Here is a 72089-nt window from a genome sequence, read left to right as displayed (position 1 = left end):
ATGGTATAAAGAAATTCTCGGCGACATAATTTGATATCCGGTGTGAGGAGAAGAGGTTTATAGAACACCTCCACCGGTTACAGATTGATATCCGGTGTGAGGTAAATTGGTTTATAAAACACCTCCACCGGTTCATTATAAAAGACCTTTCTAGTATTCAATGCATTGATATCACTGCGACTTTGATGTTGCCTCTTCTTACAAATAATAAATACTTCCCTCTCAATCGAACACTTGAAGAAAATGTTTGCAAACTGGTTAGGGAAACAGTAGTCCCATCTGTACTCCCAGAATTCGAAGAAACTATACTGTGAGGGTCAGCTATTGTTGTAGATATTCTTATTGTTATGAATATTCGACACTTTCTTCCGAAACCTTCCAGATTGTAGACTGGACAGACAATAAGCCCTTTTGAGAAAAGCACCATGTTCCTTCCGAAAAGTGTTTCAGCTAGAAAAGGTTTTGTTATCAAAGAAGATGAGTGAATATTTCAAGATGATAATGCAATATTGTCCATATATGATTTGCTAATAATAAGGATGGAGAAGAGAATTACAATCATATTACTTTCTCTTATAAACATATTCATTCGCAAAGTTGAAATAGATCTTTCCTGTTGAATCTATGATAAAAAACGTGAATTATCTCGATTTCCGAGTTTCAAAAATGGCCATGAAAAATGTTTTGTGGAATCTATCGATTGGAACTCAACAGTTATGTAATCAGGGTGATTCCCCCTGCCTAGAACTGTGGTTCTCACCTCTCAAATTTTCAAATTCAGTATTATTTTGGTGAAAACGTGAATTTTCTCGATTTACGAATTTAAACTAGCCATAAATAATTCCGTATTTAATTTTTTCATTATAACTTACTGGTTCTGAATCTACGATGACCTCCTCTTCATAGAACTTTCATAATCGATGATCTATAAGCATATTTTTGTGCTCATCTGACCAAAATACATTTATTTTGTAGAACTTGAAGGGCATTATTTTTTTGAATCCTGTTGTTCCAAATATTTACATGGAACTATTGTCATAACTCATAAGGAACTGTAGAACTATTGATTCTACATTCAGAACAGTCAATTTTCGATGTAGTTCTGGATAATGTTTTTCCAACTTTACACTGGCGTTGATAATTAATAGTAAAGTCAAGCGCTGGCTTATCTTCGACCTCTATTTTTCGTAGTTTTGCATGCATAAACTCTCAATAATTCGTATATTCTATATTTAATTCATACATCGAGAATCAAGGGAGAGAAAGATAATGATTACAGTGTGGGCTAATGGCTAACTAATTGAGTTGATTGAATTTTTTTTTTTAATTTTAATTAAAAAAAAAATTTTTTTTTGAATATTTTTAAAAATATGTCGATAGTTTTTTTCAATTTCAAATTTGCAGTTTATAACTATTTTCATATTGTATTCTATTTTTTTTACAATATCTGTGATTGATCATTTAATATATTTATTATTCTGTGATTTGAATGATTTATTTATAAGCATTCATAATAAGTATCATCCTCCTCCTACTCCTCTTCCTCCTCCTCCTCCTCCTCCTCCTCCTCCTCCTCCTCCTACCCCTCCTCCTCCTCCTTCTCCAGTGTATGATAGCTGTTGGCAAATGCATTTGAATGCATCAATCAATTGACCACATCATGCAAGATTTACCGATCAACTAAGTTCATTTCCAATAAAGATGTGCAATCTATGAGCTCATTCCAGGAAATACAAGTATTAGATAGTTGTTTCCTCCTAAAGAATGTCTCCTTTTGTCAAATGTGGTGCATATATGTGAGTGGGTGAGTGTGCGTATTCATTGAATCATAGGTATATGCTTAGTTTTGCCATGTGTAGACAAGGAAAGTCAAAGTCAAGAACCAACTAGCGTCGATGAGACGGCGGCTCAGTATTAGTCTTCAAAGGCAAAATGCAAAAACAACCCCTAAAAAGAAACTGGAAAATAGATTCTTCTCATACGTGAACACATATTTAAGACTAATCTAATATGATTAATGTGCCTGTCTGATTTCCCCTCTGCAAGTCTACAGAAGAGTTAGAACAATATCTGTCACATAAGTGTAAAGTGAGATTTCGTCCCCGAAGATTGTATGTTCCAAGTTTTTAAAACTGAATTAATCATGGGAAGAGTAATTAAAAATGCTCTACAACATCTTTTTGTATATAAAGTCTTAAAGCTATTCTATGTCGGAGCTGGCAATACTGGTACAGAGAATTTATAATACAATACAAGAAGAATCACACAAAGAATGTTTCGTTTAACATAAGTCAATAAATCAATTTTCAAGCAATCGTTCCAATATGTAGCTCCAAAATTCTCCAATCAACTACCATACGAAATTAAATCATCTGAAAATATTAAGTCTTTTTACTTTCCTTGCCCTATTACCATAGGTAAGGAAAGTATTGCTTTCCGAAAAAAAATTAAGGTACCCCAATATACAAATTTCTATACGTTTCAAGGTCCCCTGAGTCCAAAAAAGTGTTTTGGGTATTGGTCTGTATATGTATGTGTGTGTGTGTGTGTGTGTGTGTGTGTGTGTGTGTGTGTGTGTGTGTGTGTGTGTGTGTGTGTGTGTGTGTATGAGTGTATGTGCGTCTGTGTACACGATATCTCATCTCCCAATTAACTGAATAACTTGAAACTTGGAACTTGAGGTCCTTACACTATAATGATCTGACACGAACAATTTCGATCAAATGCAATACAAGATGGCGGCTAAAATGGCGAAAATGTTGTCAAAAACAGGGGTTTTTCGCTATTTTCTCAAAAACGGCTCCAACGATTTTGATCAAATTAATACTCAATATATTCATTGATAAGCTCTATCAACTGCCATAAGTCCCATATCTGTAAAAATTTCAGGAGCTCCGCCCCATCTATGCAATGTTTGATTTTAGATTCTCAATTATCAGGCTTCAGATACAATTTAAACAAAAAATTTGCGGAAAAGATTGAGCATGAAGAACTGTACAATTAATGTTCAGTAACATTTTCACCTAAAATTGAAAATAAGCTCGGAATTCGAGAAAATGTTATTATTCAATTGCAAACTGTTGATTCTATTAAAACATTCACTATAAAGAGATAGCAGACTTCGTGTGTCTGCTATAGTAGACTTGAGATGCGCGTGAACACTAGCGTCAGGTGATCAATTTTCATAACGGCAAGGAAAGTTGTGTGAGTGCGCCACACCAGATTTTTTAAAATTTTTAAGAGCTTGGCTGGTGTCTTTCCAAGAATTAGTTTTTCTTGATGCAACACTGACATAAGTATGAATAGGTTACATAGTAATATACAGATTCTGCATTATAATCATACATATACATTTTTTCTCTTTTCGATAATTAGAATCGTGAATAACACATGTGAGAGATAAATAGTTGAGTAGTAATGGTTTTTAATATATTCATATAAAAAATAATAATGATAGCCTACATTTTTTGAATATTCTAGATAAATTGTATTGGTTGTATATTTTTGTTCACATTGGTTTGCAGATGTCACGGAGTGCAAGAGATTTTTAATTAATGCTGGACTCAAAAATCAATGGATTTTATTTTGTATAATTCCAAATCAAGTTATAACCATTTATGTAATTTTTTTTAGTAATGATGATTATTCTATTTTTTCTGTAAGTTGACCACGAATACTGGTTAGAGTGATCAACTTAGTTCCTAGTTTTAAACTGTGATTTGCTATGTTTTTGTGAAAATGAATCAATAAATTTCATTTAATTTTTTCATTTTAAACGTAATTAATTTTACGAGAACCTATCAGAGAAGCCTTCTTTTATAAAATGCCTTCTCTGATTGGTTCTTGTCTTCTTGTAAAGTTAATCACGGTTAAAATTTTATCGGCTTCTGTGCAACAAGGCCTAGCTTTTCAAATTCATCTGATTTTGAAGCTTCTCTTCAATTAGATTGATACCGTAATTAAGTTATAACTGTGTTATAACTCTCAATATAATGTCATAACTCTCATATTACTGTTAAAACATAATAATCACTTGATATGTATTGAGCAATACCTTTGGTTTTAATTGATTTGATTGAAATTGATTTGGAGCTTTTATTTGCATAAATCAATATACTTCATAGGTAGCGAATAGCAAGATGGACCCTGTTGTCATTATATTTTCAAATGGCTGCAAGGGCCCATTCCGTTATGCACTACCATTCTGGGTAAAAGAGGATCTTCGAGCAATAAACGTTCCCTTTTAGGTTATCTTACTGTTGGTTATGGATACTCGGCATTCTGTGCGACGTCATAGTTCCTAAGAATATTCTGGTGATGTCATAGTGACTAAGAATATCACTGCATGTGTATGCGCGTGCGTACGTTTCCCTGTGACGTAACGTACTAAGAATATTTCGGTACACCGGTCTAGTATGCGCAGATCGCCCGCTATGTACAGATGTACCATAGGCGAAAGCATGAGAGAGCACAGTGCAGCTAGTGAAGAGAGAGATAGTCTATGCGGAGATGGACCATCGCTTGACGTCACAGTGTCATACGTCACACGCACAGTCGACTCCCTTCTCATCAATCTCTCTCATTCTAGACTGTTGCGCGCGCATTCTCACAAATGCAATCAGCATTCACGCACTCGCATTCCCACTTGAAACATCCAGCTGATTTTTACTGAAAGAAAACCAGTTTGCGCTATGTACAGATGTACCATAGGCGAAAGCATGAGAGAGCACAGTGCAGTGAGTAAAGAGAGAGATAGCCTATGCAGAGATGGAACATTGCTGACGTCACAGTCTCATACCTCACACACACAGTCGACTCCCTTCTCATCCTTCTCCCTCATCCTAGACTCAAAATGCAATCTGCATTCATGCACTCGCATTTTCACTTGAAACTTCCAGCTGATTTTTACTGGAATAAAACCAGTTGAAATGAGTACAAACTTGAAACTTCAAGTTTCAAGTGCATTTTCACTTGAAGCTTCCAGCTGATTTTTACTGAAATAAAACCAGTTGAAATGAGTACAAACATCTTGTGATGTATCTGCACCCTCCCCTCTCAACAGCCACCGTTTCATAAAACTAATTTTTATTATTATTGTTCTCACTCACTCATTCCTCCCAGCTCTTTTTCTTTCAGCACACAACTTTTCTTTTAGCAACAACATGATTGTATAATAGGTTGTTGAGAACTATTCATTAACTTCCATTGATAAGTAATAATAAATTATAATGGTGTTTGATCATAAATTACATTGATTTATGATCAATGATTCTATTAATCATTTTGAACAATTAATTACGACTTAGCAGTCAGGTATTTATATAAATAAAAGCTATTAGCTTCTACTTACATTAGTGTAGCGCTTTCGGACACTAGTTCCTTCATCAACACTAGGTCTCATAACACTCGATAACACGAGTGTTGATGAAGGAACTAGTGTCCGAAAGCGCTACACTAATGTAAGTAGAAGCTAATAGCTTTTATTTATATAAATACCTGACTGCTATGTCGTAATTAATTGTTCAAAGTGATTATTTAACAAGCAGTTCGTAATGGAATCAAACATTGAAGAGATTCTATTAATTTGAAACTTATCAAATCCTATTGTATTGAGCGAGCGATTTCTGTATTATATACCTGGTTATTTTTAAATCTGGCTATTTATGTTTAACGCATCTTGAAAACAGCTCTAACGATTTTCATGAAATTTGGAACATGGTAGGTTTATGATATAAAGACTCGATTGCACTAGGTCTCATCCTTGGGAAAACTCGCTGAACGGAATTAAAAGGATAATTCATCCTTGGCTGAAACAGCTGTGGATAGTAAAAAAGTGAGTGAGCGAGTGAGTACCTATGTGAAAAATCAAAATATCGCATCCCCGAAATACATAAGATGACATATAGCCAACTGTGAAATATGAACACGATCATTTAAGAGAATTGTGTTCTGTTTATCAATAAATGAAAATAACGAGCAAAGCTCGTTGCCCCAATATTAATTGTGAAACTAAAAAAGATTTTTATGATAATATTGTCATTAGATTGAATATGTAAAGCGTAATATCAGTATTGTCTAGTAAATGTTATTATTTTTAATATTAGAATAAAATTAACCAAAATATCTCAATCATGAAAATTATAACATCCTTAATAAATATTTTCTCTTTACAAATAAAATATGATTAACTATTTTCAACAATAATGAACAGTTAAATTCATCAGATAAACCTGTATCAGCTGTTTGGGTGGCAAGGCTGAGATCTGGCGACCCTTTTCTCCTATCTTCCTACACTGCCATTATATCGTGGACCTCACTATAGCATTCTCACTTGAAACTTCCAGCTGATTTTTACTGGAATAAAACCAGTTGAAATGAGTACAAACATCTTGTGATGTATCTGCACCCTCCCCTCTCAACAGCCACCGTTTCATAAAACTAATTTTTATTATTATTGTTCTCACTCACTCATTCCTTCCAGCTCTTTTTCTTTCAGCACACAAGTTAGAATAGAATAGAATAGAATAGAAATAATGCTTTAATCTTCAAATTTGCAACATACAATGAATGAGAAAACACACATTTATACGGCTTCATTAAACAATCGTCAGCCGGAAAGTCGGTAAAACCCAATAATACTATTATTACATAAATCAAAGCTATGCAGAATGTTCTTTTAAATAGTGAAACAAAAACAGAAAAAACAACCTTAGAAACAAACTAAATCAATAATGTTGAATTCAATAAAGTGAATACTCCATAAATTAGTTTTAATAGTAACCTACATTCTAAACAAAATCCATTAGTTTTATAAAAAGAAAGTTATACTTTTTATATTATGATAATAACTGTCAGCAGTTGGGAAATCATAACATAGAATTAATATTCCCTTTCATTTCGTCTTCCTATGATGTCCTCCTGAGAATATTCGAATAACCTATATTGTATTATATTATAACACGATACTTCCACCCAACTCAGATTCAATAAATAAGTTTCAATTTATTATACTAATAAGTTACCAGTTAAACTCCTGTGTAAGTAATCGCCTATAACGCCAGGCATCTCTACAGTAGGAGGCCAACCCTACCCAATCTCTTCCATTCATAAAAGGAACGAAATCATCCCTTGATAGCTCCCCAATTCCAAACCATTTTCTTCTCCATTCTCTTAAACAAGGACATCGAGCTATGAAATGATAAATATCCTCAATTTCTTTCAGATTACACATGGAGCAAACATAATTCCCATCAGCAACCCATGGCTTGTAGTTTAAATGGATCAGTTCACCCCTTGCTTTAAGTATCCACCTCATGACCCACATTTCATAATTATAATTTTTGTCACCCAGTTCCAAATTGAGAGTTTTGTACCTTGTGTGGAAACGCCCATCTTGAGCATCCCGCAAAAATATTTCCCTATGCATCTTGTTCAAACTGTGATTATTCTTTTAAATGAGTCATCCAATTAACTTCGTACTCACAATTTATACCAATTTGATTACTTAATTTCTTCCACTCTTTGAACCAGAAACATTTCTTTTGAATAACTTGTTGAGCCAGGAATTTAGGGAGCCTTTCATCTTTCATTTTCATAACTATTAGAATATAATTGTAATGGAGTCTAAGGCAATATTCGAATAGAGGTGTTAGTTGAGTTTCAATAAACAACATATAATTCGGTGTATTTATTGGAAGTGCAAAAATCTTCTTGATGAAAAGGCGCTGCAACTTTTCTACACTATCATATTGTCTAAAACCCCACACCTGTGCTCCGTAACACAAGATCGCCCTTGCACAAGCTTTGAACAACTTACATTTGGCTGAAAAATCTACACTACTACTATTTAAAATACCTTTCCATGCCACATTCAATGCTAATTTTGCCTTGTCTAATTTATCACTCACTTGAGCTTCAAAATTCAAGGTTGGAGTTAGAACTACCCCTAGATATTTATACCTGTTGACACACTCTATCTGCTCATTTTTATATGTCCATTTCTCGCTCCTAGCCATTTTTCCCCCGTTCCTAAAAACCATTACTTTTGACTTATCTAAATTAACTCTTAAATTCCACCTTCACAGTAACGCTCTAAATTGTTTATCATGTACTGGAGTCCCACTGGCGAGTCCAAAATCAAAGCTATGTCATCGGCATACAATAAAACCCTAATCCTCTTACCACCTATTATTAATCCTCCCCCTAATCCATCATGTAAGTCATTCATAAATAGGGAAAAAAGCAACGGGCTCAACAAACAACCTTGCCTCAAGCCTGACTTCGTTTCAAAACGTTGGGAGAGACCCCCATTGGCAGTACACCATACACTATATAGAAGCTGTGCCTTCATTCAATGCCCTCAAAATATTCAATGTCCTTGTTGAGGAGAGACCTAAGAGACTAAGCTTATAAAATAGTGCATTTCTATCAATTGAGTCGAACGCGGCAGAGTAATCCACAAAAAAGCAATATAGTTTACCCCTTTTTTCAGCCAGCCGCAGACTAATGATGGATGTTAGGGCGAATATATTATCAATGGTCGAGTACCCCTTACGAAAGCCAGCCTGAAACTCGTTCAAGATTTTATCTTCCTCCACCCAGCAGTTGAGTCTATTAAGAAATTAACCCTGCAAATATTTTGAAAAATGTTGATAAAAAACTAATGCCTCTGAAATTAGCTACTACATCGCACTCACCCTTCTTGAAAAGGGGAAAAATTATTGACGACTTAAAGCTATGTGGGACTCTACCTGATGTAAATATAGAATTGTAGACATTCAGCAATTTGTTTAGAAAGTTATCAGGTGCATTTTTATAATACTCGAATGGGATCTGATCTTCCGCTTGGGATCAGCCGCTTTATTATTTTTTACTAATTTTAAAACTCTACTCAGCTCTTCCCTACTAAAATCTCTATCTAATCTGTTGTCAACTATGTAAGGTTCAGCATAGAAATGAGGTAAAGCTAACATTTCGGGATTCAAGAGGTGTTGGAAATAGTTGACCCAGTCTTGAGGAGTTATGGCGTTATTTACAATATTATTCCTTAATTTAAATTTATTCAGAGCTTGCCAAAAGTCCCTAGAGTTTTGTGCGGCAGAAATTGAATTTATTAGAGTCTTCTCACAGCTTTTACTGAAAAGCTAAAATATCATTGAATAATCATTTTTTAAGAAAATAAAATGAAAACTTGAAATCAGTTTAATGTCCAGGTCAGAAGGTGGATATTATTCAATTCTGATTATGATCTAACATAAAATTGGTGAAATTCTTATAACTATGTTAGTTTTGAATAGATTGATTTGAATCTCCATGGGTGTGTTAATTGTATGAAGGGAAACGTTCATGATTTTTTGTAGAATTCCCTACGTTCCCTTCTCCGTCCCAAACCAAAAAAACATGGTAGTTCTGATGCTACATGCAAGAAAATTCAAAAGTCGCGCTATTCTGAGCTTTCTCTTTGCTTCGCGGCAAGGAACAGGATTGGATTAAATCGCCCGCGGAACAACACTATTGGTCTACTCAGAAGCGCGACTTTTGAATCCTCTCTCATATACCATCAGAACTACCATAATATGTTTTCGGTTTAGGAGTGAGGATGGGAAGTGGGAAAATTCTACAAAAAATCATGAACGATTCCCTTCATACTATTAACACACCCATGAAGTTTCAAATCAATCTTTCAAAACTAACAAAGTCATAAGTTCAGTATACTTTCTTGTGCATATCATTTATCATTGTCATATACTGTACGATAGGTATCGATTGAAACTTGGAATAAATTTGAATATTAGGCGGTGTATTTAAAAAAAATAATAGGCGATGTTTGGCAAAGATGAATTATTCCAAACAATATTGTGATTGTGTTGTCGAAATGCAATAAACCTTAGCTGCAATAAACTTGTAGATCTGGGAATTTTTTTTATTCTCTAACTAGTCTAATCAACCTCCTGCACACGTTATTCAGCTGTAGGTCGGTCAGAAATAAAATTTAAATAAAATTTAAACGGCATTAAAATTTAAACACCATTGTGTTTTATGAATTATTTATGAAAAATTGTCATAATTTATTCTTTTGTAGCTCTATCTAGTCACAAATCATTGTGCAAAGTTCCTATTCCTATTAGAAAACAAATTGTAAGTTAAAATAACAAAATGGCAGGTGTTAGAGTAACTGAGGACTTTCGGACAGTTTGAAAATTAAATAGAAAAATATGTTTTGTACCTAGGAACAATTCCCTAGAATATTGGTAGGAAGCTCGGAAACACTCTGTATATTGGCTTTGAACATCTATTGATCTGCACTCTGATAATCATAAAAATTCAACTCGTCAACCAGGCCATAATGAAACATGTTCATTGAACTTGAAAATTATAGTGGCGACGTAGATGAATTCAGTTGGCCCTTTAGAGGCGCACTAAGAAATCTTTTGGCGATATTTCAACTCTAAGGGTGGTTTTTAAGGGTTCAAAGTTCGTCTTTTAGCAAGTATATTCTTGTTATTCCAATATCTTAAAATTATAATTGAAATGTCCATACCATATGTTAATATAGAACTATAATCTAGAGAGTACCTCTTCGAACACAGTTGTTCTGGTAACTAAATTAAAAATTTTGTCAGGATGGCATTAAGTAATAACGCCAAAGATACGCCTAAAATTAGAGTTTTCTCGCTTTTCTGCGTTTCCTCACCTTTTTCAATAATTGATAGAAATATATTAAAAAAAGGCGAGTGAAGCGAGCCGACTCTTTTTGTGTGTCATACCTCTTTCTTTAAACAAGCAATATTTCTTTTTTCAATACTTCCAAATATATCATGATGCCATAATGTGAGCATAGTGTAATAAATTGTATTTGTAGAAAAATTAATGGATTCTCCAAACATATTGGATTGCAATTGCCAATAGGGCTAGTCCCAAATTGATACGCGACTCGGCGGGACACGAGTCTGCTAGATGAGATAATATTATTTTTATGATCATAATATTGTAATTTTCACAATGAGACAGAGGTTCATTATAAATCAAATATGAGACAAAGCTTCATTATAAAATGATGAACATTACTTTATAATATGATGTTAACTCATATAGCAGACTGGGGTTACATCATGTCACGTCGCGTGTCGTCGCAATATGTGACCAGCCTAGAAGTTAGGTTTCAAATCTTGGGTTTTTATAAAGTTTATAAATGATAAGTGTATAACTTAACCAGGTTTCAAAAATCTACAACCCCTCTTTCTATAGGTGCGTACAGACTTACGCGCCACAATCACGCGTATTCGCTTTTCATCAGCTCTATATCTTCTGCATTTGTACAGAAACAGTAAAATACAGATATAATAGGCATAATATTAGCTGATGAAAAGAGAAATACGCGTGTTCGTGGCGCATAAGCCTGCACGCACCTTCACAATGAACAGTTCTCACTCTTGAATGTTCCCCTGTCAAGAATAACTTATGCTGCATACTGAGACTAACTGATATATGTATGATGTAGCTCACCTTAATATAATATAGCATGAATTATAAAATCTGATTCACAAATAAGGTCCATATTGTTCTTACGTGACTGTGTTTTTGATATAAATTGTATTTGGTGAATACCAACCTATGTAGGTAATCATTAGCCTAATTATTGAATATTAATATTTCACTCTGGCCCCTCCCACAGCAATACATAAATCCTGGCTATGTCTTCAACCCTCAACTGACAATAAGAGTAAAGAAAAAGAAAAAATAGAATTGAATTGTTTTCAACTGTTGCAATTATTTCACAGAAACTTGAATTTATATTGTTTTATTTTTTCCAATAAAAAAATTTTATTTTTATGTTACAAAGACTGAAAGCTCAGAAGCTTAGGCGTGGATAATATCGTACAGGACGACTGTTCTGGAGACTTTTTTTAATATACGATTTTTCTGTCGATTTGAGCCCTGAATAATTTGTACTGCAAACTAAAATATTATAATTGATATTATTGATTCACAGCCAAGTATAGATATTCAGTTGTAATAAACCAGTGGTACGGTTAGTGGTTTTGGGTACGAATTAAAATGGCTGGTGCATTGAAAAAGGAGCTTAATGTGGATTATTCATGATATTAGATTATGGTGATGAGTACAGTAGTAAACGTTTTATTTGTTCTTATTACCATTTTTCATAATGGTGGTTATTCATATAATAGTTTGATTATCTGTTTCCCAAAACTGTCTAGTCCTCAGTGAACCTATACACAGTACTACTAAATTTCAAAATGTTCTGCTCATTGATTTTCGAAAAAAGCTTAGAAAACGTAGAAATAGTGACACTCACTGAACACTAATGAATGATCAGTTTTCAGGAATAACCATTTTCAACTACAATATGGGAGAAAATATTTTGATGGGAATTCCCCTACATAATCCAGATGCATTGGAATCCTGGTGATAGTTTGTTCATAATATACTGAAAATATGTATTGATCTCTAATGAATTTTCTACAAGCTCAGTTTTTACCAAATAAATTTTTCAAATTGAAGATCTTGTAAAGTTAATACAATCAGAATCCCGTGAAAACTGTGCTATACAAAATTCATAGTTTATAAAAACATTTTTCCAAATTTTGGACGCATTTTTGAATGCGTTTTATTGAAAAAACTATGCTTGTACAAAGTTAAAGCTTCACAACATATTCTGACAACGTGAAGTTTGAAGTTTCTTTTCAATTTTTCTAAAATATTTCGACACCTGTGCACTACAAGTTCACAGAGCGTTAGGAAGCCTGTACCTTGGTGTTATTTTGTAGCATCAATATATTCAATATAAAGCATGATAATATCATTCTAGAATGATGTTTAAAAATGCATATAGAACATTGATAAACAGAAAATAGACGATAAATAAATGAATGAATTTATTTCTAGTTAAAAAATATCATAACATCCAGTAGAAATTAATTCATTAAGAAAGATATAGTAATAGTAATTCTATAATATTATAAAGTATAGAATTGGCTTACACACATATGGGATGGGAAATTCGCGAATGAGGCATTCGCGTGAGAACTACTCAACTGATTCACTTGAAATTTTGTACGATGATTCTTGATTTACTGAGGAAGATTATATTTTATGCCTACCTACATCATGTTTGTTAATTAATGAGTAATAAAAACAAATTTATTTATTCTGTGATACAAAGAGGATGAAAGAGCCAATCGAATCGTTTTATTATTGATTGTCAATATTTACAATTGAATATGTTCAATATCAAAACCTAAATTCAATCTAAACCACTAATCAGTGCTTTAAAAATACCCTTGCGGAGTATGGTTTAACTGCTGGTATTATTTATATTTATGATTATAATTATTCTATGAGTCTAGTTCAAGCAGCATAATTATTCAAGGTTTATTGATGATAATAAACTGGGCTTCTGTATATGGCACAAAAAACTGAAATCCATTCGAAAACAAAAATTTATATCATTTTAGATTATTTTGGATTATATTTATTATGTATTCCAACGCTGGTGAACAGTGAGTAAATAAAATAACTGTTGTAGCTTATAATATTGTTTAATTATTATTAAATAGTATAATAATATATAAAAATAATATTGTTTAATTATTATTCTAGAAGAATCGCAAAGCGTAGATTTGTAGAGAGGAGAATAAAAAGAATTTGATTTATGTAGGTACTGAAATTCCAATTTCCAATACAGTTTATCAATATAGATGTAATAACGACATGATAGTCATCATTCAATAACATTCCTAATTAGCCAGATATAATCGATTATATCTGAATAATCGGTATTTACTCACTGTTCACCAGCGTTGGAATACATAATAAATATAAGCTCTTGTTCTATAATGAAAGTTGTTCTATAAAAAAAAAGATTTATTCATGTCAAGTGAATAGTAAGGGAGAGTAGGTGAACAAGAGTGTGAGAGAGAAGTACTGTATAGACGTGTGTGCTTGTGTGAGAAAGAAGGAATGTATAGGATTGATTGAAAGATACATTGACAGAGCAACAGGTACGCGCGCGCGCGCGCGCGCGGAATTATTATTTTTTCCTTATAATATTACTATTGTGTATGGTGTTCTATGAGAGAGAACGAATGAGAGTGAATGTCGAGAGAGAATGATTATACTGAGCGAGCGGTGGGAGGGGAGCACGTGTGTGAGAAAGAGGGAATGTATATGATTGAGAGGAAGAAACTTTGACAGAGCAAAGTCTTCTATGAGAGAGAATGAGTGAGAGTGAGGTTTGAGCATGGTGTCGAGAGAGAAAAAGGGTATCGAGCAAGCGGAGGGAGCGGAGTTGTGGGGAGAGAAATACCCTCAATGACGTCATAGTTACGATAGGATAGGTGTGACGTCATTTACGCGTGACGTCATTCATGGGCGTTCTGTACATAGTGGGCGATCTCCGCATACGACACCGGTCTGATTTGAACTTCACTTATAAGTAGCTCACTTACACAATTATCACTGATTTTGCGAATTTTTGCTCCGACATGACGTTCTCTGTTGAGCACTATTGAACAGAAAGCACTCAACTGGACCACCAAACGTGATCAATCCGAGAAATTGAAGTTCAATAACACTGGCATTCCCGTCTCGTGTATTCAGTCTTGCAAATTGAATAGAATATATGAAAAGGAAATACGATACCTATTGTATAAGCTAATGTAAGCAACTGGTGCAATTGAATGTGGTAATATGATAACTACTTGTAATTTACACTTCATCATTAAGATGCATTGAATGATTGAATAATTGATTCCTTGAATGAAGAATAAATTTCAGCTTCTTAATGTGGGTTTTAACAAAACGAACTAAATTATAGAATAATTAATTCAATTATGTTTCATACAACTTTTCCGTTTTGACAAAAACAATAATTATAATGAAACTTTAAAAGCATACTATATCGCAAGATTTCAAGTAATAATAACAATTAAAAAAGAAGAGGGGTTGTATTAGAAGTGTGTTTTGAGTACCATACTTGATGGCAATACGATTATGGTGATTATAAAGATGAAGTTATAGCAACTGTTAGGCCTCTTTCACACGATAGGAGACGTGCAACTTGAACACAGAACAGTGTTCACGTTTTTTTGTCGAAGTACATTGAGTCCAATCGTGTCTTTCACATGGTGATCCCGAGCCAGGGACCTCCTTTTGTCACATCTTTTCCCCTCGAGGCAAGTAGAAACCTGATTTGATCGAGATACTAGCGGACAAATCACCACTTTCACATGGTGATTCTACGTCTCTCAGGTCCTCACTTTTTCTCAAAATCTATCTTTCTTGAAAATGAAGATAGAAAGATTCTGATTTTGGATTTGGATTCAGCGACCCTAAATTCTTTTAAGCGTGAGTCCCGTTTTCGAAAATATCCGAAAACAAGAAAGTTATGGCTGTTTTCAATAAAGCTTTCTATTATCATATAATTATATTGTAAAAACGAACAGATACTGTACTATACAGTACATAGGCCCATATGTACTGAGCTATTATAATACAACATACACTGTATTCGTATAGGAAATTTGGTGGGATATTTATCTTGATTTCTGAAAATACCCAAAAATAAGGGAGTAAGATAACTTTCATAACAGTTCCTATTTCTCATAGATCGATTCAGATCACCACAATGTTTATGATAGATTTTTCTGATTGTTGCAAAGAAATATTTACTGGTATTTTGGAGTTATAACTATTTGAACCTGATAAACTAGATTGTTGAATGACAATTGAAATTCAGTGAAGTTTATTTGTCCTTTTCCTTGTATTTTATTGGGTGATGAGTGGAGATGATTTATTAGTTCATATTTGATTCATCTTTTCAAAGTTCAATTTTCCTTTGAACTTTTAAGAATTAAAAATGTTCATGTTTAAACTTTTTAGGTGTTTGAAAAATTCTTAAAACCTTTGCCTGTCTCTTCGTGAGGCAGGAGTATTGTTATCTTTGTACGTTTACTATTATAATCATATGATAATGGAAAGCAATATTAAAAACAGCTATAACTCCCTTGTTTTCAGGTATTTTTGGAAATGGGACTTATGCTTTAAAAAATTTGGGGTCTCTGAATCCAAATCCGAAATCAGAAATCTTCTATCTATATTTTTAAGAAAGTTAGACTTTGAGAAAAAGTGATGAGTCATACTTTGAGCAAACGTCGGCGTAATTGTTAGATCCATTGGCTTATTTTTTGTTAGATCCTCATGTGAAAAAACAGGAGAGCAGCGAAATATGAAATATGATCTTCTGTAATATGATCTTCAGGAGCTAGGATTCTGCCGTGTGGAAGAGGCCTTTTTAAGGCCTGAAGATCATATTAGGCCAGTTTCACACGGCAGAGACCTCAGTCCTGGAAGATCATATTACGGAAGATCATATTTCATATTTTGCAGCTATCCTGTACTTTCACATGGGGATCTTACGAATAAGCCAACAGATCTAACAATTCGCCGACGTTTGCTCAAGGTATGACTATCACTTTTTCTCAAAGTCTAACTTCCTTAAAAATATAGATAGAAGATTTCTGATTTCGGATTTGGATTCAACGACCCCAAATCCTTGAAAGTGTAAGTCCCATTTTCAAAAATACCCGAGAACAAGGGAGTTATAGCTGTTTTCAATATTGCTTTCCATTATCATATGATTATATAGTACGTACTAAGATAATAATACTCCTGCCTCACAAAGGGACAGGCAAAGGTTTCAAGAAGTTTTTGAACACCTGAGAAGTTTAAACATAAACATTTTTAATTTTTAAAAGTTCTAGTTTTCCAAAAAAATATTGAACTATGAAAAGATGAATCCAAATATGAAATCATAAATCATCTCCACTCATCACCCAATAAAATAGGAGGAAAAGGAATGTTGTACAGTAAAATTCACTAAATTTCAGTTGTCATTCAACAATCCAATTTATCAGGTTCAAATCGTTGAATATCACTTTAAATTCCCAGAAATTATTAACTATTTCTTTTTAACTTCCATCCAACTTTTGGCGACTTCATTCCGGTCCTTGTAGATATCCAGACTTTTATCCCAAAGAGCAGGTCGGTTGCAAACTGCAGTAATCAACAGCTCCACATCAAACTCAGACATCGCGTAATGACAGGTGTCAAAGTCAAGTCAAGTAAACAACTGACAAGTCAACAAGTGTCAACTGGAGAAGTGAGTGAGCAAGCACAGTGCTGCCATAATGCGAAAAGCATAACCATTGTATCAACTATTCTAAATTATCGTACTGTATTTCGTGAAGCCATGCTTTGTTAAAGCCAGTTACTCAGAAAGCGTTTTTTTGTTGTTCGATGCTTTGTCGTCCTTATGAATTCTGTTGAAGCAAACAATCATAATGTTATTTAAGAAGTTGTTCTGAACCTGTATAAAGAATTCATAGAATTCTTAGAATTCATAGGAACGGTAAAAAATCAATTTTACGAAAATCGATGTACATGTAACTGGATTTAGAAGATCAATACGATAATGTGCTCTATCACAATTTAATCACAGAAATGTTAAAGTAAAAACGTTGGGCGCAAACCTTCTGCCATGAGGAGACAAATAAATTTATGAAAAGCTTGATAGCTTGAATAGTGATCTGATATTTGTTACATGTTTTTAGTCTAAGACATAATATGTCTTAGACTAATTTTTAATGTTTCTATAATCGGCAGGAAAACTTAGGTTTTTCTAAGCTATCTTACTCCCTTATTTTGGGGTATTTTCAGAAATCAAGATAAATATACTACCAAATTTCCTACACGAATACAGTGTAAGCTGTATTATAATAGCTACAGTACTTACGTACTGTATAGTACAGTACCTGTTCGTTTTTACCGTATAATTATATGATAATAGAAAGCTTCATTAAAAACAGCCATAACTTCCTTGTTTTCGGATATTTTCGAAAACGGGACTTACGCTTGAAAGAATTTGGGGTCGCTGAATCCAAATCCGAAATCAGAATCTTTCTATCTTCATTTTCAAGAAAGATAGTTTTTGAGAAAAAGTGGTGACCGTAGAGACGTAGAATTACCATGTGAAAGTGACGATTTGTCCACTAGTATCTCGATCAAAGCCGGTTTCTGCTTGCCTCGAGGGGAAAAGACGTGACAAAACGAGGTTCCTGGATAGGAGTCACCATGTGAAAGACACGATTTGACTCAATGTACTTCGACAAAAAAACGTGAACACTGTTCAGTGTTCAAGTTGCACGTCTCCTATCGTGTGAAAGTAGCCTTACGGATGATCATATTTCATTTTTCGCAGCTCTCCTGTGCTTCCACATGGGGATCTTACAAATAAGCCGACGGATCTAACAATTATGCCTACGTTTGCTCAGAGTATGACTCATCACTTTTTCTCAAAGTCTGACTTCCTTAAAAATATAGATAGAAGATTTCTGATTTCGGATTTGGATTCAGCGACCACAAATTCTTTAAAGCATGAGTCCCATTTCCAAAAATACCCGAGAACTAGGGAGTTATAGCTGTTTTTAATACAGCTTTCCATTATCATATGATTATATAAATAGTAAACATACAAAGATAACAATACTCCTGCCTCACGAAGAGACAGGCAAAGGTTTTAAGAAGTTTTCAAACACCTTAAAAAGTTTAAACATGAACATTTTTAATTTTTAAAAGTTTAAAAATAAATTTAACTTTGAAATGATGAATCCAAAAATGAACTCATAAATCATCTCCACTCATCACCCAATAAAATACGAGGAAAAGGACAAGTAAACTTCACTGAATTTCAATTGTCATTCAACAATCTAATTTATTAGGTTCAAATAGTTGAATATAACTCCAAAATACCAGTAAATATTACTTTGCAACAATTAGAAAAATGTATTATGAACATACAGTATAAACATTGTGGTGATCTGAATCGATCTATGGTAATAATAGGAACTGAAAGAATAAAAAATGTCATTCCATTCCAACTAAAACGAAACTGATGTCTGTGTTTGTATTAGAACTGCTGAGTGTATAATGCATACTGGGAAAGTCATGAATAGTCCAGACCAGCCTGGCGACTTTGATGCTTTTCACACCGGAATCTCGTTTTATTTTTATTAAAGAATGAAAACCATGTATCATAGTGGAAATCAGTTCTATACTTTGTATTATTATATGAGTAGTGATTACCATTATCATGGCTTGTCGATTTTAGTCGCTGAGCTGAATCCTCAGTCGTAGAGCTATGGACCAAGCGCGAGCTTTTGCTTTCTATGTCGTATACCGTCGACACAGACTTCGGCTTTTTTGTTGTTCGATTTTTTGCCGTTCTTATGAATTCTGTTGAATCAAACATAATGATATTTAACAAGTTGCGCTGAACCTGGTAGAATTCATAGGAACGGTAAAAATAAATTTTATGGGAATCATGTAACTGGATTTAGAAGATCAATACGATAATGTGTTCTATCATAATTTAATAATTATCACGGAAATGTTTAAGTGAAAAAATTGGGCGCAGACCTCAAATAAATTTATGAAAAGCTTGATAGCTTGAATAGTGATCTGGATATCTGTTACATGTTTTCAGTTCAAGACATATTATGTCTTAGAATAATTTTTAATCTGTTTTGTCAATTGGCAGGAAAACGTTGGTTTTTCAAAGTTATCTTACTCTCTTATTTTTGGGTATTTTTCAGAAATCAAGATAAATAATATCCCAACAAATTTCCTACACAAATACAGTGTAAGTTTTATTATAATAGCTACAGTACATACGTACTGTATAGTACAGTACCTGTTAGTTTTTACCATATAATTATATGATAATAGAAAGCTTTATTAAAAACAGCCATAACTTTCTTGTTTTCGGATATTTTCGAAAACGGGACTTACGCTTTTAATGAATTTGGGGTCGCTGAATACAAATCCGAATCATTCTATCTTCATTTTCAAGAAAGATAGTTTTTGATAAAAAGTGGTGACCGGAGAGACGTAGAATCACCATGCGAAGCGGCGATTTGTCCGCTAGTATCTCGATCCAAGCCGGTTTCTGCTTGCCTCGAGGGGAAAAGACGTGACAAAAGGAGGTTCCTGGCTCGGGGTCACCATGTGAAAGACACGATTTGACTCAATATACTTCGACAAAAAAACGTAAACACTATTCAGTGTTCAAGTTGCACGTCTCCTATCGTGTGAAAGAGGCCTAAGGTCTCTGTAGGTTCATTCACATTGATTCTATTCACTGATAGACAAGGCAGAGAATTGCTCTATTCATCAATAGATTAATAGAATAATTGAACATGGCTTTCACAAGTCATCACTAGTTTATTTGTAAAATATTACATTAAAATCGAAATAGAGATTCCAGCTTATTCCCCACACTGATAAGCTATATTATATTTACTACAGTACATAAAGTCACCTGTTCGTTTTCACTATTATACAATAATGGTAATTATTGATAATTATACAATAGGGATAATTATATAGTTATTATAATTAATTATAGTACATGAATAATTATAATTATTCATAGATATAAATATAAAGAAGAATAAAAATTTCAGTACCCTTTATGCATAGATAATTATACAATAATGCTAAGCTATATTCAAACCAGTCGTAACTCCCTGGTTTTTGAGTATTTTCAAAAATGGGACTTACGCTTTAAAGAGTTTGGGAGGGGCTGAATCCAAATCCGAATATTTCTATCTTTATTTTTACGAGAGTTAGCAATTCTGAAATTGCGATGAGTCATCGGCTGACGCTCGCGACTCAGAAAAAAGATAGCTCCAGAGCTGCAACATAAGCGGCATGAGCGACAGGCTTGTGGACGAAACTCGTCAGACTTGTGGAAGAAACTCGTCAGACTTGTGGACGAGACTCGTCTCTAGCCTCAACGCGTACCTACCGTGGCCAGTCGAGCGCGTTTAGCATATAGTAGTAATGAAGCGTTTTCATAGTAGTAATGAAGCGCTACATCAAAGATTCGTAGCCTGCTTGTAATTGGAGATGTTGCCAGTTGTAGCGAGTAGCGCGTAGCTTCTATGATAGCCGGGTCATCAAAATCTTAGTTTGTTTTTGAACGTTAAGCATTGAAAACCATCTCTTCATCTCTACCGTACTGTACAAAACCGTTCAGCAATACAAATCGATTTGTAGAGACTGGATGATAACATTATTATTAAGTTACCTGTGATTGGAGGCTTCAACCCGTTGAAGATTATCATCCCTTCGTGGAAACTTGGCAAAATACCGATTCGTCCACTAATACAGCACAACAAAAATTATTAACCTTCAATAGACACCGACTGTGGAATTAAAACAAGAAACAAAACACACTTGAGTCGCAGCAATGGCCGCTTGCAGCTTGCAGGGCTTCGTTGGCAGTCGCGTAATAGGGAAGCCTTTATTTCGGTTCTAAGGTCAACAGCTGCTTGATTTCTAGTAAATAAAATTAGGTACTCAATTTTCCATATTATTCCCTCATTCCTTCTTTGCTTATCTTTAACTTTTAAGTTTTTTATCAATTTAGAGAATAAAAAGAGATTTGCATCAAACGCAGCTCAACATGATGTTAATGACTTTTGTAATTAACATCAGTTAATAACAAAAATGTTAAAAACGTGTGTTATTAACTCCGGTGTAAACGCAGCTTAAACGTAGGCTACTTGCCAACATGGGCTAATTGGGAACGAATTCAAGATGTACCTTTTTTGTCATATTATATATATATATATATATATATATATATATATATATTATATATATATATATATATATATGTATATTTATGATATAATATTTTATGTCATTACAATGTTAGTTAGATTCCAAATAATTCGTTGAAATTTTATACAAACATCAATTAGATGTTAAAACATTAATCAAGAAATTTGATGAAACATAGTTATTAAAATAAGTAAATAGTTTATTGATTTCTTGAAGAATGTCAGTCACTATAGTGTAGTCCACGATAATTATAATGGCAGTGAAGAAAGATAGGAGAACAACGTTGCCAAGTCTCAAAAATTGACTCCATTGCACTGCTAATGTAATGAGACGCATTCACAAAGAACGCTCAGCTACATGCACCATTGTTCAACACTTCTACCTCCACGCAACAATTATTATGAATACTTATCACCAGTATTAAAATAATAGGTAATAATAAATAATGAGAGAATTTCTCTTTTCAATCTCAATCTAATTCAACAAACTTTGTTTTTAACTGCTTATGAATAAATTAATGTTGCTACAATGATATGACGTGAAAGTATGGATAGTAAATGTTAAGGTGTGGTGCAACAGACACAGTTACAACGTCATGTTTGTTTATTCAGTATTAACCATAACTGGCTCACTATAGTGAGCCATAACTTATAGATGGAAGAATTTTGTAGCAGCCAGTGAGGATAATAATATATTTTATCAAACAACAAAGCATTTCACTGTTTAAAAAAATGACTCTCTCCCCATCCATAGTGTTCGCTGTGTTTTAGCTCTATAACAAGTAGGTGATTAAAAAAAAGAAAAGAACATGAGCACCCACACATCCTCTCAAAAAAAAGAAAGAATTTGTCATCCGTCCTCTACCCCTACCCTATTGAAAACTAAAATTTGTGTACCAAAAAAAGTCCAACAAAATTATTTGAGCTTTCAGTAAGAAAATAATCTGATATAAATAAGAAACCCTTATTTCCTTTACTCGCATACAAGAATGCGAAGAAATACTGGAAACCATGGACAAAGATTCTCTGAGGGCGCCATGCCAAAAAAATCTGGTGTGGTTGACTCACACAACTTTCCTTGCTCATTGATCTTTTAATAAACCTCATTAACGAGGATAATTTAGGGAATAACATTATGCCGATTGGCGGCTAAATAATTAAAACTACGATTATAGTCTACTATTGTGATTGTGTTCAGAGAACATTTTCCTTTGTTTGAATTATGAAATATGAGGATTTTTTAAAAGTTGTCAAAACACCTGTTCTACAAATAAATTATCGACATGTGTTCTTTTGAATAAACTGCTCTACCTACCTACCTCACGCACGAGAAGGAGGTTACAAAGTAAATTTCTCAAGGATGGGGTGGACCCCCTGTTAATTTCTCAGGGAGGAGACTCATTCCAGTTAATAGAGCTGATATATAACTGTACAGGGTATGAATTTGAAAAAAATCGGTCAAGTCATTTTTGAGAAAATCGTGATAGAAATTTAACAAAATTCATTCTTCTCAGAAATATTACGAAGCTCCTGGGAAGCTCATTTCCCAGAAATGAGACTCATGTCAGTTGATAGGGCTTATAATAATAGCTATCTAGGGTATAAATTTGAAGAAAATCGTTAGAGCCGTTTTCGAGAAAACAGTGAAAAACATGGTTTTCTAGCCATTATCCGCCATTTTGAATTGAATTTTATTGAATTTCTTATTGTCGGATCCTCATGGTATAAGGACCTTAAGTTTAAAATTTCAAGTCAATCGGTTAATAAGGAATGGAGTTATCGTGTTCACAGACACACACACACCCACACACACAGACCAACACCCAAAAATCATGTTTTTGGACTCAGGGGACCTTGAAACGTATAGAAAACATGAAATTGGGGTACCTTGAATTTTTTTGGAAAGCAATACTTTCCTTACCTATGGTAATAGGGCAAGGAAAGTAATGAAACGTATAGAAAACATGGAATTAGGGTACCTTAAATTTTTTTGGAAAGCAATACTTTCCTTACCTATGGTAATAGGGCAAGGAAAGTAATACCTATTGTAATAGGGCAAGGAAAGTAAAAATTGTACGTATGAGAAGTGGGATGAAATTTATACTTAAATTGGTTGCAATTTATACTTCCATAAAATTGACTGATTTTTAGACGTTGAAAATCAACATCGAAGTAAAATTTGTAATATATTTTGGGGGAGGGCGAGGGCGCTCAATCTGGGTGCACCCACTTAAAAACCACGAAGATTCAGATTATTTTATTAATCAGATTATTTTCTTACTGAAAGCTTGAATAGTTTTGTTGGACTTTTTTTGGTACACAAATTTTAGTTTCCACACCAGAGTTTTCAATAGGGTTGGGGTAGAGAACGGGTGACGAATTCTTTTTTGGAGGGGATATTATTATTACATGTGGAACAGTTTCAGATTGTTTCATAATTTGGAATTTCAGTCTATCTACAGAGCCATATGAAACGAATTATCTGCAGCCATCTCAAGTTATTTGTGTTTTTAATTGTTTCAAACTTTGACGAAGTCTGTCTGACGACTGCTGATAATTTACAACTTTAAAATCAACAAATTGATACGGATTGAGAAATCAATGTGCGGTTTTGTCATTCTTTTTCTCTTGGAACTCTGAATTGAAATTGTGCAGCACATGAACACCTTCTCATAAAAAAATGAATTTGGATTCACATGAGGGTAAAGATGGTTGAAAAATTAACATTATAGTAATGTTCGGTTTCACCAAGCTCGGTCAAGACATTTGAATATAAAATCTTTTGGAAATTTTACTATATCTAAAATTTGGGAGTAGAGCAGCTTTGTTCTAAGCCTATAGTTCTCTCTATAGATTATGATTTGTGATTCTATTGATGAATAAATGAATGAACATGGTCAAAACAGGTATCGGTAAGGTTTAAATAAATTACACTGGAACATAATGATCTCTATAGCGATAGTTACTATCGATTATTCCAATGCACACTTATAAATCGCATCCGGCTTGACCATGCACAAATTTCTTGACCGAGCTTGGTGAAACCGGGCAAAAAACTTACAAAAATATTAATTTTAAACTTGTTTTCACGCAACAGCTGATACAAACTAGCTTGGCTAAGCTTCTAGTTTTTAACACGATTAATTTAACTCTTTTAACTGGGATAAAATCTTTTTGTGATAAATTGTTGAGAGAAAAATGGGGGTCAAAGATTTGAAATTGGAGACAGCAGCAGATGCTCAAAACTGGAAATCCTACATAGATGCCGAAGTCAGAGCCAGAGATTCTTGGAATAATAAATGGGGATGGATACTAAATGAATACAGGTGAGTTTAACCATAGAGAGAAGATAGAATAAAAAGAATCTGATATCCCATGGTATAGGTCGTTCATGTTCCAAATTTCAAGTCTATTTTTTGTTATCTCAAGCCGATTACTGTTGACTACTGACGATTATTACTGTTTTGGCCACTTGAGAGTGTAAGAACGGCACAGTATGAGAGGCTACCAGTGTCACATAATTTTACGACAAAAAACTACGTGGAATACCAGCTTCAGTTAACAGTGACATTTGGGACATGAACGCCCTATAGGCCTATCATGGTTATTTTCTTAAGGTTCAACTTATTGTGGCATGTCTCCCAAAATGTTAAAACATCAATAAAATATTGAGATGTTCGTGTGTGCAATAATTTTAGGTTAGATCAGAGATAGTCTGGCCGCCAAACGAACTCAGGCAGGAAGTTTCCTTTTCCAGTATGTGCGTCATTGCCAACATCTATCCAATACCAATACCTCACAGACGTATGGAGTGTCTACTCCAGTGGCAGATGTAATTGCCAGTCCGCTACAGCAAATAAGAAAGACAGGGAAAGAAAATACTATGAAAATAAAATGAAGAAATGAATAGTTAGTGAGAGAGCAACAGGACGAAACAGAACAATAAAAAACAAAGCCCAATAGAGAAAAAAAGACAACAGAAACAAAACAACAGAGGAAAAGAAAACATAAGAGAATCAAACGATAGAAACAGCCGGTAAGTGGAAGAAGAGAAGAAGGCATGGAAGGGAAGGCCACTTCACTATGGCTGGATAGTATTCGATTTTGCTCTCCCAATATTCAGGTCTCCATCCTGAATAGGGATACCCAGGCGCACCACGAGGAGGCACTTGCAGCTTTCTAAAAAAATGTCAATAAACACACTATGCGTTTAATCACTGGGACAATTAGAACCCGTTTAATCACTGGGACAATTAGAACCAACCCCATATATTGGCTTTCAGTTCTCAATAATATTGCTCCATCGGGGCTGCGTAGATCTTCTGCTCTTGTTCATGAATACGAAAAGATAAAGAGTAACAGAGCACATGGCGATCTTCTGGATTTGGGTAATTTAGCCCAGTCAATGAAGGTCCAAAAAAGCAGTTTCGATCCGAAAATTAAATAAAAGCTGAATTCCCCACCATCGATAGAACCCTCCCTGAGGGTCATTCTCCCAAGGCCCTGGAAATCCCCTTGGAGCTTTCCGCCCCAGCCCCCTAAAACCTTCAGTTGAGCCAAATATATATGACGGCTGAGGCATAAAAAAATTATACATTCGGCTTGTTGAGTTGGAACTTTCTATGATTCTCTCTGTAAAGTAACTTATCTTCCGTTCTTACTAGTTGAATCTACATTATTTAGACAGTCCAATATGAAAATTCAGTGGATTCTAAAGATGAAAGCCATTTAAACATACAAATTAAGGAAGAGTAAGCATGCATAAAAGGTAGGAAAATCATGAAAGTGTTTCACATTTAACCACAAAGTACCCTACCGTATAAGATTAATTGAAAGATGATTCATCATCTTCTATTATTTTTTTTGGCATATCGATTTTTCACTTCCACTCGCATCTTGTCATTCATTACACAAGGTTGGCAGAAGCTTTTCTTTATGTCGATTGAAATTGATTTTGATTAGGGCACCAAAAGAATAGATCATTTTCTATTTGAAGTATTCAAATTAAATCTATTGAACATGATTTCTTATGAATTAGCATTCACAGATTCAGTTGGGTGAAGCTATTTGACAATTGTACCTGATTATCAATTTCATGGTTTTTATACCATTCTAGTTCATTGTGATCATTGAAGGGTTGAAGTGATGAATTAGTTCAAGTGAATTCTAGTACACAAGTATATTGTGCTTATAATGGGCTCTTCTTTATTTTCTATCGATGTTTTGCAACAGTAGAGAAAATTTAAAATGTTGGTTTACATTTATAAGCTTTATAAATAATATAAATTAACAGTAATATAAATTTGATAAGTCCAGTAATCGATGTTGATTTTCATTGTATCGCTTTGTATCAATGTTACTTGCACTGTTTGCAATTCATCACTATTCTCTCAAGAATTAGTTTTTTATGAATTTCATGATCTAAAAATTGAAATTCAAATGCTATTTGGATGACGTTCTCATTCCACTGGTTTTTTTACAATAATTGTTACGTTGAAGTGTGAGGCAATTCAATCCATTTGGAAGTAAAATGAAATCACAGTGCGATTTGAACAGTGGATAGTAACTTTGAAATTCAGTTGCTCAATTCATTTCGGCTTGATACTATCATTTGTAATTATAGTCGATCAGAAATATGCATTGTATATAATGTTTATATTTCAGTTTGAATAATCTTCTATCACAGTCTCGCTTTCATTCATAAACATGATAATCTAAATACGTTGATTACCTTAAAGATGTAGCTTATCTTACGTCGAACAATGTACAATACAAACAATTCTCATTAATTTACTATTATGATGATCATTGGAATTTCTGCCTGTGAATGAGAAAAAGTCATTTTATGAGCCTTGAAATTCGTACCTAGAAAAAGTTGCATTATTACTAGAAATTTTGTTATTTTTACTATTTATTATAGGTACTGTACATTGATTTTTGTGATTATAGAGATCAACTACTTTATTCTGAATCAGGATAAGGATAAATAGGGAAATTGTGAGATGGGGATAACATCCATAGTTCCATAGCATCAATTTGAAAGCTCTGATAATAATGATTTGAACGGGACTGCGATTCTGGCTTGGTATTATTGCCTCTTCATGTTCAGTGAGAATAGAAAGCTTCAAAATAATTCGTTCTCACTATATGTGATAATATTGGTAATATTTGGTAACATTTGTTAATATTTGAACCGAATGTGCAACAAATTAATCTACTTTCAGCTTGAAAATTTTCAACTTATCAGGAGTACAGTGTTATCATATAGTATCTCAGGTAGGCCCACCCTTTTATTTATTTTTTTTTTTGTTCACGTGATCTGATGATATTCATTCCATTATCAAGTGTTTAAATTATAAAGAGTGATGAAACAAGATAAAACACAAGAAAAGCTATGAAAAGAAATTTTGAATCTTCATTTTTCACAAAATAAGGATAAGATGAAGGAGTCGGACACATAATATATCATGAAACTCCGTTGAAAAACATCAATATCTGAAACTAGAGTTTAGAACACGAATTGTGTTACCTCTGACTCGTATGGAGAAGGCACACTTCAAATAATTAATATAATAAATTATGTGAGCAAACAACGAAATCCTGATTTTTATCATGAGCATGGTTAAATCAAGAAAATTGTAATATTTTTTTAGAATATTGAAAAGTGAAAATCTATATACAGCGCATGTCAAGACAATAGACAAAATTAATTGTTTCGAGCGCCATAGTGTAAATGAGATGCAATGTAGACAGCAGTATTATTCTGTTTACTATGGTGAAGGGAGTCAGCCACGTCGGCTGTTTCCCCTTCCACAGCGTCAACTTGAATTGCAAATACATAACAATATACATCAATGGATTCGCAATGAATGTGGCTGCAATAATTATTCGTCACATTGTTCTTTAAAATTACTTGCTTCGAAGTTAATCGGAAAAAACAAAAAAATCAAATCGAAAAACCCCTAAATTTTTACATTATATTATTTTATCAAGGAAACTGTTCGATTCATTGAAGAAATGAATCCGACTAATATTGTAGTCTCACTTTTTGTGTAGTTGAGAAGTTGATATTGTGGTAATTATTCATATTGAATGAAAAAGACTAAGAAATTGTCAAAAAACCACTGATTTTTGAAATCAGTGGTTTTTTGACAATTTCTTAGTCTTTTTCATTCAATATTGTAGTCCTTAATTTAACGAATCGAATGACATATAATAGATTTTTTTCGATTAATGGTTACAGAGATAATTGATTTCCAGTTTGCTGTTTACTATGGCTAAGAGAGTCAGCCGCGCTGTTCCGCGTTGACTGTTTCCCCTTCCACGGCGTCAAATCGAATCGAAAATACTCAACAATATACATCAATGGATTTGCAATGAGAGTGGCTACATTAATTATTCGGCTCATTTTTCTTTAAAACTACTTTCTTTGAAGTTAATCGAAGATAACAAAAAAATCAAATCGCAAGCCCCCTAAATTTTTACATATAGGCTATATTATTTTATCAAGAAAACTGTTAATTTTATTGAAAAAAATAATATAACTAATATTGTAGTCCATAATGTAACTAATCGAATGGCATTTAATAGAACTGTTTCCGATCAATGTGTACAGAGATAATTGATTTTCCGTGATTACCTGCATTTTTCAACTTTGAGGGGGGCTAGGGGGGAAAGCTCCAAGGGGATTTCTTGGGACTTTTGGGAGAATGACCCTCTGGGAGGGTTCTATCGATGGTAGAAGATTCAGCTTTAATTTAATTTTCGGATCGAAAAAACCTTTATTGACTGGGCTAAATTGGTTAAAGTCAAGTCATCCTCCCGAACGCATGGCAGAGCAACTGAGCAATAGAAAATTCTCCATAAGAGCAAGCTGGGAGGAAGAGTGGATGGAAGAAGCATATAATCAGAAATTGCGATCTACGTGCCTGCCAAGGCAATTTGAATGATTTTATTTCGCATTCTCCTCAATCACTCAAGTATATTGACGACCTTGACATCAAAATTTAATGTATTTACACTATTGTATCAACCTGACAACGGTCTCATGACCACATTTTTTTACTTTGAATATGTATTTGTGTGTGCCTATACGCCATACGCTAATAATAATAATCAATAAAATATTAACAAACAGTGCACTAGCATACGCAATATCTTTATCTACGTAATTTTTTCAGCAGTTGAATGCATAAAAATAGCATTTTTACTCAACTATATTAATAAAATAATGTCTACGATTTCACAGGGTCATGAGCAAAGAGCTTCAAGAGCTTAGAGCAAAGCGTCCCGCAATAAGAAAGGTTCATCAAATAAGAGATCCGCGTACTGTACTTCCATTTCCAGTCACCACTTCTCAAGATGTAAGCAAGAGTCATTATTATAATAATATATTGTGAAAATAGTTAATAATTATAAATCCCCAATTTTGAAAAGTATGATAATTTTGGTTCCTAAAGTTCTATAGGAAGTTATAATGAAAAAATATTTTGATTCACAATATTGAGTACTAAGAGTCGTAGTTATGATACTTACGTTAAAATAGTGAAGCAAAGAAGCATAGCTAGATTTCAGCTACTCGAAGAGAGATGGGATGGTGGGAAAATATGTCAATAAACATAACAGTAACGACAGTTTACTGTAAGGGAGAATTGATCGATATTGTTTCATTATTTTCCATTCTAAGAGTTGTTGCTTGTTTCAGATTGGGTGGTTGTCGGGAAAAAGAGATTTCCAATTAGAAATGTACGGTCCCTATCCCAACACAAAAAACTCAAAACCCCCATTGGAGCCACCTCAGCAACTTACTAACTGGAAGTTATAAGATGATTTCATACTGAAACGAAGGTATTTTTTTACTTCCAGCTCATTTATATGTAGGTACTTTAATGATTCATGTTATTTGTTTCAAACGTGATAGCTACACCAAGGTCTAAATAAACTTCAACTTCAATTCAGATTTACTGTATTTCATATACATTATTTCACTTTAAATACTGTGAATAAAATATTTCAAGTTAATTATTTGTTACGTTTTTTACAATTTACAGGTGTTAGAGTAATCAATTATAATATCGTGTGACCTGGCTGGCTCAGGACTGGTGTCGGGGTAATCAAGGCCCATCTATTGTTTCATGCATCATAACAAACTATCCGGTATACCCATATTGGAAGTACAAATGAATAAACAAGATTATTGAAGCATTGAAAACAATTCCCAATAGCAATAAAATAGCAGAGAGCAACCAAATTTTTAAAAAACTAATATGATAGAAATAATTGTAGTAACATGCTGTACAGTAATCAATTATAATACATTTGTGAGTTTCATTCGTTGATTTTATGAAATTGAATGAAGACTTTATAACATAAAACATATAAATAACAATAATGAAAGTTCCACATTATACTGAATAGCACTTTTCTATCCTTATAATAATATTTTATTTATACAATAAGTTCATATTGGAAAGCGTCACATCAGTTCACTGCTTGTTCTGGTTTTTTAACTTTCTTCAAATGATGGTAGTTGGGTAGAACTTTGCTGAGAAATTCCAGCTGTAATGTTTGAGCCTGAAAAATGAACTATTGTTTAAACATTGAGCTATTGTTCGTCTGATTTGAAATATGAACATAAACAGTTTAATATGAATATTACATTGCATAATTGCATATAGAGCGTACAGCCGTGATCTCATTCTGAAGGAAACATAACTGATCCTCAGAAAATTACCCATTTCCCATTAGTTTTAATATAATCTGCAATTCGCAAATCTCATGAATGCATCACATTTTAAACTTGAAATGTGTTGACTATGAGTAAAAAAGTCTATTTATTTATTTGTTTATTTATTTACAAGGCAAATGACACTAATGTAATAACATTGAAAGATAAAATAATAAGGTAGTCCTTGTGCTATTAATCACGTGAACCTGAGAACAAGTTTTAATCTGCACTTATTATTGAGTTATTGCATGAATAATTTTTTTCAACTACTATTGGATGAATCGATAATGCTAATTCTATCAAATAATCGAGATTATGATGTAACTTTTCACCGTCTCATAAGTTTAGAATACACTTGATTATAAGAAAAAATGGAGATTTATCTAAATAAACGGACTGATTTCACAAAATATGCAATTCTACTTTTTTGCTAAGCCTGGACTGCTACATATATCATGATTTCTGAAATTCAGATTCCAATTCAATTCTCTATCGCATATAATCTAATTAAATTTATATTTAACTACGTGACAATACTCTTTATTATTGACATCGGAGTTCGTGAAAATACTTACAGGAGGTCTGTCTGGTGCGATGTTTAGCGAGCAGGCACTCCCCGAAAATACACTATTGTCTTGCAATTTTTCTGGCACAGTTAATCGACAACCAGCTCCAATTATGCAGCCATTTGCTATTTCGATTCCTTCACCAACATAACCTGTGGAGTAGGGTGCGATTGATTAATTGACAATAATTATAATAAATTACTTTGATTCATGTAATTATTCATGTTTAAATGATACAAGTCATTTATGGAGAAAATAAATAACTGGAAATCTATCTATCTATATATGTAAAAGCAAAATGACACTGATTTATTCACTCACTCACTCATTCATAATCAACAGAACTAAAAATTTACTGAACCAAATACGTTCAAATTTGGCATGTATGTTCAGTTGGCCATCTAGAGTCGCACTAAGAACGGATTTTAAAAAAATCTCCAAAGATATGCCCAAAATCTGCGTTTTTCCAACGTTTTTCTACGTTTTCTCAGCTTTTTCAAGAACTCATCGACAAAGAATGTTCAAATTAGGTGCACAGGCGAATTTGAGGTGTGAAAGTTATGTATTGGAGGAGTTTAAGAATAATGCCAAAGATCCGCCCAAAATCGGCGATTTTTGAGCGTTGACCTGCGTTTTCTCAGATTTTTCAAGAACTAATTGAGAGAAAATGCTCAGATGCTGCATTTGATACAGAAGCTCAGCCAAAGTATAGAAATTTTGTCATAGCAGGACTCAAAAATTACGCCTGTAATATATGTTAATGCTGAGGTTTAAAAATTATATATTGGAGGAGTTTTGAAATAACGCCAAAGATCCGCCCAAAATAGGAGCTGGAGCTTTTACTTAGCTGGAAAGAGCCTGAAAGTCTGAATTTGACAATTTGACGGGAGGATATCAGCTCAAATGAAGAGTGCAGGCGAGCGAAGCGAGTCTGCTGTTATCAATTCTGGATGATATAGCCGGGGGTCCCAGGGGCCGTGCCCCCTGGCTAGACGGATAAGGCGAGCGAAGCGAGCCTGCCGGATAGTGTACTAACTGCCGGCTATAGAGCACTAACAATACCTATGAGCCATCATGATTTTGATATTGAGATCACTAAAATTAAACAGATAGCTGTCACAAATGGGTATGAAGAAAGTATGGTGTATAGATTATTGAGTAAAATTAACAGACAAATTTCAATCAATTCTAGCTTTGTAGGCTCAAACTGTGAGGAGAAGACTTGGATAACAATCCCATATTTAGGCCTTGTATCTGATAAGATATGTAGGGAATTGAAGAGGAATGGATTTCATGTTGCTTTCAAGACCAAACCGATTTTAAATAGTATATTTAGCTGGAGTAAAGACAAAATTGATATTTGGGATAAAAGTGGGGTGTACAAACTTAAATGTGGTCACTGTAATGCTTGTTATGTGGGTCAAACTGGTAGAAGTTGCAAAAGTAGAATTAAAGAACACATCAGAGATTGGAATAAACAAAATGGGGAATCTAACTTTGCAGAACATTTGATAACAAATAATCACAAGTTCACAGTTGAGGAGAATGTTGAGTTTCTGCATTTTAATAACAAAGGTAGATCTTTGAATATTCTAGAGGCTTTAGAAATAACAAGAATAATTAAGGAAAATTCCCAGTATAGTTTAAATGACCAGATTCATTTCAACCAATACAACACTACGAATTTAGTTTTATCATAACATTGTAAGCATACATTAGTCATTGGTTTTTCCATTTACATATTTGTTTTTTTATCTTTCACACTTGTTTACGTGGTTCTTATTTTGCACTGAAAGTAAATTTTGTTATCTGTTGCTTAAGTCGCCATTTTGTGACACCGTTGACTGGGAGGAGACTGTCTAGCTGGGCCAATGGCAGGCGTTCATGCCCTTGACCAATAGCAGTACTCGCCTACTAGTATAAATTCTGCTGCTCTTGTATTTAGTTTTAGTTTATCAGAGATTGACAATGGTGTAATAACCGAAACCGGTCTTTCTAAGTATCAATAAATCTGTGTCTTTTTGACAATATTTTAGTCTTTTTTATTCAAAATTTAATGAAGATAGCTCAAGACTCTTATCAATGAATTTAATTTTAAATTTTAAAACCCAATTTTAATAATTTTAAGTTTTTGTAAGTTAGTTTTACAGTATTTTGCAAGAATAAGCTAAAAGATTATTATTTCAAGAGCACAAGAGAAAAAACAGAATTTTCTGTTTCATTACTGCTATAGCTAGCTGTCAGTACATCAGAGCACAAATATATTTTTTCAACAGAATACTTTCGAGATTGCAAAAAAGAGATACAGTAGACACAGAGATACAGTAGAGATACAGTATAATTAATTCAATTTTAATTTTATGGATAAATTGACAATCGAAATATAAAACCTAAAATATTTTTTTTATTTATTCAAGCATGAGAAAGTTTCTTAGAACTCTTGATCAAGGGGGAATTTCATTTTCAATGGATTCATTTTACTGGTTTAGTGGAAAATAAAATTTATCAGGAATATTCTAAAATATATTAATTGAGATACATTACTTTTTGCTTCAATCACATTGTGGTCGCCAATGGCATTCGCAAAGACTGCACATCCAACTTCAAAAACATTGTTGGATCCTATCTTCAGCACTCTGGATTCATCCCATTCTTCGCCATCTTTTAAACTTGAAAGAGAATAATTTTTTAATATGCAAACATTAATACAAATTAACAAGTATGCGATTATAAAATGACATTATCTTCAAGAATGACTGACATTCTTCTGTAGTAAATTCTCGTCACTATGTGTTTATCACGTAATTTGTAGCAAGCGATTCAAAAGTTGATAAGATTTGTTGATATGTTATGAAATTTTAGTTTAATATGTAAAGCTACTTTACAATAGTAGCGCAAGTGGAAAGTAAACATAATATTGACAAAAAAATTCAATAACTAAATCCATTCGATGAGAAACGTTTTTCTCACTATTGATTTTTGTCTGAAAACTACTATCATGATATATTTTGTAATAATATTTATAATTCTCATAGTATCAAACATTATCATGAAATCAATTGAATATCAGGCATCACATCTATTGAACATAAATGTCATATTATGATGATATCAAGTACAAGAAGAATGGATGGCTACGTGGTCGCGCTCATAAGAAGTTATCGCTCTGATAAGTTGAAATACTTCCGCCTGCTTCCCCGTTGGAAGTATGTCAACTTGAAAAGCCGACTCCGGTAAATAAGAGTTTAACAAACACTTCCCACGATTGAAACCCACCTAAAGATGTAGGTCCACTCATCTCTAATCATTATTCTTCTCATTATCCACGCATGGAGCTTATGTGCGGGCAACACCCTCAGAAATGAAAATTGTGTTCCTCATTATTTAAAAAAAACTTAATGTTGAATGGATTCATGGAAACCGAAAACGATACATTCTATGAGTAAACAATTTTTTATTACATTCAAATGATTGACATCGTGGAGCTGTAAATGTTTGTTTTTGGAATAGTTCATTTATTTTTGTGTGTATTGTACCTGTGCATAATGACAACTTGTTCCTCGATTATATTATTCTCTCCAATAACAATTGGTCCAGCTTCGGCTATGATTGAAGCTTTAGGATGAATGACGGTCATACTGCCGACAGACACAGTGCCTTTCAGCTTGCTTTCGACGCATACCACCGCAGATGATGCTATTTTAACCCTGAAAAAATAATTAGAAAAAATTACACTATAAAATGATTATTTAAACTATAATGTAGGCCTACTATACATGAAACTACATCAATGTCCGCCAGCCGGATTGTTCTGGTGGTAAAGATCGTTACAAGCTTCGGTCTTTTAGCACCGCCTGGTTCGTGGGTTCGATTCCCGACGATGGCATGGACGTATGATCATCTCATCATTTAACCAACGCACAAGCAAAAAGCTCATGTAGGCATAATCCTCGATAAAAAAAGAGAATAGTGAATGTTGGAATTAATGCACATATGCATGAATGTGCATTATTGTATACATTAACCCTTCTACTACCAACGTTTTTCACATACACGAAATACCAAGTGGGGTAACTGGGTTACCCCAACAAGATTTCTGTTTTATATAATTATTCTATATTCTTTTCTATTAATTCATCTATAAAATGCATAACAAAAGCTATTTATATAATTGAAAATAAATTCATTTTGTTGAATAATATGTTTTCAATCAAAAACTGACAGGACAAAAAAATTGAACATTCTGTCATATAGATGTATGGGAAATGTCAAATAATCAAATTATGGCTATAGAGAAGCAATTTTTTCGAATTTAGATTTTAAGTGATCATTATGAATCAGGTTTGACAAAAAAATGAAAATTGAACATTAAATTTATATCTTACTAGCCGTCAGGCTCGCTTCGCTAGCCATATCCGTCTAGCCGTATTATATTACTAGCAGTCAGGCTCGCTTCGCTCGCCATATCCGTTTAGCCAGCCGTTTAGTCTGGACCCCCGACTGGATTGTAACATATTTTAACATATGATAAAAATGCCCAAATGAAAAATGCAGGCGAGCGAAGCGAGCCTGCTGATCTCATCCTTGGACGATCCAGTCGGGGGTCCAGACTAAACGGCTGGCTAAACGGATATGGCGAGCGAAGCGAGCCTGACTGCTAGTAATATAATATTCCCAGGATTGAAGTAGCAGTGCCCAATCAATTTTTCCGCGATAAATGCATTTAAATCTTCAACTTGGTGCCAACCTAACAAAGTCAACTCAACTTAATGCCAACCTGACAAAATTATTAATTTAGTTGCCAGTTAACAACTGTTTCGAAGAGGTACTCTATCTAGATTATAGTTCTATAGTAACATATGATATGGAAATTTCAATTATAATTAAGAGATTGGGAGAAGAAGAATATAAATGCTTAAAGAAGAACTTTAAACCCTTAAAAACAACCCTTAGAGTTAAAATATTGCCAAAAGCTTTCTTAGTGCGCCGCTAAAGGGCCAACTGAACATACCTACCAAATTTGAACGTTTTTGGTCCGGTAGATTTTTAGTTATGCGAGTGAGTGAGTGAGTGAGTCAGTCAGTCAGTGAGTGAGTGAGTGCCATTTCGCTTTTATATATATAGATAGAAGATGTATTCCAATAATGGATGAAATATACCAAAAAATTTCATGACATGGAATACCAAGCGGGGTTACCCCAAGGATAAATCTACTAATAATTAAAAAAATAAGAGGAATGAAATGATTTTATGAGAAAAAACAACTGAAGTAATATGTTTTTAACAAGTACTCGAGGTTTCAATGAAATACGTCAACATTATCTACAAAGAAATGGACAAAATGTGGGTTGGGGTAGGCCAATTACCCCGCTTGGTAGTAGAAGGGTTAATGAGCATTATTGCAGACATTAATGTGCATTGTTATAAAGATTATCGTGATTGCTCGATAATATCAATCTTACTTACGCAATAAAGAATGTTCCAAGAAGGATGGTGGTTTTTTAAATGACTATAAATTCAATGATTTTCTACATAGCTCCAATGTGTAAATGCATTTAGGATTAGAAGGCCACTAAAACCTAGTCAATCCAAGTTGAGTATCATAAAATATGTCAATCAAACCTCCAAATGAAGTACTCATATGGCGGTCAATACAGAAAACGTAAACTGTAGGTGAGTGCTTAATGTTAGTGAACGTTGATTCTATTTTCCCTACAGAGCATTAGTAAGAGTAATGCAGTTTTGACCTTGGTCGCAGCTCTTTACAGTGCCACTCTTTTTCATGATGTCTCCTTGAATTAGGCAAACTTTAATTATCATTAAATTTGAGAGTAATTTAAAAACCGACCATCATTTTTGGGACACCTATATAAAATACATTTTACATTGGTAAACTGTCTTCAATGAGTCAGTTTTAAAATTCCACATAGCAAGAAAAAATCTATCTTTATAGGCTAATGTAATAATTATTAGTTCAAAAGTATTTTTGCAAATATCAGAGTACCTACCTCTATTAAACTGAAAGTTTGAACAACATTAAGCAGCATAATAAAAAGTGTGTGTAAAGCCCTACAATCGGCATTCAGCTGATGACCAATTAAAATTGAACACTACTGTCATTTCCGACATCGGCCGAGACAAGACACGGCTACATTTTGCCAAATATAAGCATGAGAACCTTTGTACAATGGTTTATTTTATATTATTTAAATTAACACAAAATTTGTGTTCTGATATATCTAGCAACAAGTGTTGCTTCTTTATAAGTAGCATAAAGTGTTCTTAGTTGATTATGTAAGCTAATTTGTTTTTTTTTTTTTACAGTTATCATACGCATATTTGTCAAACTGTATGTCTTGACTCGTTCAATAAGAGGGCTCTGTTCTGGTCCTGCATATGAATGATTTGAGAGTCGGCGGAATGATTTGAGTTGCTGTTCGTGTTGTTACACAACACTACTTGTAGGGAGAGCCTGCAGCTGCCGCGCTTGAGTTGGAGGAGTCCTTTGCTGGTGCAGAACGCTGGTTTCAGGAGAACAGGTTGCTCAACTTCAGCAAGACACATAATATTATGTGCACTCTGAGAAACCATTTCAATCATTCATGAAATGATTCAACATCGATCCAAAGTTAACATGGAGTGCTCATGTGGATGCTGTATGTAAAAGATTGTCTCGTATGGTCTACCTGCTGAGAAGATTAAGGTGCTTGCTGATTGAAGAGCATTTGATTATGGCCTACTATTAACTGTTCCATAGCCACATTATCTATGGTATACTGCTGTGGGGGCACTCTTCACACTGAGAGTGTTCTTCTGCTACAGAAAAAAGCAGTTCGGATATTATCATCCAGCGGTCATTTGGAGCACTGTTGGCCTCTCTTCGTCAGACTCGAAATTCGTACAGTTTTTAGCCATTTTATCTTTGCTTACCTGGTTGGTATTAGGAATACCAATCTGACAGGAAATCTGAGGAGGTTGCAGAGTGCCTACTCACTTCGAAATGCTCTCAAAGTCCATGTTCCACGATTTAGGCTACGTAAGGCTCAGAACTGTTATCCCAATATCGCTATTAAAATGTTCAACATGCTACCTGCATCTGTGCGTCATTTGAGTGACAGTGAGTTTAAGAGGAGACTCAAGTCCTGGCTGCGTGACAGACCATACTACTCCTTGAGTGGATTTTTTCAGGAGTCTGTTCAAGGTTCTGTCAATAAAATGGACGAACTTATTTTCCTTTTGAATAGATTTTGTGTTCACGTTCTATGTATCTGCGAACACTGGCTGTCACTGAATGAGCTTGCTGATTTTGCGCTATCTGGTTACAGTTGTATCAGTTCTTTTTGTAGGCCTCATGGACGAAGGGGTGGTTCAGCCATCTATGTAAAAGTTGGTCTTGAGGGGTCTGAACTTTCTTACATTGGTGGTGCAGCTGGTCTGTGAAATTTCGGCTGTGCTTGTTGAGAGCCTAAACATCATTTGTCTAGAGATATACAGAGTTCCAATAGAAAACAATTTTGAGAATTTTTTTGTTACTCTTTGTAGAGTTTTGGACTTGCTAAATAGCAGAAATAGGTCGAATACTTCTGTCAAACTGTGTGGCAATTTTAATATTGATATCCTATCAGATTTTAGTCATTCTATGGTGTTGAAGAATTTATTGCTTAGTTTTAATCATTGTTTGACTGTGAAAGAAATTACTAGACCAACCGAACATTTGTGGGCATAGATTAGGTTCATGCATAGACAATATTGCATCATCTATTCAAATCAATAGAATAATCTCTGTGAAGATTGAGCCTATGGTAGTGACTGATCATTTTGCAATTGTTTTAAGAGTATGTTGGAATCGAATTCTAGTCCTGATAATTCCAGAAATAATATTAAGTGTCTAAGTAGAATAGCAAGGCCTTTGTCTAGTAATACAGTGTTCCTATTTTTATAGCATTGATTTATAAACTGGATTGATATCTATACTATTGCTTCACTTGAGGATAAAAATCCTTTTTTTACAAAACATTTTTAACAGCTGTGAATCTATCTTTTCCTGTTAAACATGTTATTTGGAAGAGAAATAATGTTTATATTGATGATGATATCAGACAATATTGAAGAATCGATGCTTACTTATGTATGAGTTGTTTAAACAATCAGGTCTAAATCATTTTAAAGTTAGATATAATGAACTTGAAAACTCATTTAGAAAACTGTAGAGGACTGAATTTGAGCATAATTGCAATAGTGTATTAACAGCAAAAAATAAACCCAAAGAATTACGGCCTATTGCATGGCTTACTTTAGATAAGCTATAGTAGGCTGTGCCTATTATGAAAGAAAATCTTAATAAGAATGATTTGAATAATGTTAATGTAAATGACTGTCTAACAGCTGGTGGTTTTAATGATTTTTTTATTGAGAGTGTTAGTAATATTTATCAGAGTGTACCTACTTCTGTTAATGATGTTTCTTTTTATCTTGACAATTTCAAACTAAATGTTCCTAAAGTAAATTATTTTTCTTTTTCATTTATTAGTGTATAATGCTGTATTGTCTCTTAGTAATAGTGCTTGTCTAGATATTTATTGATTTAATTCTTCTATGATGAAATTGGCTGCACCATTTATCTGTGAGGTTTTGAGTTACCTTTCCAATATGTGTATTGAGAATGGATATTTTCCTGAATGCTTAAAACTAGTTAAAGTGATTCCATTATTGAAAAAGGGTTCACCTCTTGACTACAATAATTATAGGCCAGTTTCTATTATACCTATAATTTCAAAGATTTTTGAGATTATACTGTATAATCAAATTGTACAATATTTTGAAAACAACTTACTTTTTACTAATAGTCAATTTGGTTACAGAAGCAATAGAGGTACTTACACTGCGATCTAAGAGTTCTTGAGGAATGGAATTAGCTGGCTAGATGGGAAAATTATGGTCACGATTAGCTTTTATGATATGTCAAAAGCTTTTGATACCATTTCACATGTTATTCTGGTACAAAACTCAGGTTTTATGGGTTAGATTCATCATCATCATCAGTGGCGCTACAACCCGCTACAGGTCTTGGCCTCCTCCAGTATTCGCCTCCATTCGTCTCTGTCTTCCGCCCTCGCTTTCCAACCTCTGGCTCCAATCACTTGTGCGTCCTTGTCAACACCGTCCATCCAGCGCAGTCTCGGCCTTCCTGGTCTTCGCCTCCCTTCCATCCTGTACAGCATGAGTCTCCTTGGTGGGTATGTCTCATCTGCTCGAATAAGGTGGCCAGCCCATCGCAGTCTACCAATTTTGATCATTTTGACCACATCAGGTTCACGATATACTTGGTAGAGTTCCTCATTCTTCCTCCTCCGCCAGGTCTCATCCATTATGGGTTAGATTATCTTCTAAATAATGAGAGAGAGTAGGGTTGTGTTTGTTCGTATCAAAACCTGTCAACTTGTGGATTGCATACCGGAAAAACGGTAATGATTTAGATCTCCAAATTTTGCACATAGATTCTAAAAATATCAAAATCGTGCACCTCGAAGCCCAAATTTTAATTTTCTTTCTAGATTTTTTAGAATTAATGTTCAAATTCCATTTATGGGACATGAAATTTTATACAGAATAGCTTACATTGTTGTAGAATGTGTTTTTGTCATACTTCTTCAATTGCAGCTGTTTTCCATGCATTGAATCAAGCCGGTAAACAGCTGTTTGCAGAATAAGAAAACATGTGATTTCCATTACAGCATACTATACTGTAAAGAGATCATATGTTCTCTTTACAGTCGAGTATGTCATAACATATGAGTAATTAATATACTAACTCAAATAATTAACGAACTCATTTAAGGATTTTCAAGTTATAAGAACTCATCTGAAATCTTATAATTTAGGCCTCTATTATTTTATTTGAGCTCGAAGGGTCTTTCTATTATGAACTAGGCGCTACAGGCTAGGTCATGTTCATAGAATGCAGTAGCTCAAACAGCAGCATGTAATGGTTTCTGTTTCGCAGCAATATTATTCTTTCTCAGATAAGTATGACAAAAATATTGTAAGTAACTTGTATTGTAACGTATTTACCGCATTCGTATGATAATTCTGCCCTCAACTACGTTTCGGGCAGAAACAATCATACTTATGCGGTAAATTATCGTTACCGGACTTGTTACGTAAAGTACTATTGTTTATAAGTAAGGAAGTTATAATGTTAGTACAAGGCGTAATATTTTGAATGCAGCCGTGGTCTAGCGTTAGAGTACTCGGTTACGGCGCGAGTGTTCCTCGGTTCGAATCCCGATCCTTCCGTTTTTTTTGTACTCAATTTTTTCCCTCGAAACGTATTATAATAAATTATTTTTTGAAGGAAGTTGTTTTCATTAAGATTGATCATAGATTTCATCAATTAATTATTCTATGTAAAATTTTGCAACCAGTACAAATGAAATGGACATGGGTTTCATGCTGTGTCATTGGAAGTCTAAAGAAATGCATGAATAGATAGATCATAATAAAATGAGTACTGTAATAATTGATATTCTTCAGTTATAATGTTGGCCTACTATTAGAAACAAATTAGGAGTGAAACGAATTTGTAGGTATTTTGTTTAGAATAGGGGAAGCAAAAGGCTGCCTGATTATTGATGTATTGAAGAAAAATCAATATGATACTATGAGTTTTCAAAGTATTATGTTTTCTCCAGTTACCGTATCTATACTGATAATAAAGGAAAGAACTGGCTTATACACATACGGAATAGGAAAATTATGTTTGACGCATCATCACGTCTGAACTACTCAATTGACTAACATGAAATCTTGCATAAATATAGTTTCTTAATTAACCGAGGATTGTTATAGGCCTATTTTCAATTCTTCAAGATTTCATTAAATGAATTTTTCAATTTTTCATGCTTCCAGTTGTTGTATAGAAACAGCTGAACATTTCTTTTAAAAGGGAGATTACATGAAAGGTATGATTGGGATCCTATTCGAAAAAATAACTGATTTTCTGTCCCATCAAAATTTTGGTCAGCCATCTTGGAACTGCCATTTTAAATTCAACTTCATTTTTTTAAATTGGAAGGTAGTCATATAATACATGATTTCGATACAGAATTTCAAGAGAAAATGAAACCGCACATCGATTTCTCAAACCGTTCAAAAGTTATTCTCATTCAAAGATACTGATAAATAATCCATCTATACTATAATAATGGAAAGAACTGGCTTATTTAACTGTATAATACATGTGACGGGATAGGAAAATTATGTTTGACGCATCATCACATCTGAACTAGTTGACTGAATGACTTGAAATTTTGCATAAAGGTTCTTTATTGACCGAGGATGATTATAGGCCTATTTTCAATTTTCCAATATTTTATTACGTCAAGTTTTCAGTTTGTAAAGTTTTAAAATAGACCCTTGCGGAGCACGGGTTACCTGCTAGTCTTCTTCTTCTAAATATATAAAAGCGAAATGGCACTCATTCACTGACTGATTCACTCACTCGCAGAACTTAAGATCTACCGGACCAAAAACGTTCAAATTTGGTAGGTATGCTCAGTTGGCCCTTTAGAGGCGCACTAAGAACGGATTTGGAAACATTTCCAAAGATACGCCCAAAATCTGCGTTTTTTAGCGCTTTCTCAGCTTTATCGAGAACAAATGAACAGAAAATGTTCAAATTTACTACAGTAGCTCAGCTGGGGTGTAATAATGTTGTGTTAGAAGGAATTTGAAATAACGCCAAAGATACGCCCAAAATAGCGGTTTTTTGCGTTTTCTCAGTTCTTTAATCAATAGACAGAAAATGTTCAAATTTGGTACAGATGTTTAGCTAGGGTCTAGAAACTTTGTGATGAGGTGACTTTAATATTTCATCAAAGATACGCCCAAAATCAGCGTTTTTCCAACGTTTTTCTCAGCTTTTCTGCGTTTTCTCAATACTTTGACTTTCTGATGGAATGAAGCATGCTCAAATGAAATATGCAGGCGGGCGAAGCGAGCCCACTGATCTCATTTTTGGACGATCCAGTTGGGGGTCCAGGGAGCGGAGCCCCCTGGCTAGACGGATATGGCGAGCGAAGCGAGCCTGACGGCTAGTTTATCTAAGGTGCGGCAGTCAATCGGGCGATTTTGCAACAGCGCTTGGGTTCGTTTGGCTGGAGTGGGGAGAACGATGCTACGCCCATCATGTAGAAAACTTTAAAGCATTTTAGTAACAATGGAGCAGTGGACAGGAGCACAGCATGCTTATGCCGTAGAAGCATTTTATAAAAACGGGGACAGCTATGTGATCGCTCAGCGTGAATTTAGAAGAGAGTTCGAGATTCATCGTAATAATGCTGTTCCATCAGCCAATGCCATAAAGACCTGGGTTCGTAACTTTGAGGCAACTGGTTCTACAGTGAAGAAGAGAGGTGGTAGTGCAAAAAAAGTGTGTACACCAGAGAACATAGCGGTAGTTAGAGAGGCTTTGAACGGAGTCCACGCCGCTCAGCGCGTCGTCATTCTGTGGCACTTGGGCTTTCAGACCGCAGCGTTCGTTGAATCTTACATCAGGATCTTCATTTCCATGCGTACAAAATTCAAATTGTTAATGCATTTAAGGACCAAGACCATGGAAACAGACTTCAATTTTGTGAGACACTTCTGCAGTTGATTAATGGAAACCAGAATCTTATTAACAACTTATGATGAGCGACGAAGCACATTTCCATTTGTCAGGATACGTTAACAAGCAAAATTTCCGCTATTGGTCAGACGCAAACCCATACGAAATCCACGAGAAACCACTCCACAGCTTGAAAGTTACTGTATGGTGTGCGATATCCTCTTTTGCAATTATTGGTCCCTACTTCTTTGAAGATGAGAGGGAAAGGGCTGTAACTGTGACAGTGAAACGCTATGTCCAAATGTTGCAGAATTTCTTAGCTCCTGCAATTGCTCATCTTCCTGTGAACGAAGACACGTTCTTCCAAGATGGGGCTACCAGTCACACTGCAAGAAAGTCCATGGCAACTGTAAGGAACATGTTTCCCAATCATGTAATCTCGAGACATGGGGATATCGGATGGCCGGCCAGATCCCCGATCTTTCAGCCTGCGATTTTTTTCTGTGGGGCTACTTAAAAGGAAAAGTGTTTATGTCTCCAGCACCACACACAATTCAGGAGTTGAAAAATCGAATTCAGAATGAAATTGAACAAATTCCAGTGGAGATGGTGCAACGTGTAATGAGCGATGTTAGCAGTAGACTTACTGAGTGCATACATAGGAATGGTGGACATCTGACAGATGTTATTTTTCGAAAATAAGACTTTTCTTTTCTATTTTTTTAGTTTTTTTGAGTTTGTAAACTAAATGCTACTATCTTTACTCTGTGTTTTTGTATGTTTCATGTCAATAAATCTAATCATTCACTCTTGATAACGCTTTTAAAATCGCCCGATTGACTGCCGCACCTTGTATAAAGCTTACTCAAGTGATAGAAAGCTTACTATGTCTTACTTAAGTGATAGATTTCAGACAGTTATTCACAATGGTTCTTTCTCTAATTTTCTTATAGTTGAATCAGGTGTTCCCCAGGGCTCCACACACTTGATCCCATACTTTTTATTATCTTTTCAAATGACCTGCCAGCTGCAATAAGTGGTATTGATGTCAGGGCTTTTAGGTTTGCTGATGATTTAACAATACAAGTCATGTATGAGAAATTATTCAACAACATGAATATCCTGAATTTTATCGAAATTTTTAAATTCAGCTATCGAAGACTGGACAGCTCCAAACTCCTCTTTGTCTCAACAAAGACAAAACACAGTTGTTAAAATTTGATTTAAGTGGCCGATGTGATATTAATCATCAGTGAAGTTTCTGGGCATCACATTACAAAATAATTTTAAATTGGGAGAACATTTGAAAAAAAAAACATGTCAGCTTACTGTGCAGTAAGGTATCTAGAGGTATTTTTATGCTTAGCAGATTAAGGCTAAAGGGCAGGTCACACCGAGCTCGCATCCGCGGCGGTAGCGAAGTCAAAGAACTCGCCTTCCATGTTATTAAGTTGTGCAGGTCACACCGAGCTCGCTACCGCGGAGTTAGTACCTCGGCGGTGGTTTCACTTCGCGAGCCAGGCGAAGTTTTGAAACGTCTCCTGGGAGTACCGCTAGCGGTAGTGAGCTCGGTCTGACCTGGCCAATCTAATAACATGGAAAGCGAACTCCAGAACTTCGCCATCGGTAGCGCATGCGCAGAATACCGAGACTCACTCTGGTTACCGGCCTTCCCCCACTTCTAGAGAACCAGCCTCATCAAAACAAGAACAGAACCAAACTACCGCTGGCGGACGTTTTTTGGTGTGAACTGTTTCCAGAAAAACTACCTCCGCGGGAGCGAGCTCGCTACCGCTAGCAGACGTTGGTGTGACCTGCCCTTAAGACTGACAGTATGTCTTGATGTGTTAATTGCTGTTAATTATGCATAGGCTATGTTCAGTCTCATTTTGCATACAGTATGGCATTGTTGCATGGGGGAGAGATTCAAATGTAAAGTAGCTTTTTATATTATTACAAAAGAGAGCTATTAGAGTAATTTGTAATAAGGATAGTGGAACCCATTGGAGACCATTGTTTGTGAACCTCAGAATCATGACAATTACTGCACTGTATGCTTTTGAATGCCCGATGTACACAAAAAAAATGTACACAGTTTGCCAATTGATAGTAATGTTCACAGCCATACTATACTAGACAGGCAACAGCACTCAGAATGACTCAGTGTAACTACCACATTCTGTTGAATAGTTTTGTTGAGTTTGGAAAAAGAAAGTACAATAAGTTACCAGTTGAAATAAAAGAGCTTGAGATTAGACAGTTCAAAATTTGTGTGGAAAATATTTTAATTGACTGCTGTCCTTACAGTATAAATTCATTGATGTAATGTATAAATAATGTGATTTTTTATGACCAGTGATATATTGATGATAAATTTGTTTTGATTGCTATCCTTACAGTTTGAAATACTTAATAATTTGATGCAATTTTATGACCTGGGATATATTGTTAAATTTGTGATTGCTTGTATATTTTTTGACAATGACTTGCATTATTGTTTTTCATGCTATGTGCCATTAATGTTCTGACAATAAACGAATCTTGAATCTTGAATAATTAGTGGCATCACCGTGTTTAGCCATTCTATGCCAATATGTTTTTAATAAATGACGTGAAAGTGTTGTAAAAAATTTAAGTGTGAACTGTGTTCAAGTATATTGACATGATGACCTACCCAGCGTCTCTGGCTGGCTCCTATGGTCCTATGAACTGAAGATTGAAAATCTGATAGGTCCTATGAACTGAAAATTGAGGAGAATCTGCTTATCACAAGAGATCAATTTGGATCTATTTGGATTTCGAAAAGGAAGATTTGCGACCTAACCAAAGCATTTGATTTTGTCTCCCATGATATATTTCTTAGAAAACTTGTGAGATATGGTGTTGGAGGAGCCGTCCTTAGAACAATGCAGGATTACCTTTCTGGACGTACCCAGGTGGTTACTCTAGATCTACTACAGGCGCCGTTCAGTCCCTGATTGATTCTACACTCAGGGCAATGGAGAACAAGCATTCAGCTGACATGACCCTTTGCGACCTAACCAAAGCATTTGATTTTGTCTCCCATGATATATTGCTTAGAAAACTTCTGAGATATGGTGTTGGAGGAGCTGCCCTGAGATCAATTCAGGATTACCTTTCTGGATGTACCCAGATGGATACTCTGGATGGAGCCAAATCTGAGGTACTACAAGTGAGCCATGGAGTTCCCAAAGGATCTTTTCTGGGCACTCTTCTTTTCCTGATCTTCATAAACGATCTTGGCATGAATGAAAAATCATTATTGTTTGCGGATGACACCACTCTTGTTGCCCAGGATGAAGATCCCCAGTTGGCCATCCTCAGGTCTGCCTAGCTGCTTGAAGAGGCCAGTTCGTGGTTTGGAGCAAATATACTGTGCATGAACCAGACTAAGACGCAGAACATGTTATGCACTCTGAGACGTGGACCGCCTTCCATTGGTGAGCCTGAAGTTAAGCTGCTTGGTTTTATGATACATGTCTCACTGTCATGGGACCAGCACATCAACATGGTCTGTAACCGGCTCTCTAAGGTGACTTACCTGATGTGCAAGTTGAGAAACATGGTGCCAAGAAGCTACCTGGTGACTGCATACCATGCTTTGTTCCACAGTCATATTAACTACTAGCTTACCCATCGGACTCTGTACCACCAAAAAGTCAATGTATCTCATGTCACACTTGACTTTATTTGGTGAATCATTAAATTTATCTGACAATCAATATTTTCATTCACATCCCAATACGGACTTCCTATGTGCTTAGTCATGCAGCATTTATTATTCCAAAAACATTTTCTTCTCAATCATTTGGTAGTAACATCTATCAGTAAAGTTTTGAATTAAAAAAATATAGATAGGTGCAATCAGTGTTTCAAAGATGAATTTAATGTTTTCATAGTTGCTGATTGTCAATAGATGGTCAAGGAAATATGCGATGTATGATGAATTACACAGAATTCCATCTTCCATTTTAGGATGAATAAAAAATTCATACAAACAAAAAGACATAGATAGATTACAATGATCCATGATAGACATGGATGGATTACAATCCATGAGAAAATACTAGAGATTTTTAGAAATGTTAACTATTAAAAAATAAATTATTATTTAACTTGATTGCAAAATTTTACATTAAATAATTATTTGATGAAATTCAAGTTCAATTGTAATGAAAACCACTTCCTTCAAAAAATAATTTATAATAATATGTTTCGAGGAAGAAAATTAAGAACAAAAAAAGTTTCAGTTTTGGGATTTGAACCTAGTATCTTTCACTTAAAAGCCGAGTGCTTTACCATTACACCATGACTGCAGTTGGAATCGAATGTCTTGTAACAACATTATAACCTCCGTCGCATTATCCTTATTCTTATTTTGCTACCTAGATAAAAATGAAAATAGTGGAATATTTCATTTTTAAAAAATCAATTTGTTCCTGTCTTATAATTCATAACAATATTCATTAATTTTTGCATCTACTTGTGAATTGATACAAATAAATTGAACAAAATGCTGGCAATATTCAAATATGCTGTTATATTTTAAGATGGACCACAATTGAATTCGCCCCCAATATAGATGGAAAATGATTATTCATAGCACTTTGTTAAAAAATAATTCGACACATATTATTTTAAATGTTTGTTCAAAAAGCTTAATAATATAGCTCTTCAATTGGGTTCAACAACTTTTTGTTTCTGATACACAGATTTCAGTAGGCTACATACAGTACCGTAGGCTACCTAACCTTCATTATACTTGAAATACATCTCTCATGTTAAGAAAAAATTGTCAATAAAAAAGTAGAGTTGTCAATATTTCACCAATTTAGGAATTTGTCAGCGGAACAATATTGTATGTGGCTATATTATTGTATTGATTTCATTTAAAATCAAAACTCTTACATAATTTAACTTGCCGCTCCTACCGGCGGCAGTAGTGTTGCATGATAGATGATTTTCAGTGTTTAATATCGAATTTAAAGATGACAAAAGCAGCTTTCCAAAAATTTGAAAGATAGAGATCAATAAAATGTTGTTATTCAAAACTTGACAACTCACAATAAGATAATATTATCACAATTATTGCTATCAGCTGCCAGCATTTGTATCAAAACTTCAGTATCGAAACATGAGCTTCCTGTATTGAAATACATATTGCAACACATTGTTACCAGCATATCAATTTCTCTATGAGCTTCCTTTATACAAACACATCTACAACAATGTAGGTATGCCGTATGATGTTCCATGAATGAATTTGAACATTAATTCTGAAAATCTACAAGGAAAATTGAAATTTGGGCTTCGAGGTGCACGAAATTGATATTTTTAGAATCTATATGCAAAATTTGGATATCTGAATCATTCCTGTTTTTTTGATATGCAATCCACAAAGTTGACATGTTTTGATGCAAAAAACACAACCCTACTCTCTCTTATTATAAAGGTTAGCCCAGTCAATGAAGGTCCAAAAAAGCAATTTCGATCCAAAAATTAAATAAAAGCTGAATCTCTCACCATCAATAGAACCCTCCCAGAGGGTCATTCTCCTAAAAGTCCCAAGAAATCCCCCTGGAGCTTTCCCCCAGCTCCCTAAAACATGAGAAATACAGGTAATCACAGAAAATCAAATATCTCTGCAACTATTGATCAGAAAGAGTTCTATTATATGTCAATCAATTCGCTACAATATTAGTACTATTCATTTTTTCAATAAAACGATCAGTTTTCTTGATAAAATAATATATATTTTTAAAATTTAGGGGGGTTGCAATTTCATTTTTTTGTTTTCCCTGATTAACTTTGAGGCAAATGATTTTAAATGAAAATGAGCCTAATAATTAATGTAGCCACTTTCATTGAAAATCCATTGATGTATATTGTTACATATTTGCCATTTGATTTGACACCATGGGAGGTAATTGATTTCCTGTTTACTGTTTACTATGGTGAAGGGAGTCAGCCACGTCAGATGTTTCCCCTTCTATAGCATCAAATTGGATCACAGATAAATAACAATATACATCAATGGATTCGCAATGAAAGTGGCTACATTAATTATTTGTCACATTTTTCTGTAAAATTACCTGCTTTGAAGTTAATCGGAGAGAACAAAAAAAAATCAAATGAAAAAACCCCTTAATTTTTTACATATATATTAATTCATCAAGGAAACTGTTTGCTTTATTGAGAAAATGAATACAACCAATATTGTAGTAAATAATGTAACGAATCGAATGACATATGATAGATCTTTTTTCTGATCAATGGTTACAGAGATAATTGATTTTCTGTTTACTGTTTACTATGGCAAAGAGAGTCAGCCACGCTGTAACGTGTTGGCTGTTTCCCCTTCCATGGCGTCAAATCAAATGGCAAATATGTAACAATATACATCAATGGATTTTCAATGAAAGTGGCTACATTGATTATTAGGCTCATTTTCATTTAAAATCACTTGCCTCAAAGTTAATAAAGGAAAACAAAAAAATGAAATTGCAACCCCCCTAAATTTTAAAAATATATATTATTTTATCAAGAAAACTGTTCGTTTTATTGAAAAAATGAATAGTACTAATATTGTAGTGAATCGATTGACATATAATAGAACTCTTTCTGATCAATAGTTGCAGAGATATTTGATTTTCCGTGATTACCTGTATTTCTCATGTTTTAGGGAGCTGGGGGAAAGCTCCAGGGGGATTTCTTGGGACTTTTAGGAGAATGACCCTCTGGGAGGGTTCTATTGATGGTGAGAGATTCAGCTTTTATTTAATTTTTGGATCAAAATTGCTTTTTTGGACCTTCATTGACTGGGCTAACCTTTATAATAAGAGAGAGTAGGGTTGTGTTTTTTGCATCAAAACATGTCAACTTTGTGGATTGCATATCAAAAAAACAGGAATGATTCAGATATCCATATTTTGCATATACATTCTAAAAATATCAATTTTGTGCACCTCGAAGCCCAAATTTCAATTTTCCTTGTAGATTTTCAGAATTAATGTTCAAATTCATTCATGGAACATCATACGGCATACCTACATTGTTGTAGATGTGTTTGTATAAAGGAAGCTCATAGAGAAATTGATATGCTGGTAACAATGTGTTGCAATATGTATTTCAATACAGGAAGCTCATGTTTCGATACTGAAGTTTTGATACAAATGCTGGCAGCTGATAGCAATAATTGTGATAATATTATCTTATTGTGAGTTGTCAAGTTTTGAATAACAACATTTTATTGATCTCTATCTTTCAAATTTTTGGAAAGCTGCTTTTGTCATCTTTAAATTCGATATTAAACACTGAAAATCATCTATCATACAACACTACTGCCGCCGGTACGAGTGGCAAGTTAAATTATGTAAGAGTTTTGATTTTAAATGAAATCAATACAATAATATAGCCAACATACAATATTGTTCTGCCGTCAAATTCCCAAATTTGTGAAATATTGATTTAATAATAATTGACATTAATAATTTGGCCCATTTTTCTTTAAAATCATTTGCTTCAAAGTTAATTGGAGAAAACAAAAAATCAAATCGAAAGACCCCCTAATTTTTTTCATATATATTATTTTATCAAGGAAACTATTTGTTTCATTGAGAAAATGATTATGACTCATATTGTAGTAAATAATTGATTTAATAAATCGAATGACATATGATAGATTTAGAGTATCGATCGAGCAGTCGTAGCGAGCAGATGTAGTTTTTTTAATGAGAGTAGTTGAAATAGTGTATGCAATAGTTGAAGTGCTGAGTTCAGTGTTTTGATTGTTGTGCATGAGTTCAGTGCCCTGCGCCGAAAAATCAGTTCAGTGCTGAATTATCATCTAGTCCAGCTAAGGAATGTAAAGAATGTGAGGAATGTCAACTCCCAAAAGATTGCCAACCTTCCTACTGCCAGAGTTCGAAGAGGAGGAGGAAACAGAGGACGACACAACTATGAGTCAACTAACACCGGCTAGGAGCGTTGAACCAGCGTCAATGACTGGAAACGTCAACACTTCCCCAGAATCGTTTCTAAAAACGAACCAACTAAAAACTGCAACGGAGCAGTTTTTGTACAATGCATGGAAAGAAGTCACTTTCCAACAGAGTGAAGAGAGAGAAAGAATGCATAAACTGGAAAAGGAGTTGGAGAGAGCACGGTTGGAGATTAATCAGCTGAAAGAGATATTTTCATCAGCATCTACAACCACACAGAATCTTCAATCTTCAGCTTCACATACAATGCAACCAGCATCTTCTAGAAGTAGCAATAAAAGTTATTCACCACCGAATTGGGAGGAAGAAGAGAAAATGGTAGCATCAGAGACTGCATGGATTCTCCCTAAACAAAAGAAGAGAAAAATCCATGACTCACCAGAAAAAATAAAGCCTGCAACTGATTCTACAAGTATGAAACCGACAGAAAAGAGAAACAAGCCACCACCAGTCATATTAAGCAATATACAAGAGTATTCGAAAATTAAAGAGGCATTGAAATCGAAAAATCTCAATTTCAGTGCCAACATGATGAACAACAACCAGCTAAAATTGAATGTTGAAACTGAACAAGAATACAGAGATTTAACTAAGATGTTGAATGAAGCTAAATATGAATGACACACGTACGAAAATAAACAAACTCGTCCAATTCGTGTCATGGCTAAAGAGCCTCTTCCATCATGTGATCCAGAGGATATAAAGAACGATCTTCTAAGCAGAGGCTTTCAAATAATCAGTGCTGTCAACAAAATGAAGAAAGATGGAAAAGAACACATTATCAGACTTCCAAAGTTCATGTTAACATTCAAGAATACAGAAGATACAAAAAGAATATTTGAAATTAAACATATTTGCTACATGAAAGTGAAAATTGAATCAATTAGAAGTAATAAAATGATTCCACAGTGTAAACGTTGTCAACGGTTTGGTCATACACAGACATACTGTCAACATGAACCTGTGTGTGTGAAGTGTGCTGGAAAACACTGGACTATTTTGTGTACTAAGGCAAAAGAAACCCCAGCCAAATGTTTCAATTGTGCTGAGGCTCACCCAGCTAACTACAGAGGCTGTCTCATCGCTAAAGAACTTCAGAGAAGAAGAACTGAAAAAGAAAACCTAGTTAAAAGAAGTAGCGAAGTACCACATACAACTAAACAGAGAAACTTCACTTCAAAAAAGTACACTGGAGAAATATCCTATTCCCAAGTAACGAAACCCACTCCAAGCCTACAACAGGAGAGCCAACCAAAGCAACAACAACAACAACCAGTTGAAGTCAATAAGGTTTTGCAGGAAATTTTGAACAGTTTAAATATTCTTTCTGGACGACTTGACAGCTTGGAAGGGAAGAGTAAGAGTATCGAGAAGAAAACTAGAAAATGAATATTGCGAGCCAACAAGATATAAGGATTGCTACCTGGAATGCCAATGGAATAAATAATATCAATAATAATAGAAAACAAGAAATAGAAATATTTCTAAAGACACGAAATATAGATGTTTGCCTCATCTCTGAAACCCATTCAACTGAGCAGACTCACTTCAAAATCAATGGATATAATGTTTACGAAACTATTCATCCTCAAAATCAAGCAAGAGGTGGAAGTGCTGTAATAGTGAAGGAGAGTATTAAGCACTATGAAGACTTCAGTATTCAAAGTAATGAAATACAGCTAACTGTAGTTGGAATAGAGTCCATCAACCAGAAAATACTTGTTGGAGCTGCATATTTTCCACCATGTTACAATTTAAAGAAAAATGATTATACAAATATTCTTCATGAGCTTGGAGATAGATTCATAGTGGGTGGAGATTTTAATGCCAAGCATAAGGATTGGGGTTCAAGACTCACGACTACCAAAGGAAAAGAACTCAGAGAGGCTATCCAGGAGCTGGGCTGCGAATTCCATTCAACAGGGACACCTACGTATTGGCCAACAGATTTGAATAAAACTCCAGATCTTCTAGATTTCTTCATAACAAAGAGAATACCCAGTAATTTTATTGACATTGAAGAGAGCTTTGACCTGGATTCTGATCATTCAGCTGTAATTCTCACACTTAGTGAACGAATAATAAAGAAAGAAGACAGACCAATGTTAGTCAACAGAACAACAGACTGGGAAGCTTTCAAAGTGGATTTGGAGAATGAAATCAACTTGAATATTCCACTTAGAACAACTGAGCAGCTAGATGAAGCCGCAGAAAATTTCATGTGGCAAATCCAGAAATCAGCCTGGAAAAACACCAGACAATATACCAGGAAAACAAAAGGATGCAATTACCCTCTGGAGATTCGACAACTTGTTTTAGAAAAACGAAGGGCAAGAAGAAGATGGCAACAAACTCGTGATCCTGCTGACAAAAATATCTTGAATAACAAAACACAACAATTGAGAAGAGAGATAAGGAAACTAACTGAGGAATCCATTAATAACTACCTTCAAAATTTGACAGCTGATGCCAGTACAGATTATTCATTATGGAAAGCAACAAAAAGAATTAAGCGGCCAATATTACAATCCCCTCCAATTAGAAAACCAGATGGTACTTGGGCAAGAAATAACAGAGAAAAGGCAGATTTATTTGCTAATCATCTAGAAGAAATCTTCCAGCCAAACAACATTCAATCTGAAATTGATCCTGAAGAAGATATAATAGATGATTTAGATACAGAGATTGATCCAGTTTCTATAAATGAGGTTCAAGAAGAAATAAAATATAATCTGAATACCAAAAAAGCACCTGGGTTTGATCTGATTACAGGTGAAATCTTGAAAAAACTTCCAAGGAAAGGTATTGTCATGCTAACATACTTATTCAATGCATCACTTCAATTACAGCATTTTCCTACAATTTGGAAGGTGGCAGAAGTCATTATGTTGCAAAAGCCTGGGAAATGTCCTCAAGAAGCAAAATCATACCGCCCAATATCTCTTCTACCTGTAATTTCAAAGCTTTTTGAGAAATTGCTAATGAAGAGATTGACTCCCATCATAAGTAGCAGGAATCTGATACCAGCCTATCAATTTGGTTTCAGGCAGAAGCACTCAACCCTGGACCAAGTACATAGAATCACCAATGTAATAGAGAAGTCATTAGAGAAAAAATCGATATGTTCAGCAATCTTCCTTGATGTGGCACAGGCATTTGACAAAGTGTGGCATGAAGGACTGATCATTAAACTTCATAAAATTCTCCCCACTCAACTTGTAAAACTTTTAAAATCATAGATCAACAACAGATTATTCAGAGTAAAACAAGGTGATGACGTCTCCGAATTGAAGGAAATAAGGGCTGGAGTTCCACAGGGTAGTGTTCTTGGACCAGTTCTTTATGTGCTGTACACAAGCGATATTCCTGAATTGGATGCAGTGACAATTGCTACTTTTGCTGATGATACTGCAATACTGGCAGAAGGGGAAACAGTACGAGAAGCAGCCACAAAACTACAGAATGCTAGCAACAGATTCAGTGACTGGGCCAAAAAATGGAGAATTCGATTAAATGAGATGAAGTCTATTCATATCAACTTCACAAACAAAATTATCAATGACCCAATTCGAATAAATCTGGATGGGAATGTAGTACCACACAGCAACACAGCAAAATACCTTGGAATGACTCTTGACGCCAAGTTGAAATGGAAAGAGCATATCAAGATGAAAAGGAGCGAGCTAGGACTCAAATACAGTAAAATCTATTGGCTGTTGGGACGTCAATCACAACTCTCATTGGACAACAAGTTATTGATTTACAAACAAATTCTAAAACCTGTCTGGACGTATGGAATTCAGCTTTGGGGCTGCTCTAGAACATCTAACATCAGTCAGATTCAAATATTCCAAAACAAAGTACTGCGGAACATGGTGAATGCGCCCTGGTACATAAGGAACAGCGATTTGCACCGAGATCTGCACATCCCCTATGTGACCTGTGAGATAAGACGATTGGCAGCCCATCATGAGTCACGTCTTCATCAACATGACAACACCGAAGTCATCCAACTACTAGACAACACTGAACTCACTAGGAGGTTGAAGAGAACAAAGCCCTTCGAGTTGGTGTAGTGCTAGTGGAGTGATTAAAGTATATTGAATAAAAGTGTAGTGAAATAATTTAAAGTAGTGAAATTATAGAAATTATAGATTGGAACTGTAGGCTTCACTGGAAGACTTTAGCAATAAAAATTAATTTAGGAAAAGAAATAACAGAACAAAATTGATGGTTAGTCCTAGTGACTAGTTTTAATAGAAATAACAAAAAAAATGATAGATCTTTTTTCTGATTAATGGTTACAGAGATAATTGATTTCCTGTTTACAGTTTACTATGGTGAAGAGAGTCAGCCGCGCTGTACCACGTCGGCCGTTTCCCCTCCCATGGTGTCAAATCAAATGACAAATACATAACAATATACATCAATGGATTCGCAATGAAAGTGGCTACATTAATTATTCAGCTCATTTTCATTTAAAATCACTTGCTTCGAAGTTAATCGGAGAAAACAAAAAAGTAAAATCGCAACCCCCCTAAATTTTTACATTTATATAATTTTATCAAGAAAACTGTTCTTTTTATTGAGAAAATGAATAGCACTGATATTGTAGTCCATAATGTAATAAATCGAATGACATATGATAGAATTTCTTCCAATCAATGGTTACAGAGATAATTGATTTCCCGAGATTACCTGCATTTTTCAACTTTGAGGGCGGTTAGGGGGGGGAAAGCTCCAGGGGGATTTCTTGGTACTTTTGGGAGAATGACCCTCTGGGAGGGTTCGTTCTATCGATGGTGAGAGATTCACCTTATTGACTGGGTGGGCTATTCAATTGAATTCAATTCAATTTTTCTTCTGTCTGTGACCAGTGTATATACCGGATAGACATTGTCGAAAAGGTTAACAAAAAGGTTAACCTTTTAGAGACCAACGTTCCCTTTTTGGGAACATAACTTCATCATTTTTTTGTGATGTACAAAAGAGGTTTTGGATTGATGTCTTGAGCTTAAATTGAAGTAAGAGTATCGTAAAATTATGTCATATTTTTAGTTTGCCAATTTATTGTTCATTTCTCTGTTTTTATTCACTTCAAATATAGTGAAATGGGCAAATTTTCACTCACTTCTAATATCTGTCAATAACTTTTTCCCTGAAGCATTATCATAACTTTTTTCATACATAATCCATGAAAAAAAACATTAGTCTTCATCATGGGACATAAATGATACGAGTTTATCCATTAGAATATAAGCTACAAGCAGATTTTTTGTATGTCCCATTTTGGGAACGTTGGTATCTTTGGCGGTATCTGTTGAAAGTCAAGCATGTCCCATTTTGGGAATGATAGTTACTTCAATGGTTGCTTTTTCGAATGCATAATGTTGGTAGTCAATTCGATAATACAATAATTTTGATTTGTGCAATTGGTACCGAGCTAGACAGTGTTTACTTTGCAGTCAGTTTACTTTCCATAAGTTATTCATAGAGCCTACTCCATTGTATTAGCTTTTGCTGAGAGTGAGATAACTTCGTGCTTCTGTTTTTATTTCTATTTTCATAAGAATTGACTACTGTTGTAAGAATGGATCAACCAAAATTTTTTGGGTAAGTATTTCAGATTATAATGCTATATTCATTTTCGAATCATAGTGAATTTATAATGAAATCTTACTTGATCTTAGTGTAAGTTGTATCTTGTTGTTCTAAGTAATGTCAATATGAAGTCTATGATACTCTTATTTGAGCAATTCATTACTCTGGCTCAGTTCTATCAATATGATGAAGAAATGAATTGATTAATCCCAATTCTGAACAAGTATTTATTATCATAAAAAATAGGTCTAGCTAAAAAGCAATATTCGTACTGTTATATTATTATAAAAAATGGATTTGAATTATTGTTCGTTTGCATCCACTATTCTCAGGTCAATTGTGGAGATTGTTCACATTATTCATTACAATTATATTCCTAATAAGTATTGTGTAATCTCTTTTACAGGCCCATATCAAGATTGAAGTACCTAAAGGAGGTAGTGAAAATCGTAGAAGAATCACCAGATGTGACAGAAGCAACCATATGTATCTTGCCTCCAGAGTCTGGAGACACGAATTGCGACAGTGACGAAGAGATTCTCCCTGATGACGGTTTGGATATAACAACACTGCCAACTGAAATTCCAGGAGAAGTTGAACTTGAGGTAAGATCTGATGATGTGGAAGCAACGGTAACTGAGGTGGAGGTGCCTCATCCACCAACAAAAAAGACTAAACGTGTGCATGGACAAGGTAAAAGCAACAAATCTGATAAAGAAATCCCAAATTGGAGGAAAAGTCAGGAAGTTCTATACAAATGTGGGCCAGAACCAGTAAATAAAGTTGGAGAGGAACATTTGGGAAAATCTAAATTTGAAATTTTTTCGCTTTTTTTCTCACCTGAAATAATTGAGTTCATAACAGAGCAGACAAATCTGTATGCTAGGAGGGATAAAAATGATCATTCATTTGAGGTGTCTTACAAGGAAATGTGTGTGTTTTTGGGACTCCTTATTGTTAGTGGATATCATTATCTGCCTTCAGAGAGTGATTGCTGGTCAACTGCTCCTGATTTGAGTGCTCCAATATTTTCTGAAAGTATGAGCAGAAATAGGTTCAAGCTCATAAAAAAATATCTTCATGTAGCTGACAATAACCAGCTGGGTAACACTGAAGTGGCCAAATTCCAGCCACTTTATGATAAGCTGAATGGAAAAATCCTACAATTTGGAGTTTATCATGAGAGTTTGAGCATTGATGAGTCGATGGTACCCTACCATGGTCATCATTCCGCAAAAATGTTCATAAAGAACAAACCAATACGCTTTGGGTTCAAAGTTTGGAGTGGATGGTTTCCCATACAACATGTCCATTTACTGTGGAAAAGCTGGTGAAGCTGACACATCGCCTCTTGGCTCGAGAGTGGTGAGAGGCTTGCTTCAGGCTGTTGAGAATTCATCTCAGCATGTTGTGTATTTTGACAGTTTTTTCACAAGCTATAATCTTCTCAAAGAGCTAGGAGAGTCTGGTTTCAGGGCTTGTGGGACAGTTCGAGAGAATAGAACAAAAAAATGTCCCTTACTCTCTTCAAATGAGTTACAAAAACAAGACTGAGGCTGCTTTGATAACTATTCAGAAGGGGAGGTAAGTTGTGTGAAGTGGAATGACAATGCTGTGGTAACAGTTGCCAGCAATTGCTTTGCCGTCCAGCCATTGCATATAACCAAAAGAAGAGTGAAGCAGGAGAAAAGGGAAGATGTACCACAGCCTCACTGTATCAAAATGTATAATGAAGGAATGGGTGGCGTGAACTTGATGGACAGGCTTCTATCAGCATTCAGACCGCGTCTCCGCTCAAAGAAATGGTGGTGGAACCTGTTTTCGAATGCGCTGAACATGGGAGTTGTGGCTGGCTTCAGATTTTACCAATATTTGAATCCAAACAGTAGTGTGACTCACAAAGATTTTCGAAGGGCACTCATAATAATAGACACCGTGGGAGTTTGACTTGGTGGACCAACTGCAAAAACAATTGAGGATGTTCGTTTTGAAGGAATAAATCATCATTTGTCTGCAACATCACAAGGCAGATGTGTGATTTGCTTGAAAAACACCCGTCTCATGTGCACTAAATGCGGGAAAAGATTGCATAAAAAAATATGTAATGATAAATTTCACAAAAAATAAGCTCTTATCAGCTTCAAGATGTTATTCGAATTTTTATGTATTTCTATGATTGAATTTTCTACTTTTCCTGTAACTTTTATTATTATTTTGATTTGAAAATTCTTAAATGAAATACACTGTTCTATACCATATGAGTTGAGCTATTTTTCACTCAGTTCCTAGAACTGATGTGATACTCAGAATACCCCTGAGGTTACCAATGTTCCCATTTTGGGAACATACTTTTTTCCAAAATGGGGTATGATAATGGTGAAATATGGTTGAATTGTGTTATAATACAGAAAATAGGTCTATAAAACGAGATTCCATGTTAAAATTAATATTTTAAAGGAGGTCAGTTTCTTAAAGGTACAAAGTTCAAATATGTACTCTAATATCAAGATGGCCGATCGAAGAGACTGACAAAACATACAATCTTCTCCTCACTCAAAGAATAGAGAGGGAAGTTAATTAGCTTCTCTCGGAGCACTTTCTTGAACACTCTCACCTCCAGCTCCCGCAAATTCAGTGGAAGTCTATTGTAGATTTTTAATGCGCGCATTGAGTAGCAAATGTGCAGCTTAGCCAATCTAGAGTAGGGAAGGTCAATGTTGTCTCGCCCTCTAGTTGAATAGTTGTGTATCTGGCCTCTTGCTTGGAGTGTGTGAAGTTGGCCTTTCAGAAGTACAAGGGAGTTCAGCACATATTGACTGAAGACAGTGAGTATTCCCAGCCTCCTGAACAGCGGGCGACAATGCTCCAAGTATGGTGATGATGTTATTGTACGAATCACTTTCTTCTGTAGGAGGAGAATTCTGTGACATCCACTTGCATGCCCTCAAAGTGCAATCCCATAGTTGATGTGGCTATGAAACAGACCATGGTATGCAGTAACCAGGTAACTCCTTGGAACATGGCTTCTCAGTTTCTGTATCAGATAGGCCTATGTTACTTTGGAGAGTCGGTTGCATATCATATCAATGTGCTGGTTCCATGTCAGTGATGAGTCAACCATGAATCCAAGGAGCTACCGTATATGGGATTGTGCTTTGAGGACATGTGTGTTGTTGTGTGTTGTGAGAGGATTCTGCTTCTTCAAAAAAAGGTGATCCGCATCATCACATTCTTGCCATACCTGGAGCATTGCCATCCACTGTTCAAAGAACGGCGGATCCTCAATGTCTTCAGTCAGTACCTTCTTACCTCGTTAGTGCTTCTAAAAGAACAGCTACATAAATTTCAAGTGAGAGGCCTGGTTCATGATTATTTCACTAGAAGATGTGATGATGTAGACCTGCCACAATTGCAATTGGCCTGATCACACACCAGTTGACCAATTCGAACACTGAAAATATTCAACAGGCTCCCATTGTGTCCGTGAATTGAAAGGTAAACATCTCAAACTTTCACTCTATTTCTTGAATGACGAGAAGATCACTCGATTTATTTGTCTCATTCACATACCATCTCGATAGTCAGTGTAAATTTTTATGAACGTATGTTTTTTTTTTAATTTCTACGACGAAATCTATCCAGTGTTGTAAAGACTAGTCATGGATCCAATGAAAATTGAACCTTGATTGGTCAACAGCTAAATGCCAATTGTAGAGTTTTACACACTCTTTGGCTGCTTAATCTTGTCCAAACTTTTAGTTTAATGGAGATGGTGTAAGTGTAAGTCCAGTGCTAAATTTCATGTCATCAAATTTTTGGTTGGGATCGATTTAGTATGTTATTTTGAGCACAAAATCACAAAAATTAAACGACGGTCACTATTGTTTTCAAAATAAACTAAGTTCAAAGTAGCACAATCTTAAATGCATTTAACCTATAATTGGCAGCCATTTTGACTATCGAAATCATCAAATTTATGATTTTTCTAATTTAAGTTTTCCTAACCTAAACTTCCCTAACCTAAAGCTTTTTTTAACCAAAAGATTTTCCTAACCTAAAGCTTTTCCTAACCTAAAGCTTTCCCTAACCTTAGCTTCTCCTAAACTTAGCTTTCCTAACCTAATATATTAGAGGTGTATGAAATGTTGTGAACAAAGTGAGGTTAGTAGGCTAAAACTAAATAATTTTTATAAAATTTATGATGAGTGACCACCGTTTATTTCTTGTGATTTTTTGTTCTAAATGACATACTGAATCGATCCCAACCAAAAATTTGATGATAGATATTTTAACACTGGGCGTACACTTTAGCCGGCACAAAACAGAGCAAGATCAGCTTGCTTTTGCCACAGAAAATATTACATGGAATGAACGTTTTTAATGATTCTTCTCAACTATAAATAACGTAAATTCAGCGCTATAATATTATTGAAAATGATAGTAGGACTTACTTATTCATGATGTTGATAATAATAATTTACCACAGTTGTTTGTATTTGGTTCAACTGTACAACGAAATAATGTCTTAATTACTCATGAAAGATTCCATTCAGACTCAACACATTTAGACCGCTTGAAATTAACTCATTAGAATTGAAGGCTTAGCCAAAAAATACAAACGTAAAATTACTGTAAATTAATTATAATAATAAATTCTCAATAACACAAAAAGCATTCAGTTTTCATCATAACCTAAAAATGTAAAGTATATGAAAACGAAAAAGGGAACAGTCAGTCTAAAAACTGAACTTTGAAACATCTGAATATTGGAAAAAACCTTAGACCATCGCCTACTAGATCTGCATGGCCAGAGCCTACAGCCGATCAGCTGTTCAAAAGCGTACACTTCAACTCGTGTTTACAATTTACATTGAAATCCCTCTGTCGAATGGAATTTTTCATGAATAAACGTTAATAATTCAACTGATAACTACTTTTTCGAATAAAGGATTATTATTTTATTTTACCAATACAATTTTTATCCTTCATCATGAATTTCAAGGGTGGTAATCATTGAGTTCTCTTAATATTCTTAGTTATTGGTTAACCAATTTGTAGGTTACCCTTGTTTTAAATTAGCTTTTTCAAATTCAAACACGTATTTCAATTATTGTCAAAAAATATAGTGTAAAGTTGAGTTGCTTGAGCTTTGAATTAGGCCTACCTATTGTTTTTTTCAATTTTGATTACAGTATTGCTCAATTTCTACAAGAGGAATTACAACCACGGCTTTTGAAGTATACTAATATTTATAGCTTTATTAGATTTAAGGAATTTTTAGATTAAACATAATTTTTTTGAAAAGGTAAATTGGTAGGCTATCACTCATTTTATTATATAATTCACTATTGGAATAAGAATTCTTCTCAAATCATAACAAGAACCAATGACTTGAAATAGAAAACTTTTGCAGTGTAGGTTATCTTTAGTATTAAAACAGAACATACAGTATGGTATTTCTAACAATACTATTATAAACGAAAATATGTGATCAATGATTATACTGCTAGCTTACTCAGTAAAGGATTTCAATATTCAGCCTGATCCAGTAACTTACATAAATCATTTTTTATCTAATCTGTTTCTACTCTTAATAAAGAGACTTTGACACAATTTGAAAATTTTACGATTCCCCAATCCAAGACAGTGAGGAATACATCTTACTCATCGGGAGTAAGTACCGCTAAGTAAAGTGTTCTTTATTGGTTATGGCTGATAGATACATAGTAAATAATAATTTGTTGGAGAGTGAGATATCAGAGTTTTTTTATTTAGGCCTATATCACATGTAAGACCATGTCATATCATGAAAAATCTATGTATATTCTTCAATATGTAGTGCTAATGAACCAATGATATGTCTATTGATGCTCTGGTAGGATACTACTTGAAAGATTTATTCTTGGTCACAACAGTAATAATATGAATAATATTCTGATACATGAGAAAAAAGGTATGATCACATTGAATGGGTATGTGAAAATTTACGTTGAATCATGCATGACCCGAAAAACAAAATTTGAAAAATGCTATTGAAACACGTTGTTCACACTGAACGCAACCAAGTGCACGCTTTCAGTGTGAGTGTTCCTTTTGCTCTTTTCAGATATTGTACGTTTCTCATCTGCATGCTTGGTTATGCATAATTAACCGCGCTCTTGCACAAATTACATTAATATTTATGATGCTCTCTCCTAACATGCAAAGGCTAGAGTCCCCCAGCTGAGTTAAGATTATCTGCTAAATGGCAGGGGTATCATTATAGCACAATTAATAACCCAGTTCAGTGTTGCTATAAATTTGTCATTTCATTCCTTAAACTGTTATTCCATATGCTAAAAATTTGTATAAAATTTAAACATTCTCTGCTCATTTGGTTTTGAAAATACTGATTAAACACTGGAAAAGCCAATTTCTAGCACACCTTCTAAGCCCTTTCGATAGCCTACATAACTAATACACCTCAAGCTACCTGAAATTTTGTACCAAACGTAAGAATTTTCTCTTGAATTTTTAAAAAGCTAAGAAAACGCTAGTAAGAGCAGAAAAATCGCCTATTCTGGGCGATATAGAAGTCAATAAGGTTTAGTTATTTTGAATTTCTAGACCCTATAGGCTTAACTGAACTTTTATTCAACATTTTTCTGTCAATTCTTGAAAAAGTGCATACCATATTGGTCGTCTTTGAATTTTTTTTCAATTACGGTCTCAGTCACTACACCTCCGAGTTTACGGAGGTAGTGTCTTAGTGCGCCTGTAGAAGGTTGAACATTAACTATTTCATTTTGATAACTTTAAAGTGAAAAAAAACTCACATTCTTTTGGTGTGGCAATGACAGTTTCGAGTTTCTGTTTGGCTTGAGAATGTACAACACCAGCACTAAACGGTCGTCGTTAAACCAAAAGAATGTGTTTTTTCAGTTTAAAGTTGTAGTGTTGGGCATCCTGCTCATGACGTCAGAAAAGCAATGGAGTGAAGTCTTTGTATTAAGCCAGTCGGGCGGTCTAGTTTTGTAAAGTCTTTTTGTGAGTTAAAAGTAATAAGTCAATAAAGAATCAAGTGTCTAACAGTCTTTTATTAACAAGTACTCCAAATAATCATATTAAAGTATAAACATTATATTTGGCGACGAGATAATTAATGGTGAAGTTGTGCGTTGCATGTTCCTGTTTTGAGGTTATGTACTCTGGCGCCTTTATTCGTGGACTGTGTCATAGTTACATTTTTCGTTTGGTGTTTTGTATTTGTGTTTGAACTATGTTTGTCTCAATTTCGGTTATTGTGTTTTGCACTATGTTTTCTGGACTTGGTCAAATTTCTTCGTGTGTGTTTGAAATCATAGACTATGTTTAGACTATAATCTAACCTCACTTACGTGTCTCGTGTCAAAATGTCCAAACCTCCAGTTTTCGAACCCAGTGTGGAGGACTTTGAAACCTTTTTGGAGCGTCTCAAACTATATTTTAGCAAAAGGTTTCAAGGATGAGGTAAAAAAAGGTCACTTTTGTGTCAATCTTCCTCTGTCTGTCTATGCGGAGTTGAAAACAGCATTGTCTCCCATCGAAATTGCAACAGCCACATATGAACAGTGCATACAGGCTTTGACAAATCGATATAAACCAGTGTGTAAAGTAATTCCAGAATGATATAAATTTCATCCTTGGAAGCAGCTTGCAGGCGAGTCACAACACAACTATATTTCAGCGATATCTCGCTTGGGCACCACCTGTAAATTTGGAAGCTTTCATGACCAGGCTTTATGCAATAGACTGGTGTCTGGCCTACTACAAACGTCAATGGTGAGTCGGCTTTTGTCTGAGCCAGATGACATGAAATTTGATACTGCTTGTCGTCTAGTATTAGAAATGGAATTGGTTGAGAAGTCCACTTTGGTCTTGGCTGGTGATGCTACAGAGACTCATGGTATTGTCTACGTCTTCACATACCTTGTCTTGCCAGTCCAGGCAAGGTTCGTCACCATGGCAGGGTTATCCTGAGTGGTCGCCGTCACGTCCGTCATTGTACCGGTCCCAATGGGATTCGTCACCAAGGTCGGGGTCTCCTGCACGATCCTGGTCGGTTTCTGGTCAGTTGTCATCCATGTTGCAGAGGGGTTCATCTCTGGGTTGAGTGGGTCCATAGGTCTCCAGGGGTCGCTCGCCATCGCCTTCTCAACAGTCAGAAAAGGGACTGAGAGAAAGATGCCATCACTGTTTCTCCAGGCATTCTCCTGATAAGTGTCCAGCCGTGGATGTGTTTTAAGTGTCAACGTACAGGTCACATGGCAGAATGTTGTGACCAGCACAGAGTAAATTATGTCAAATCCACAGTCAATGTGTCAGTCAATTCATCACAATCAGGTCAGTGTGATTCATTATTTGTGAATATTGTCATTAATGGCAAATCAGTGCGTTTTCTAGTGGATACCGGGAGTTTAATCACTATTTTAAGCTCAGCTATTCCAAAAGAGCTTCAGTTGTTGTCACAATTAGTGCCTTATTTCGGAGCTATAAGGGGTGTTAATAATAATCTGCTACACGTAAGGTAGAAGTTGTTTACAATGATGTATATACTAAGCTATCTGCTGTTGTAATTGATCAAATTTCATGTCAAGCTATATTAGGTAGAGATTGTTTGTCGGTAATTGCACCCAATTGGGCAAATAACATTTTGCCAAAGTCTAATGAAAATGATAATTTTTGTTTGTATATTGCAAAAAATGAAACTGTGGAAATGCTAGCCAAGTCATATCCAAGAGTGTTTTCAAACAAAGATAATGAAAAACCCATATCAAAATTTAAGGTTAGTCTGAATTTGAAGGACGACAACGTCCAGCCTATTTTTCACAGATCATACACTGTACCATATGCACTGCGGGACGAAATTGGTAATGAATTGGATAGATTGGAGTCAAAGGGAATAATTAATAAGGTGAAAACATCTGATTGGGCCAGTCCCATGGTAATAGTCCCTAAACCAAATGGAAAAATCCGTATGTGCGCTGATTTTAAGGTAACACTGAATAAATATTTAAAAGTAGATCAACATCCAATGCCGGTTTAACCAATTATATCCAAAGACTCACTAGAGCAAAGAAAGAATTCTATGAAATATCCAGAAAGGCATCGAATAGAATAATCAGAACAAAAAAGAGAGCGTATCATAATAGAATGGTGGAGAGAGTTGAGAAGAACTTCCTGGAGAATGAGACACACCAAGCATACAAAGAGATCAACGTTTTTAAGAAGGGATATAAACCTCATACAGTGTTATGCAAAAACAAGGATGGAGAGGTGATTGGAGATGAAAGGGGAGGGGATAAAGGAGACATGGAAGACACATTTCAGTGAACTGTTGAACCAGGCTGACCCACGAATGGTACAGAACGAAGATGCTAGACTGAATGAATGCCAGGAAAATATGGCTGGTACTGAAGCTCCAACCCTAGAATAAATCTTGGAAGCCACTAAAATATTAAGAAATAATAAAGCGCCAGGAACAGATGGAATACCAGGTGAGCTTTGGAAATATGGAGGAATACAAATGGGGAGACGGCTGCACAGACCCATTGTGCAAATATGGTATGAAGAACAACTCCCAGAGGAGTGGAAAAAGAGCATAATATGTCCTATCCATAAAAAAGGAGACAAACTCAACTGCCAAAACTATAGAGGTATTTATCTCCTGAACATGCCCTATTAAATATTCACCACAGTGCTGAAGATGAAGCTTGGAGTTCATGTGGAAAATATAATTGGAGATTACCAGGCAGAATTCCGACCGGGCAGATCAATCACAGATCAGTTATTCACTCTCAGGCAGATAACGGAAAAATTCTGGGAAAACAACATAGATCTGTACGCAATGTTTGTTGATTTTAGACAGGCCTATGACAGCATTGTTAGAGAGAAGCTGTACTCAACTATGCTGGACTTCAATATACCATCAAAACTGGTGAGACTAGTCAGAGCCACTATGGAAAATACTGTATGTCAAGTTAGAGTGGCAGGAGAGCTCACAGACTGTTTTGGGGTGGTGCGTGGCTTGAAGCAGGGAGATGGATTGGCACCAATTCTCTTCAATTTGGCCCTAGAGCACGCTATTAGGAGGACTTCAGTACGTGGAAAGGAGTGGCACATTGATGATCAAGTCAACACGAATACTTGGATCTACAAGTGTAGATCGGTTCAGTTCAATTCGGGCAGCCGATGAGTTCGGATCATTCATTATCGCTCCTTAGAAACAAAGTTCAATAACAAGTTAACACCAGCCGTCTGCCGAGTTATTCTTTAACCTAAATTTGAATCGTGTAGTCTATTTTAATTGTGAGAATTAATTAATTCCATAATGAGCGACAATAAATCTATTCTCAGTGCCATAGCCGATTTCAGGAAGGAGAACAAAATTAATTGGGATGCTAACAACAATAGGTGGGATACTAACGTACAGAAACTCAAACAAGTGCAAGAAGACATAAAAAAACAAATCAGGAAATTTCACTTATTAAAGAACAGTTCGCGGCAGCTACAAGCAAGTGTGATAGTCCGTGTCAATCCGTCGAACTCTTGCGTCAGGATAACTCTAAACTTAGAAAGGAATTAGACGAAGCGAGAGGTGAAATTAATGACTTGCAGCAACATACACACAAAAAAAAACATCCTAGTGTCAGGTGTACCCCTAACGAAGGGGGAGAATATGTTCACCGTGTTGGATGCAGTCGCCAGAGCCATAACGTTAGCTTCAACGAGTGGGACATATCTGCGGCTCACAGACTACCGAATAGGAATAGAGACGCCAATATGTCACCGTCAATAGTAGTTAACTTCACCTCACGCTTCACAAAATCGAGTTGGTTGACCGCCAGGCGACTTAAAGGTAGGCTTTCAGCTAGTGAACTTAATACCAATTTCCCTAATACCCCAGTCTACCTGAGCGAACATCTCACTCCCGTGACACGCTCTCTATTCAATGCGGCGAGGCAACTTTTGAAGGAAAAGAAACTTATTTCAGTGTGGACCAGGGACTGCAAAGTCATGGTAAAGGCTGCCGCCGATCATCGAGCATTCCTGATCCGTGATTTGGAGCAAATTGCTGAGTTACGCGGAAAAGATAGCAAGCCTATTTCCGAGGATGAGGCTCAGTGAACACCCAATCACAACTTGTTGTTTTTCATCCAAATTCTGGTAAATTAGGAAACCAGTCAGAACACTATTATTATTATTTTTTATTCATTTTTCAAAATTTTTTTATTATATAGAATGAAAGTGAAATATTATTATTTTCTTGATTCCCTTTTTTAAGGCAACATTCGTGCAAGCGCCTGCTTTTTGCCTATCTCTAAAAAATAAATCCATATAATCTAATAATATCGCCTGTTACTTCCCAAAATAGAGATATTAAGAATAACGCTACTTCATTTTAATTCAATTAACTCAAATATTCTGAATAATTAGTGTTTCTTGAATATTATTAGCATTCAGAGTAGCCTACACTGTTTGTAGTTGCTGCACCTGAAATTTTAACTTGGACAAAGTATTATTTTTGACAGTGCACGACATTAAATTTCTTGATTTTATCTCAGATATTGCTTGTTACTTCCCAAAATAGAGGGTTAATAGGGAATAATACTATTTCATTTCAATTCAATTTATCTAAATACACAGAATAATTTGTGTTTCATAAATTATCATTAGCCTTCTGTGACAACTGTTTGTAGCTACTGCACCTGAAATTATAAGTTGAACCAAGCCCCATTGACAGTGCATAGCAGTTCTTAGTATTATCATAGATCTTGATTATCTAGGTGTTTGAGATTGAAGCAGTCTACAAGATCACAGTAGAATTATTTACTCGAAAACAACAGAAGGGCATGATACCGGTACAGTTTGAAGAAAACAATAATAATCGGCGATAAGATTACAGTGGCCTAGTTACACTTCCATCCCGTTGTCTCTATACCTACATTCATATCAGTAACTCAATAATCCAAATCAATAGTTAAGTAGATATTCTTTTACTCCACTATAAATTTTAATTCTGTAATAAATTTAATTGATAGATAGTTAGTTATTACTATAAACTTCATATATTAAATTTTCAAATGAAAACGGTACTATTATAATTACAGTACTCGTCAGGGGTGCCCAGCTCCCCCAAGGCCAATGGCGCATGCCCCCACCAATTCAAGTGTAATGCCCCCCCCCCCAATCCATGTGTAATGACCCCCCCCCCCCACAAAGTACCCCAACTCCCAACTCTTTAGTTTTTAACATTAGTCAGTGTATGACAATAAAATTCACATCTTAAGGTGCTTACAGATATACGCGCCGCGAACATGAGCAATTCACTTTTAATCAGCTGATGCCAAGCTTTTTATATCTGTATTTTACCGTTTCTGTAAAAATACAGATATAATCAGCTGATTAAAAGTGAATTGCTCATGTTCGCGGCGCGTATATCTGTACGCACCTCTACATTCTAATCTTCCAAAGGACATTATTTACCTTTGGTCTTGTGAGGAATTCTTTCTGTTTTCATAATATTGTAAAAATATATACCATCGTTTCTTATCTCTTTAAAATAGAAATAAAGTATCTTTTTGATATTATTTTTGAGACTAGCAGTGCACCCATTCTTGTTCGGGAGGACTAGAAAGAACTTCATTACATCAGGAAAAACTTTACATGACACATATTTTAATAGGATATTAAAAGATAAGTAAGGGAGGCTTTGCTTTTTAAATGTTAAGGTTACTTATAAAAAGTTGAATAATAATATCATTGATAATTCTTTATTGCAAAAGAATATTGCATAGCAATCTTGGTAAACATTCATAGAAATTTGGAACGATTTTATTCATACAATATATAATGTCGGCAAGTTTAGGTATTCTAAATCCTATACTATTAAACGAGCAATTTCTGTTTAGATGTTTACATTTTTAGATGTTTATATGTTTGTATTTCACCGGATCTCGAAAACGGCTCTAACGATTCTCACGAAATTCAGAACATAGTAGGTTTATAATATGAAAATTCGATTACACTAGGTCTCATCCCTGGGGAAACTCGCTGAAGGACATGAAAAGAATTTATTCATCCTTGGAAAAACAGCTGATAATTTCGGCGTTTGTTGATGATGGAAGTGAGTGAGCGAGTGCATGTGTGTGGGACTGAGACAAAATTATGACTCAGCTGTTGAACTTTTCTACATAATTCAATCAGGTACTTAGTGACAGTTGTACAAAAGCCGGTTAAATTTTAATCCTGATTAATTCCAGTAGAACCAATCGGATAAGCTATCTTTTTGAGATTGTCTCCTGTAATTTGGTTCACGTGACATGAATCAGGATTAAAATTTAACATGCTTTTGTGAGAGAAATTTTTGCATTCCTCTGCGAATTAATCTCAATCCACTGTGATTAGATAGAACCTTTCTGTATGAACAATGAATATTTATTATAATTTCTTCTTTCGTAATAATTTTTATATACTTTTGTAGGTAGGTACTCTAGAGCGGAGCTCGGTGCCCCGATATTTATCATGAATTGGAATAGGTTGTCACTGATGTTGTGTTGTTGGTAGTATTTACTTTTTAACATTACAGGAGTAAATAACACAAGTCGAACAAAATGTATCTTTAAATGGTTTGGTTTTTGGAATAAAGATATCATCTGAACAAGTACATTTTGTAAATTCTATCTATTAATACCAAATATCGCGGCACCGAGCTTTGCTCGTTATTTATTCATTGATAAACAGATTTATTTCATTGATAATCATTTCTTTGAAATGATTGGGGAAGTACTAACAGACACAGCCCAAAATTGTTACTTACCCGAATTTTGATTTATTCACTACGAA

General features: G+C 34.8%; 2 protein-coding genes across 3 annotated transcripts; one reads left to right on the top strand and one right to left on the bottom strand.

Annotated features, from left to right (window-relative positions):
* The first annotated feature begins 24495 nt into the window (after positions 1 to 24495).
* Positions 24496 to 31034, top strand: LOC111053052. The gene is made up of 4 exons (XM_022339877.2): positions 24496 to 25030; positions 29953 to 30067; positions 30409 to 30551; positions 30755 to 31034. Exons 1-3 carry the CDS (start codon positions 24903 to 24905, stop codon positions 30526 to 30528), a joined length of 363 nt encoding a protein of 120 aa, XP_022195569.1. The 5' UTR covers positions 24496 to 24902; the 3' UTR covers positions 30529 to 30551; positions 30755 to 31034.
* LOC111053051 (dynactin subunit 6) lies at positions 30653 to 63031 on the bottom strand. Of its 2 annotated transcripts, XM_039423888.1 has the most exons (6): positions 50149 to 50223; positions 40878 to 41383; positions 35534 to 35704; positions 34542 to 34666; positions 32007 to 32149; positions 30653 to 31277 (listed from the first exon to the last, which is right to left on the bottom strand). In XM_039423888.1, exons 3-6 carry the CDS (start codon positions 35632 to 35634, stop codon positions 31185 to 31187), a joined length of 462 nt encoding a protein of 153 aa, XP_039279822.1. In that variant the 5' UTR covers positions 35635 to 35704; positions 40878 to 41383; positions 50149 to 50223; the 3' UTR covers positions 30653 to 31184. The 2 variants fall into 2 exon arrangements, with proteins under 2 accessions (XP_039279822.1, XP_039279821.1); XM_039423887.1 differs by lacking the exons at positions 40878 to 41383; positions 50149 to 50223 and adding an exon at positions 62678 to 63031.
* Between the last annotated feature and the right edge of the window lie 9058 nt (positions 63032 to 72089).

Source organism: Nilaparvata lugens, chromosome 3 (genome assembly GCF_014356525.2).
Source record: "Nilaparvata lugens isolate BPH chromosome 3, ASM1435652v1, whole genome shotgun sequence".
Classification (NCBI taxonomy): domain Eukaryota; kingdom Metazoa; phylum Arthropoda; class Insecta; order Hemiptera; family Delphacidae; genus Nilaparvata; species Nilaparvata lugens.
This window is presented reverse-complemented; position numbering and strand designations above follow the sequence as displayed.

What these genes read in the sequence shown, in the direction of transcription:
- LOC111053052 (XM_022339877.2), top strand. Translation starts at nt 24,903, where the DNA reads ATGGGGGTCAAAGATTTGAAATTGGAGACAGCAGCAGATGCTCAAAAC. An exon ending in TGGATACTAAATGAATACAG is followed by an intron (nt 25,031 to 29,952) that starts GTGAGTTTAACC and finishes ACGATTTCACAG; the next exon opens with GGTCATGAGCAAAGAGCTTC. An exon ending in CAGTCACCACTTCTCAAGAT is followed by an intron (nt 30,068 to 30,408) that starts GTAAGCAAGAGT and finishes TGCTTGTTTCAG; the next exon opens with ATTGGGTGGTTGTCGGGAAA.
- LOC111053051 (XM_039423887.1), bottom strand. An exon ending in CAAGTTGTCATTATGCACAG is followed by an intron (nt 34,667 to 35,533) that starts GTACAATACACA and finishes TTCTCTTTCAAG; the next exon opens with TTTAAAAGATGGCGAAGAAT. An exon ending in CAATGTGATTGAAGCAAAAA is followed by an intron (nt 32,150 to 34,541) that starts GTAATGTATCTC and finishes CCTACTCCACAG; the next exon opens with GTTATGTTGGTGAAGGAATC.